At 41.4% G+C, this 72,089-nt stretch overlaps 1 protein-coding gene across 1 annotated transcript; it reads right to left on the bottom strand.

Annotated features, from left to right (window-relative positions):
* Positions 1-42,453: 42,453 nt before the first annotated feature.
* Positions 42,454-60,228, bottom strand: LOC132406409 (general transcription factor II-I repeat domain-containing protein 2A-like). Its single transcript, XM_059992085.1, has 3 exons — positions 59,425-60,228; positions 43,012-43,201; positions 42,454-42,623 (listed from the first exon to the last, which is right to left on the bottom strand). Exons 1-3 carry the CDS (start codon positions 60,136-60,138, stop codon positions 42,454-42,456), a joined length of 1,074 nt encoding a protein of 357 aa, XP_059848068.1. The 5' UTR covers positions 60,139-60,228.
* Positions 60,229-72,089: the final 11,861 nt, after the last annotated feature.

Below are 72,089 nucleotides of genomic sequence, written 5' to 3'. Positions count from 1 at the left end.
TTGCTGTTTAAAGTGGCATCCCCATTAACTGTCGCCTCTTTTCCGGTGAGTCCACCCGTGGGGAACTTGAGTAATTTGGCGTGGTGAACTCCCGCCCGCCTCGTTCATCGGGGTTATTTTATCAACACCATGCCCCAAACTTAGACCATTTCCACCCAATTCTCTATTTTTACCCAGGTGGCTAGCCATTTTGTCAGGACCCTTCAGGCTATTGGTTTTTAATTCGAACTCTTTGTTCAAGTAGCATTTCGAATGCAGCCTCTTCACACCCCATCCTGGCACAACAATAGAGTGGGGGGCCCCCGCTATCTCCCGGCTCACTCTGTGAGCGATCTGCCAGGTTTAAGATTTCTTCATTCGATTTGGGAACTACAGACTTTCCGTTTCCTTCCATAATAATCCTCATCCGCCCATTCTTAAATTCTGCATTAACGTTGAACCCACCTTCGAGTACAAACACCGGGGAACTCACACTTCCCCCGGTTACCAAGGTTAACCCTTTTCCCACTGAACCAAGTCTATCTGACCCACAAGGACGGCCGCCCCATTCCATTGAATCAAATACCTCAGACTTCTTCTGAGCTCCGTTACCAGGTTCAGCACCACGTGCATCCCCATCTTGGACACACTCAAACAGGACATTGGCCTCTTCCAGGCGTTCAATACCCGTACCCTTTTTAAATCCTAAATTCCCCCGTTTCTCCCAGGAACTCTCTGGGCAACTCCCTTCCGAAGAAAACTCAACCCCGCGGGCTGAAACAACCTCATCTGCCAACCCAGCAGACGTCTTCGAGGTAAGGGCACCCTTTTCGTCTAGGGCTGCCCTCATTTCACTATTGGGAACACCTTTAGAAGTTTCAACTTCCTCAAACAGTTCTGCCAACCCAGACAGATCATCTATGTCCAACTCTGGACCTCTTAACCGCTCTATCGGTTCCGCATCTTTATTTTCTGCCTCTAAGACCTTTCTCCTGGCTAAAGGCAGCTCTGCCCCCGCTCCATTCTCCTCTTTCACTTTAGTACTCTTCATTTTACCACCCTCTAAACCCTCGTGGTACAGGGTCAGTAGAAACGTCTCAGCCAAATCAAAACTGGCCCGATTTAAACTGCTCTCGTTCTCAGCTGCCTTTCTCGGCAGGCTGCGAGTGACCGCGCATGCGGGATAGATTTGGGACTCGCCGGTCGGCAGGTCGACATCATGGCTGCCCAAACCTTACCTCCTGCTAAATCGTTACCGAGAAGAATGTCCGCGTCAGTTCTCGGGAACTCGGATGGCACCCCTATTTCAACGGGTCCAGACACCAACTCACAACCCAGAATGACCTCATGTAAAGCCACCATTTCTATTCTTTTGCTGATCCCCTCTACCTTTACCATGCCCGTTTTTCGACCAGCTTCTAGTACCTTACTGCTGATCAACGACAGCTCAGCCCCTGTGTCTCTCCAGATTCGTACGGGAACTGTTTGTCTCCCTCCCTCACAGACACAGTTTCGTGTGACAGACAAGTCTCAGAGCCTTCTCGTACTCTGTCTACCCTGGGCTCTCTGGTCGATTTACTGATTACCACAGCACACCCGATAGGGACTGCGGCTTTCGCACTTCCTAACTCTTTCCTCGGAGCAAAGCATTGAGATGCCTGTCCACAATTAAAACAGGTCAAGCCCCGGAAACCTCTGGCCGTCTTGCCTTTCCCTCTCAACCTTACTGCTAGCTCCCGGTGGGACCTCTGCCTCACTCGTCGGACTTTCTCGATCGTTCCCACGGTCTCTCTGGGAACTTTTATTCGAGGAAAACTTTGTCTTGTGGGTTAGGGCATATTCATCTGCGAACCTAGCAAATTCTGAGATGGACTTATTCGGCCTCTCATTCAAATACATCCGGATCTCTTCCGGAACACAACCTTTAAATTCCTCAATCAAAAGTAATTCCCTGAGACGCCCATAATCCTCTTCCACCTTTTCCGCGGTGCACCAACGGTCCAAGAGCACACCCTTCTCATGGGCTAGCTCGGTATATGTTTGATTCCACCCTTTCCTTAAATTTCTGAACTTTTGTCTATAGGCTTCAGGTACTAGCTCGTAACCCCAGAGAATGGCCTCCTTTTTTGGTCATAATTCTCCGCTTCTCCCTCCTCCATGGATAACGCCACATATGCTCGTTGTGCCTTCTCTTTTAACACACTTTGTAACAACACCACCCACTGCTCTTTGGGCCACTTCTGATTCACTGCCACCTTTTCAAAAAGCAAGAAATAACTATCAACATCTGTCTCCTCGAAGGGGGGGCCAACCTCAAAGCCTGACTAACATCAAACCGTTCCTCTCTGTCTGACCCTTGATCTCTTCGCTCGTGCCTTAACTTCTGCATCTCCAAGTCATGTTTCCTCTGTTTGTCTTTTTCCTCATACTCTCTCTCCCTCTGTTTCTCTTTTTCAGCTGCTTCCAGCTTTTTTAACTAAATTTCATGCTCTCTTTGCTTCTCAGCTCTGTCCTGCTCTTTTTTCACCTCTAACCCCTTTAGCTGGAGCTCATGCTTCTGTTTCACCTCTAACTCCTCTAACTGGAGCGCAGGCTCCCGTTTCACCTCTAACTCCTTTAGCTGGAGCTCATGCTCCTGTTTCACCTCTAACTCCTTTAGCTGGAGCGCATGCTCCCTTTGTTTGTCAGCTCTGTCTTTCTCCTTCTCAGCTGCTTCCAGCTGCTTTAATTTAATTCCATGTTCCAACCTTAATTTCTCCAACTCTAGCTGACCCATCCCACTTGTTGGTACCTTTTCAGGGATATCTTCCAATACCTCTGCTTCAAACGCATTCTTCCCAATGTAATACTGAGTTATGGCCCTTCGCACCTCCCGCTTTTTCATGGACAACCTCACTTCTGCGAGGTTCAACCCCTTCCCCAAATTTAACAAGTCTGATTTGGTGGCCGCCTCTAGCACCTCCACAGTCGGGTTTTTCATAAATTCACCCACGTCCATCTTTGCTGGTTTCCCGTCTGGCTACCTGTGTAACCAGATTCAAGTTTGGACTTACAAGCCCGATTCACTGGCCTCCCAATTTGGTGTCAAATCCCGAGACGGGTCCGCTGAAGTCTGATGGTACTATTTTTAAAAGTCTTTATTTATAAAGAGGCACAAAAGTAAGGTTAATACAAACATTCAGATAATATACATCATCAATACTCAATCTAAAGCGCAGGTATAGTAATAATCATCATTAAGAAATCGTTCTATCATTTGTCTAGGGGATAATATATTGTCCGCTGGAAATATAAAAGTCACTCAGAAGTCTGCAGGCTTCAGCCTTTTGGGGAATCGCTGGGTTTCACTTGTTGGAAAGAGAGATTTGTGAGAAAAGAAACTTGCCCAGTCGTTTATGAAGCAAATCCATTGAATCGGGAACGTTGGTTCCCCATTGTTAGCTTGAAGTCCTTTTCGGTGTTATCAGCCACCCGCTCCCCAGGCAAAGGAGAATGGAACGCAAGTGGCTTTGAATGGCTTCCCGCTAGCACGGGAGCGATGAGCGATGGTGTGTCCTTCTGGTGCGTCGCTGAGAGACTGCCCCCTGCAGCCTACCTTTTATCTGGACTTGCAGGGTTGTAGATGTCAATCAGGGTGGGGTGATGCAATCCCGCAGCCCACATTGCCTGAGGGTGTGCACGTAGCCCAGCCCACGTTGACCTGAGAGCTGGCACGCAGTATAGGATTGTAATTCACAAAGGTGTCTCCAAGAAACAATGGCCAAATCCGTTGCTTTGTCCTGCTGAGGATTCTCTCTCATTTCCTGGGTCCAAGACCCGAATTAATAGTGATCTGGCGATTCTCAAAAAGGAGGGGGCTGGGATCATTACAGAACACTGTAGAATTTTTTATATTTCTGCATAAATATCACCTAAGATGTGACTGGATCTTCACATAAGTCCTAAAGATAAAGATAAAGAGAACACAATTAAATAAATAACACAAAATATTATACTTGCTCATTTACTTATTGAGCAAAACGATCCAATATTACTTGAATTTGTTGGAAAAAGTTTGTGAACCTTTGCTTTCAGAAACTGGTGTGACCTCCCTTGTTCAGCAACAACTTCAGCCAAATGTTTCCAGAAACTGTTGATCAGTTCTGCAAATCGGCTTGAAGAAATTTTAGGCCATTCCTCCTTACAAAACTGCTTCAGCTCTGGGATACTGGTGGGCTTCCTTGCATGAACTGCTTGTTTCGGGTCTTTCCACAACATTTCTATAAGATTAACATCAGGACTTTGACTCAGTCATTCAAAAGATTAATTTTCTTTTTTTTTAAGCCATTCTGTTCTAACTTACTCTTGTGTTTTGGATCATTGTCTTGTTGCATTACCCAGCTATTGAGCTTCAGGTGACCAACTGCTATCCTGACATTCACCTGTAAAATGTTTTGATACAATTTTGAATTCATTGTTCCCTCATCGATTGCAAACTGTCCAGGCCCTGAGGTAGCAAAGTAGCCCCAAACCATAGTGCTCTTTCCACCATACTTTACTGTTGGGGTGAGGTTTTTGTGTTGGTTTGCTGTGCCCTTTTCCTTCCAAACATAGTAATGTGCATTTCTGCCAAAAAGTTCAACTTTTATCTCATCTGTCCACAAAACACTATCCCAGAAGTGTTGTAGAACATCCAGGTGAGCTTTTGCAAACTTGAGTCGTGCGGCAATGTTTTTTTTGGGGAGAGCAGTGGTTTCTTCCATGGTGTCTTGACTGAACACTATTCTTTTTAAGTGTATTTCTTATACAGGAAACAGGAACAGAGACTTCAGCAAGTTCTAGAGATTTCTGCAGATCTTTTGCTGTTGTCCTTGGGTTCTGTTTTGCCTCCTTCAGCATTGTCTGTTACGCTCTTTATGTGATCTTTTCAGGCTGCCCACTCCTAGGGAGAGTAGCAACTGTACTGAGTTCCTTCCATTTATAGACAATTTCTCTTTACTGTGGACTGATGAACACTCAGATCTTTAGAAATGCTTAATGCTTCTCTGCAGTTCTTCTTCTGTGGTCCTCAGAAAGTTGTTTTGATCGAGGGATGTTGCACATAAACAGATCTTTCTTGAGGCTCTCTCAGTAACCTGAATTCATGTGTCCTTATTACAGGGTGGTGCACATCTACAAACCACACCACCAATCTCATCTCATTGATTCAAACACCTGACTCCAAATAGTTCTTGTAGAAGGCACTAACCCAGAGGTTTTCATACTTTATCCAACAATTACATGTGATATTAGATCTTTTTTATTCAATAAATAAATGAACAAATATAATGTTTTGTGTTACTTATTCAGTTGGGTTCTCATTATCTAGTTTTAGGACACATGAAGATCGGATCACATTTTAGGTCATATTTATGCAAAAATAGAAAAACTTAAACAGGCTTCACAAAATTTCTAGAACTACTGTATGTGGGAAGAACTTCTTCCCCTACACTATCAAATTTCTGAATGGTCCGTGAACCCATAAACACACCTCATTATTCATTATTTGCAATATTTATTTAGTTTTGTATTTTATGGTATCTTTAATGCCCTTGCACTGCACTGCTGCTGTAAATCAACACACTTTTCTTCAAAAGTCAGTGATAATAAATCTGATCCTGAATCAAAATATGAATATTTTGAAAAACATATTTGTAGCAGCATCGTATGTACACAGCATCATATAAGCAGCATTAAGAAGAAAAACTTAAATATACACAATTGTTACAAGCAAACACAATGAGAAGATAACGCGAAGTCCATTTCTGTGCAAAGTGATCAGTCATAACAGTACAGGCTGAGTACCTCTTATCTGAAATGTTTAGGACCAGAAGTGTTTTGGATTTTGGAATATATAATGAGATTGCTTGGGATCACCATCATTTCCAGTTCTGAATTACATGCTGCTGATAAGCAGTCTTTGTCTTACACTTATTCATCACACATATATAGACGTGATCTGGTCTTAGATTTTCGTCAGTGACACGTTAAAAATTTAATGCTGTTATATAAGGTATATAAACAGTCAGCGTTATAGACTTGTTCTGGTGCTAGATTTTCAAGATCAGCAGACACCTTAAAAGTTATATTGACAGTCCTGTTGTACATAATATTTATTAAAAATTACCATAAATTTCATTTTGCACATTTAGATGGAGATGTAACATAAAGATTTTTTACTCCTCATGCATATGAAGGATTGAATTGAATTGAATTGACTTTATTTCTTACATCCTTCACATACATGAGGAGTAAAAATCTTTATGTCTCCATCTAAATGTGTAATGTGCAATCATAGTAATTTATAATAATTTACAATAAGTAGAACAGTCAGTGTAATATAGAGTACACTCAAATCAGCATGAGTTCATCAGTCTGATGGCCTGGTGGAAGAAGCTGTCCGAGAACCTGTTGGTCTCGGCTTTTATGCTACAGTACCACTTCCCAGATGGTAACAGCTGGAACAGATTGTGGTTGGGGTGACTTGGGTCCCCAATGATCCTTCGGACCCTTTTTACACACCTGTCTCTGTAAATGTCCTGAATCATGGGATGTAAGTAATAAAATCAATTCTATTCTTCAATATTGAATTTTGATGAACTAGAAGATGAAAATGTGGAAGTGGGTGGAAATGGAGAAACACAGAAGTGGGATAGGCATGATCAACTGAGAATTTAGGCAAATACAAAAAGTCTTTGATGTGAGAGTCCTTGGAAGTAATCAAAAATTCCATTTAATTTAGTATATTTCCTTATGTATTTTTAAGCTATGTCTTTGGAACAAAATGAATTGAAAACTATAAATTTAGATAATTAATTATATTTCCCTTTAGACATGATAGACAATGCTCAGAATCTCAGAAAGAAATAACTATGATATAACTGCCTGAAGAGGTTAATAGCATTCCCACTGATTCTACAGCTTCATTAGTCAGTCCGTATCTGAGGTTATCAAGAAAAGCTATGTTCGTATAATTCTTTTTCTGTTTGCTAACATAAATATTTCACAACAATTATAATAATCAGAATTAACATAACCCTTTTCATGTTATTTTTTTAATTCAGAGCTCAGACTTTATTTTAACATTCCATGATATTCTTTTCCTCTTGAAACCAGTTAAAATGTTTCTTTTTATTTTGTGATCAAATAGAAGCATTCTTCCTTGATCAAATGTCTGCTATTTTCTTTGCAAATTGCCCTTAGTTGTTCTTCATTAGTACATTGAACAGTTTTTGATATAGTTTTGGCACTACATTTACTTAAGTATTTCAAGCACCATTACAATTCCAAACAAGAAAGTTTAGAAAAGGGGAAGTTTGCAAATACTGAGATTCTAGTTTTTTTTTAAAGCTTGCAATATACTGCCCTCAATCAACTTTTGTTAATGGAAAAGACAAGTGGTGTGCTGGGGAACAAATTTACACTCCAAATGTATTTTCCTCTCTTGCCATTTTACAAAGATATTGTAATCAATTGTGTATATCTTGCATTCCTACACTGTTTTGGGTCCACTGTTCCCAAGGAAACATTATCCCTTAAAGTTTTCCTTCGCTGAAGATTCATTGATTTCCCAGTGAATGCAGATTCAGTCTCTGCATTAATTAAGATTCACTTTTTCACATTTACTTTTCACCATGAGTCCTTGGGGATGTAATTCAATAATGAAATCTACTCTCACAGTCTATCCTGTGTGGAACAATACCTTGCCTATTGCTGTATAAACAAGACAGTTCCCAAGCATTAATGCAAGTACGGTAAAAACACACAAAATATCCCTATCTTATTTTGTGTAAATTGATCTTTAGAAGTTCAAAGGCACCTTTTTTACAGCACTATTCCTTTTTATTGAAAGTGTTACCATATTGATTACCTAAAAAAGCAATGAAGTGCTTGTGTATTTTCTATAGACTTTATGGAAATTAGGATTGTTCCTAGGTGAGACTTCAAACAATCTCTAATCTTGGGAATGGTATCAGGGATTAATTGCCATCTCTTTAAATATGCTTAGCACCATTGTTTTATACAGGACTGACTTCCACCATGTAGTATTGACATAAAGTTTGCATAAACACAATAGAACTGATGCATCAGGCCCATGACTTTATTACTGTAGAACCCTACTCACAGGTACAAAACCTACCAAAGACTGTGAAGTAGTACTTACAGATGGAATGCTTCATTTGTTGGAAAGCTTTAGTTAATATTCATTAAAGCCATTGCTCAGATGGGCCTTCAGAACTTCAAATATTGTTGCAGAAATTGCACAAATCCAGCCTTGGCTGAAATGTTAACATTAGTTCTCTGCTTAGAAGCTATCCGCTGAAATAGTAATCTCTTACTGGTTTTCAACTATCAGTTCACATTTTGTTAAATATAACATGAAGTTCAGGTAATTATATCACCAGAGTACCATTTTTGGAGATTGAACAAAGTGTATTAAAACACCTCAATTTATTTATACTCCAATTGGATTCTAAGATGGACAATATGGTCAGATAGGAAAGGCACTTCTAAGCAGGTGGATATTTTGCTAAGACACCTTCTGTCACTTATCTTACACTCCCAGTAAAAGAACATGAGTTGCTCATTTTGAGAGATGAATGACAGAGGAATCCCATCAATCAGTGGCAGAAGAATGCTTTTGCCAAGAGGCTTTAAGAGCAAAAAAATAAAATAATAAAATCCTTGAAACTGAAAAGAAGTACTGTGTTGTACTTCACTGCAAATATTCCTACTTAAATGAAATGGGTTTGCAGGGCTTGAGGTAAGGGAGGGAAGTCTGCAAAGGCAAGCTAACAAAATCAGTATGGGCATGAGCAGAGGGTGGCTATGTAAAAATCAAGGATTTCCCATTTTACAGGATTCACGTGCAGGTAATCAGTTACTACCAATAAATATGGTCAGTAATGTTCCTGATTAATTGTCTGTAAATCTGTAATTGGTCATAATGAATAAACAAATATATTATTCATTACATATGTATATAATTAAATGTTTTACTGTTTACTATATTATTATTGAGATTAATGAATAAACTAGTATAATGAAAATGAAATGTCTAAATAGACCTGTTAGTTATATATTTGAAACCAGTACATGTATTCTCTCTATCTAAAAATGAATGAAAACTATCTAACTAAATGTGTCAATGTTATTTCTGATATTATTCTTGATAAGGTATAAGAAAGAATATATATAGAATGTGCAGCTGGTTTTAATAAAATACTAGCCTGGATTACCTTTGGTACTTGGAAAGATTTATTAGACTGGGGTTGTTTTAGAGCTGTATGTATTTCTTCAATAGCGCAATACTATTAAATCTTAAAAATCTCTGCTGATTATCCAATTCTAGTTTGTGGGGAATTTACAATGCATAAGTAGTCTGTTCTATTTCGGAGGAAAGTTTAATGTGAAATCAACATTATCTTCAATTTTTAAAGTTTACTTAGATCCAATAGTATGTTTACCCTTACATAATTATAAGTTTTATTTTATATCTAAACCCAAAGGTGCAAAGACGTAATCATACTTTTTTCTCTCTCATGGTGTCAATGCACCTGTGAATGGCAATATAGATAAATAGATACTTTTTTTTTAATTCACATGAACCATTATTTAACTGACAAAAGTACAAAGAAAAGATTTTCTTTTTTTTTGTAATTTATTTTTTATTGAAGTTCATCAAACAAACATTTCCATAAGATGTATTTCAGACATTGTACATATATATCATATAATCACATATATCACAAAATTTCCACAAAGTATTTATCTGGGGTATATACTTATAGAAAAGAGTGGAAAGAAAAAGCAAGCAAAAGGAAAGAACTATGTACAGGTAGGGAGTGATCTTCTTTTTTACAACAGATTCATTGATTTGTGAGAATAAAATCAGGCCTTTGAGGCATTATGTAGTTAAACCATTTTTCCCAGTATGAATCAAATTGTTCCAGCTTATGATTAACAGATGCTGTTATCTTCTCCATTCTGTAAATGTCCATTGTAATTTCCACCCATGTATTTAAAGTTGGGCTCTCCTGTGATAACCATTTCCTAGTAAGAGTCTTTTTACCAGCCACCAACAGTACATTCATTAAATATTTATCTCTTTTCAACTATTCTTGAGGTATATATCCAAAATATATGGTCTTACACTCCAAGGGTATTTCACATTTAAAGATGTCTTGTAGGGCATTGTGTATCACCCTCCAATAGTTTTTGACAACAGGCAGTCCCAAAAAATATAATAATGATTTGCATTTTGATTTCCACAATTTCTCCAGCAAACAGGGAGGTTACTATCATAATGGGATTTCTGAGAGGGCGTAATAAAATATCTTATCAAGTTTTTCCATCCAAACTCCCTCCATTTCTGTGAATTGGTACACTTCCATTGATATCTGCATATTGTTGTCCATTCTTCCTCAGATATATTCTTCCTCCTTCTCCCATTTCGTTTCAATGTATGAAGTCGAATGTGTTTTAAGATTTGACAACCCCTTATACATGCCTGAGATGATTCTACTACCATTATCTGAATTATATGCTTTTCTAAAGAGCTCTATCAAGCATGTATTGGCCTTGGTTACACTTTTAAGCATCTTATTAACATATTGTCGCATCTGTCAATACCGATAAAAATCTTGTTTTTCTAATAATTGTTTCTCTTGATAGATACTTTATTGATCTCAAATGAAATTACAGTTTCACTGTAGCATTATAAATGCACAGATACACATATATACAAATATTAGAAGAGAAGTAAGAAAGAATAAAATAATAAGTTACTTCAGTTTAATAGGAGATGGTCATCACTTCCCGGATATAGGTTGACTTATGATAGAGCCTAATGGCCAGGGGCACGATTGTCCTCATTTAGTGCTCTTTGGAGCAGTGCTGTTGTCTTAGTCTATTACTAAAAGTGCTCCTCTGCTCAACCAACATAGCATGCAGAGGATAAAAAACATTGTCCAGAATTGCCCTGAGTGTCCGTCAGTCTCCTCAGGAAGTACAGGCGACTTTGGCCCTTCTCGTACACAGCCTCTGTGTTAGTGCACCACTCAGGTCTGTCATCCAGGTGCAACCCCAGGTACTAGTAGGCCTTCAACATATCCATGTCCTCACCATCAATAGCAACAGGGAGCTGTGCAGGCTTAGTCTTCCTAAAGTCCATCACCATCTCCTTTGTCTTACAGATGTTGAGCTGCAGATGATTCAGCTTTTGAAAAAGTACTCCACCAGTGTCCAGTATTCAGCCTCCAGTCCTCCCCTTTATATACCCAACTATTGCTGAGTCATCAGAGAATTTCTGCAGATGACATGACTCAGTGTTGTATCTAAAGTCCAAGGTATGCAGGGTAAACAGGAAAACAGCCAATACAGTCCCCTGTGCTCCTCAGTGCTGCTTATTGCCATGTCTGACATACAGCTCTGAAGCTGCACAAACTGTGGTCCACCAGTCAGGTAGTCCATTATCCAGTGTTACGAAATCCCGTACCTGGATCACTTACCAGCAAAGATAGAGTGGTCCGTTGAAGTCCGATGGTACTATTTTTAAAAGTATTTATTGATAAAGGGCACAAAAATAAGTTTAATGCAAACATACAGATAATATACATCATCAATACTAAATCTAAAGCGCGGGTATAATAATAACCAATAAGAAATAGTACTATTGTTGTCTAGGGGATAATGTATTGTCCGATGGAAAAGTAACAGTCACTGTTAGTTCGTTCAAGCTGCAGTGTTTTTGGGTTTAAGAGCGAGGTGGTTTAAACTTGCCCAGGTCTTTTATGATGCCAATCTGTTGAGTCAGGGGAGTGGGTTTCTCCGTTGTTAGCTAAAAGCCGTTTTCCGTGGTTCCAGCCACCAGTTCCAGCAACAGAACTGAACGCACGTGGCCTCCTTCAGATAACTTCCTGCTTAACTTGGTCGCTTAACGTTTCTTCTGGTGCGTCTGAGGGACTGTTCCTACAGACCCTCTTTTATCCTGACTCACAGGGTCGTAGATGTCAATCAGGTTGCGGGTATGCACTCTCTCCCTCAACCAGCCCACTTTGCCTGAGGGTGTTCACGTAGCATAGTATCTCAATCCACAAATTGGTTTCCAAGAGACAATGGCCATGTCCCGTAGCTTTACATCGCCGGGGAAATGAGACAGTCTACACGTCTCTTCTCCCATTTCCTGGGCCCCTTGACCCAACCCAACAGTGATCTTGCGATTCTCACAAAGGAGGGGGCTACGGGCGTTACGCCAGGATACAGTGGAAAAGTCAACATGCATTGAATGGATGACAGCATCATCAACTCCAATGTGCTCCTGGAAGGCAACCTGCAGAGGATCGAGGGCTGATCTGACCAGGGTTCAGAGATGAGCCAGGACAAGCCTCTCTAAAGGACTTCATGATGTGTCAGGTCAGAATCACTGGACAGCAGTCATGAAGACTTTTGGTTGGTCCTTCTTGGATACTGGGACCACATTTGACCTTTTCCAGGGGAGATTCAGAATGAAGGTGTACTGGAGAACTCCGCACAGCTGCTCAGCAACTCCTTCAGGACCTTGGGGTTCTCAACATCCAGTCCCAAAGCTTTGTCATGTCTGAGTTTCCCCAGAGCCCTTCTCACCTGCTCAGTAGTGAAGTTGAGTTCATGATGACTGGGGAGTTAGTGGAAGGCAGGACTGGGGAAGGTGAAGATTGGGACGATAGCAGTTGGTATGTGGAGGTGTGGATGGCAGCTGCCGAGCACAGAGGGGATGTAGACAGTCATAACCAATGTTGTTCATCCTCTGTTGAACTGGAGAAGGGGAGGCTTTGGTGCTGAGGGAGCACATGGACTGGTGCGCTGAGGGTGGGGTGAACAGGAGGGCAATAGTCAAACCTGTTGAAGAATTACTTTAACTCATTAGCCCATTCACTGCTGCATTCTGAGGCTCTACAGCTAGGCTGATTGAAGCCAGTAATGTTCTTCATGCCTCTCCATATCTCCTGAGTGCTATATTTTGGTCCGTTATCAATTAATTACATCCATAGGGAATGAGCTCAAGAAATCAACATCTAGAAGGCAATAGGATGGGCTGCAGCAAAGAAACATTTTTCTTTATCAAGTGGATCCCAAGCAAACTCTGTAGGTCAACTACATCAAGGTACAATGCTGGTAGGTAACTGAGAAGCCAACAATTCATCATCACCATGCCCATGGTTACCGATAACGTATAATGTGAAAGCTTGAAAACTTTTTAGTACTGTTGACTGTTTTTATTCCCACAGCTCAATAAGACATTTTCATAAAAGGTGCAAGTTTGTAACTAGTACCACTCATCTGTTGACATTAACATTGTGTACAAAGCTCCAGTAATCCTCCAATAAACTAAAGGATCAATTTCACTTTTATTAACTGATATCACCTACTGTCTGTACAGCATTAAAACAGGCTCTTGCTGGCTACATCAGAAGTATTTCTTTTATCCAAGCAAGCCTTTCAGATTTGCATGATTGTGATTTGCTTGGTTAGCAATCCAATTTTGGACAACATCTAACATTTAATCTGTAAATAAAAGTAATGATTCTAGAAGTGTGAACATAGCAAGTAAATATTTCAGCAACTAATCTTACCGTGGTAAGGGTTGTTCTTTAAGTTCTATCAGGTTACAGAAATTAACTGCACCAATGGCTTAGTCCTCTTATTGAAAGGAGAATTACAGTGAACCAATTAAGTAGGCATTCTGTAATCATATTATCCATTCAGTGTTTGGCACAGGCATTAAAGTTTCAATTAAGGAGCTGTAAATTTAATACCTCTCTCACTTAATTGGAGGCAAATCTTTCATGGAGTTTTTTTTTAGTTAAATGGTGCAGCCTCCTCCTTAGGGCGTGTTATTTCCTTGCTCATTTAATCAGAGGAAGAAGGTGGAATGAATGATGAGGTTCAGGACGTCTTGCATTTGGCTATCATATAGGCTAGCAAATGTTATGTTATTTATCCACTCCCTTGGGCAGAGGGGAGAACGTTAACCTAAAAGTATGAACTGTCATCACACCAATACCACGCACATCGGCCACGTACTTGCTAATGACATATGGGCTCTATTTTTCCAGATTTCCCTTCCTGCCACTTCAGAAGAAAAATAAACTCCAGCTGCATTCCAACAAACATTCAGGAAAAATAACAAAACTTGTACATTGTCGATAGAACATCAAGCACAGAAACAAAAAAAATCAAACTAGACAGAAAAATAGCTGTAAAGCTTCTCTGTGAGCTTGCAAGAAGAGTGCTGTACATGGCAACATTTTACAAGATAAAAATTAAGAAATGCTTTAAATTAAAATGAACAAGTGAAAAATAACTTGATGTAAATTAGTTCCATTGAAATAAGTTATCAAAATTTTATAGCTGCATTATTCTGATTTAGATCAAAATGTTTATTTAGAAATCATTACAGAATTTAATTACCACATGTTCAGAATCATTTGTATTCTGATTTCAGTTGAACGATATGCTCAAGCTGTTTTTTTTTTCCCTCGGAATTAATACAGATATAAACAACTTGAGCTGGACATTGGTTTGAACAATGATGGCTATTTTGAAATATGTCAAAGGATTTAGGTAATAAGTGTTTTTATTAAAATTACAGCCTTTCTTTTCTGACAACCATCCAGCTACTTCCAACTGTACATACTTGCTGTCTTTCTGGGTGCATGCACTGCATTGTGCAACATGAAAATTGGCAAACCATGAAAAGCCTTTGTTATAATTTTCCTCAGAATCCCTAAGCAACAAAATCTTGTTGCTTTGTTATCTACTGTATTGACCGACTTTATATTTCACTAATATTTCTCTTCCCTTATACTGAGTAACAGATGCTATTTGCTTTTTAATGCTGCGTATAAATGGTCATTCTTTACTCAGTTTCCTGGCTCTGATTCATAACAAAACACCTCTTGAATTATGTGTTCGAGCCAGTTGACCTCATGAGTCTCTGGCGAAAGCTGAAAGTTTCTTGGAATGCATATCATGGATTATCTCATCTGGTCCCTCAAAACTACCTCTGTAGTCAATAAAGTACAGTAGCACCTCCACTTCCTGGGAAGATTGAGGTGCGCAAAGCTCCATGCTCCCATTCTAAACATTCTACCACAGTCACCACATTCTACCGGAGCACCTGACTTTCTGTATCATCTCCTGGTGTGGGAATTGTAAGGCAGCTGACTGCAAGATTCAAGATTCAAGATTGTTTAATGTCATTTCCAGTACACAAGTGTAAATGGGAACAAAATAATGGTTACTCCACATCCAATGTGGCACAAAAAAACACAAAGATAAAGAACACAATTTTTTTTTAAAACACAATAAATAAAAATACATAAGATAACATATAAATAGATTGATTGTATGTCCATAAAATTAAACTAAGTTGTACATAAGGTGACTGACAGGAAATAATAATGAGGCAATGGAGTTGGTGGGTGGAGGTCTGATCAGCCTTATTGCTTGGGGAAAGTAATTGTGTTTGAGTCTGATTGTCCTGGCATGGATGCTACGTAGCCTCCCACTGATTGGAAAGGGACAAACAGTCATTAAGAAGGAATTGTGGGATTCTTCATAACGCCCTTTTATTCTTCATGAGGCCCTTTTCCGGCACCTTTCTGGATATATGTCCTTGATGGCAGGTAGGCTGGTGTTGGTGATGCATTGGTCAGTTTTGTGGAGCCTTTCTATCCGCCACAGAGCAGTTTCCATACTGTGCAGTGATGCTGTTTGTCAGGATGCCGTCTACTGAGCATCTGTGGAATGACATGAGTATAAATGTGTAAGGTCCTGTTCTCTTCAGCACCTCAGAAAGTAGAGGCATTAACAAAACTTCCCAACTGAGTAGTCAAATCACAGACAAGAGAGAATCTGCAGATGCTGGAAATCCGAGCAACACACACAAAACGCTGGGGGATCACAGCAGGCCAGACAGTACCCAATGAAAAAAGGTACAGTTGACTTTTCAGGCCGAACACCTTTGAAGAAAGGGTTTCCTGCCTTGACTGTGTAGGATTTGTTCTGGGACCATGAATGGTTGCGCGTGACCAGGGATTTGAAACCGATTGCAATTTCCACTGCTGTGCCGCCAATGTAAAGAGGCATGTGAGTGCTGCGAGTCCTTCTGAATTCAATAAACAACTCCCTTGACTTGTTGGTATTAAGGAAGAGGTTAAGACCCTGTAATAAATTGTGAGAACTGCTGAGGGAATCATCTCTATCCCCATCTTTATCTACAATAAATGCTGTGTTCAGCACCCTTTCATCCGTCCCACAGTTTCTTTAAGTTCCTACCATCAGGCAGAAGGTACAAGGGTTGCTTGATGGAGTAACGGCTTCTTCCTCCCAGGCAGTGAGTCTTCTGATCTTTCTAATACTACGCAGTACGCATTATTTCCTGGATTACTGACTACCTGACAGGTAGACTCCAGATTGTACGGCTTGCTAGTTCTCTGTCTGAGATGGTGCTGAGTGGCACTGGAGTGCCACAAAGGATTGTCCTGTCTCCACTTCTGTTCACACTGTATGCCTCAGACTTTCAGTAGAAGCTCTCTGATGACTCTGGGTGTATCAGACACGGAGTACAGAGGACAGATGGACAAGTTAGTGGAGTGGTGCGGAAGGAATCACTTGCTCCTAAATGTGGCCAAAACCAGGGAGATGGTGATTGATTTTAGGAGTAAGAGGATGGTGATGAGTCCTGTATACATCTGCGAGCAGTTGTGGTGGAGGAGTACACATATTCAGGTGTTCCCCTCGACAACAGACTTGACTGGAAAACTAACACCAAGGCTGCTTACAAGAGGGGGATGAGTAGACTCTATTTTCTAAGGAAGCTGCAATCGTTTGACGTGTGCAGCAGGATGTTGGAGATCTTTTACAGGTTTATAGTAGTGAGTGCAGTCTTTTTTGTGGCTTTATGTTGGGGGATCAGCATCGGTGCTGGTGATACAAAAAATAAACTCATCAGCAAGGCTGGATCCATCCTTGGCTGCAACCTGGACTCTTTTGAATTAGTGGTGGAGAGGAGGTCACGAAATAAATTGCTATCCATAATGGACAATCAGGCACATCCTCTCTTTCACCCACTGAATAAGCAGCGGAGCACCCTTTCAAACAGACTCATTCAGCTTCGCTGTCACAAGGATCGTCACAGAAAACCTTTCCTACCAAGTGCAATAGCAAATACAACAGTTCATCTCTGTGCAACAAGAGAGCACACATCATCATCGTCTCTGCTTTATTATTTCGTACATTATTATTGCACATTGGTAAAATACTACTGTGTATATTATTATTCTGTACCTTATTATTAGTTAAATCTGCACGCTGCTAAGTGTATCTTTAAATGTTGTTGCTGTAACAAAAGAATCCCCCCTTCAGGATCAATAAAGTACAAAGTTTGTACTTAATATTATTATTAATATTTATGATAGTGCCAGGAGCATTATACTGTTGTATATTTAACTATACGTTGCATAAGCACTTTGTGTCAACTTGTACACCTAGAGAAATTTTAATATATGTTAATATTATTGCATTAATAATGATTTATGTCCTGTATGTGATATACACTATGTTCTATGTTTTGCACCTTGATCCTAGAGGAATGCTTATATGTATACATGTGTATGGTTCAGTGACAATAAACTTGAACTGGATGTTAATGTGTCAATAATAACCTTGTAGTGTCAAGTCCTATCTCAATTCACATGTCAAAATGAGTATCCATTAATCAATTCTAGTTCTAAACTTCCCAAGTTAGATTGCTTCACTGAGAGCATCTATGCCTTCTTTTAAGACGTCCCTTAAGCTTCTTCCTATACTGTGATCTCTGTCCTAGTTTCTCCTTATGATAATCGCCAGTATTTCTGTTTATTTGGTAATCCATTTGTAAAGGTTTAAAATGTTCTTTGTATTTTAAAAGCATTCATTCATAAATTCACCAACAACACCTGTGATGTTGGTAAAATCTTAGGTGGCAATGAGGAGGAGTATACGATTGAGGGAAATCAGTTGGCTGAGTAGTGTTACAACAATAACTTTAGAAAGACCAAGGAAATTCTTGGAGACTTTGGGAAGGGGAAGTCAGGAGAATTTGCACCAGTATTCTTTGAGGGGTTAGCAGTGGAAAAGGTGAGCAGCTTTAAGTCCCTGGGTATTAGCATCTTCAAGGATCCATCCTGGGTCCGTTACATTGTTGCAATCACAAATGGATCTACTTCATCAGGACACTGCATCCTGTGTGTTTGACATGAGGCATGTCTCCGTTAAACAGAGAACACATCATTTCCCTCTGATACAGCAATCTTGCCCTTAAATCCTCTTATTCTCCACTGACTACATTTGCTAATAAGATACTGAGTAGAGGATTTTTACACCCAAACACAAGACAGGAATTTTGGAAATGCCAATGCTATGGGTTTGATGGCAGAGATGAGAAGGGTTAAGTCCAAAAGGGATATCAAAACAAGAATGAATATTCTAAAACTAGGTACTCTTATCTGGGAGGGAGTCTACATCAGGGAAAAGAGGGGCAATAGGCAAACAGGATATTATGTGTGGAGTACAAATGAAGAAGCTGAATTTTGGACAGTTCCTGGAAGGGAGATCCACAAGGAAAGTTTAAGTGTAGGAAAAAGAGACATGAGTTTCCAGCAACAGCTAAATTGTACCACGGTAGAAAAATCAAGGTGAGAAAAGTAGTCTTGATGATGGTATGAGTAAGTGCTCAGAAAAGTTCATCTTACGGGATCAAATCCAGTGCAAACCTACAGGGAATTGGGCTCATTTTCGGCTGCTTGCATGTGAGTAGCCAGGAAATGAAGACTGAAGAGCAAAGCTTCTATCATCACTATATTTAGTTGGAGGAAACTTCTGCTCAGCCAGTATGATGTCTGACAAACAGACAAGTCTGAAACAGTGGAAGGTGATAATATTCTAGAGCTGATATTACTGTGTCTGTACTATATTTCTAACTCTAACATTAACTTTAACATGTTAATGGTGCTCAGTGTCTTTAAAGAATTAGGTTTGCAAATCTAGCCATCAAAAACCTACATAAAGCTGTAAGTCAAATCAACCTTTCTCATCTGCAATCCAATTACGTATGTAAACTTCAATTCACAGTTTGCTTACTAACATGTGAAAAAGTGCTGAACGTCATTGCTTCTGAAGTTTAATGTGTTTTTTTGGAAGAGAAAGTAATTGATTGATGATTTTTTTGCGTGGAAGAAGCCAGCATTTCAATTCTCATTCCAGTTTCAGGTTTTTAACTTTAACTCAAAAAAAGTGAGGAAGGCATAGAACCTAATATCTGCAAGTTGCCTAATTAATTCTCAATGTATTATGATGGCAGATTCACTCTCAATACAATTTGGATACTAACTAGATATATATATATATAGTCTCAAACAATGATTCATTTCCTCTATAGTCAGCTGAAATTAATGTTGATGCAGAATAATGTTAGCTTTAGGTTACAGGTGGAAAATCTTTCAGCCTGTTTAGAGTCATAAAGCAAACCATTCAAATACATGTGAACTTTTCAGGTGCTAAAATCTCTTAGAATAGCTTAGAAATAATACTTTGCTGTTTGTCGGGCGTGGGAAGATAAGGAAGTAACCTGCTGAGTTCCAAATTGATGTCACAATGAAGCAATTCAGAGATGATTGTATGGAGATGCCCCTCTGTGACATCATTGGACTTCAACACGAGAAACTCAGTTTATTGCTGATAACAGGGATAGGGCTATGTTAGGATGTCAGGATAGGGAGGTTGTGGCTGCGATCAGGTTAGTTGTGGGGTCGTAATAGATGAAGGGTGTGGAGTTCAAGAGACAGATATTGCACAAAATGAGCTTTTAACTTAAATTTCACCTATCCAATGAGTTGACAATGCCTGAGACCATGGGTTGGGATCTGCTCGGACAGATTTCCTTTAATCTATGACATCAAGTGGTGCAGAAAGATCATCAACCAGGTGAAATATGGGCTTTGATCTGTCAAAACATGTTGGTCCTCCAGCCCAGGGAGATGTCCATAAAGAAATGCTGCTTGTTGTCACATTTCAGGCTGCTAGAATATGTGTGGGGACATGTACCGAATCTTGGTGCAGTCAATGCAAAGGCTCTGCAGTGAAGGACCACAGTCTAGGCTCCTTCTGCTTCCAGGCATGGAGAGGCTGAGTTGGGTAGGGAGTCTTCTCATACAATGAAAGAGTCCATTACCACTGTGGGACACTTAAGTGACAATAGTGAAATGAAAAAGGATCCAGTGTTTTCCCTTCGTATATGATGCACAAATTCTTCTCAGGTTTCCAGCCAGGTTCAGGTGTCGATTTTAACCAACATTTCACTGACAAGCTCCGCCACATTCAGCAGGGAAGATGCTTAGGCTTGTCTAGTCTGATGGTGTATATACGCAACTCCTGTCATCTATCCCTTTTGATTATTAGTGAAATGGTTTTTTAAAAGGTGCTAACACAACTGATTGTACAGTGCTGTGCAAAAACACTAAAAATGTAAAATGATTTGAACTCTGCTTTTTTATTTTACATATATTTTATTACCAATTAAGTTTTTTTTTAAAAAAGGTTTCCTTTAAGTCATTGATGCAGGCATCCCAAATATTGAGAATGCCAGTTTCTGCATGAGTAACCCAATCATCCAAAGTGCTTGAAAAAGGTGACGTTCTGGCATCAGATTCTTCCACACTCCAGGAGAAGGACCACAATTCCAGGAGGAGTCCAATGACAGGGAGCAGTCAACTGGTCAGCAGTAAGATGGACTTGTGCATTTGTGTTCCCATATGTGCACTCAGAAATTGGGAAGCTGGTATCACTATATAGTTTGCCAATATGTCCTTGCAAAGTCCAGCCCAGTTTATGTCACAGAATACAAAGATATTCCATTTTCAGGTGGTATAAAATGGCGGATATGCTCTGAGTGGTTCCTTAAGGATGTTATAGCCTGGGGTGGGGTGGTGGTAATGGGGACAAGCTCCCACTGCCTATTAAATGCTCCCAATGGCATATGCCTCAAATAGCCTCTGACAACCAAGTCCAGCTCCTGGCCTTCACATGTGGTTTAGCAACTGAACCAGGCAGAACCATTTTTACTGACAGGAGAAAGGGCAAAGGCAGGTTACCGGTGCCTTAAAATCAGTTGCTTCAGGCAGATGGGGCTCATCAGCCATGGTTAGCAGCTCATCTAGCAGAGTGAAAACCCTGTTCTCAGACCTCTGCTGCCTTGTGGTTATACACACTCATGGAGAAAACTTCGGGTGTAAACCCCGAGGGAAAAATCTGGAGCTGGAGTCCCTAAGGCAGTTCAATGGTGTCTGGCAATTCCCGCGACGGTGCTGGTACCAAACTGTATTGGTCTCTGCCGTTCATTTGGGTTCATCAGATGAGAGGAGAGGGGGAGCTTGCTACATGGGCAACAGCTTGCCCTCCATATCGTATTGCCCAGGCTTGAGTATCTCGACAGCCAGGGTGAAACATTCATGCTCAATTCTGACTGATGGAGGCCTCAGATTCTCAGATAAGGTCTGAGTCCCTTGCTCATGGCAGCACTGCCTGTTGGTTTTGAGCAATTTTGCACTGGCATATGGTATAGTATTTCATGCTTCTGTTATGTAGAAGGATGAGCAGAAATATAACATAAATGCATTATATAAAATTATAACATGTCATTGACAGCTGTACCTAAAATGTTGATTAAAATTGTCTTAACTGAAAGGAAGCTGTGCTGGAATAATCTGTGTTCAAAGCAACAAAATTCCAACAGGCAAATAAATATAAAGAATTAGTTCAAGTGTTGCATTTTGTTTATAGGTGGAGTAGTGTTATTTGAAGTTCAGATTTATTTCACAAAGGGTCCTTATAGTTGGCAGAAAGACAAGATTTGTTTCCTAGAAGTGAAAGGACTGCCCGAAATATTAAATTTAGAATTCCCATGCAACTTCTATTGTGATTTTGTTGTGATGTTACAATATCAGTATCAAAATGGGATATTTGTTTATATAATTGCCTTCTTTCACGACACATGTCAATGACAATAAACCTGATTTTGATTCTTTCAAAATACAGGTTTTTCAAGCTAAAAGATTTTAATGCATTATCATTGGGCTAACAAAAAGTTTGATTAGGTTAACTCGACTGTTAGGTCCTCTAGGTAAACTGTACATTTAATTCCCTGACCATTTAGTTAAGAGAGCAGGAAGCCTGAACACCCATTAACTTTGTCAATATGTTTTTTGGCTGATTGCTGGGAACTGTAGGAAAGTGATCTTGGAATGAACTTGCTTCTTATTCTGTAGCATGAGGGCTCTTGATCTCTGTTTGAAGAGTCTGAACAGCAATGAATTACAAATAATATGGAGAAACTCTTCTCTTCAGCAGTCAACTGCTGAAGGGAAGAGGAGACACAGGAAGAATCCTACTGCCCTAGCAACTGTGACCTAGCTGTTCCCCTGTCCCTACTCTTCCAGAGTCTGTAGATCCAGAATTGGCCTCTACAGTCGCTCTGAGGACTCTTCTTCCCTCCTGATCTTCGTAAGTGAAGAACCAGCCATCAGGATAGCACATTCTGCCATCCAGTATAATCCTCTTCCAAGCTTACAAAACTTTAGCAAAATATTGAAAATGTACCACATATCAACATACAAATTAAGAGCAGGAGTCACCCTGCTGCACCATCAAACATTATAATGGTTCATCACAGCATAAGCATTTATATGTTTATAAGTGCATTCCTCTGCATTTCTGTCTATCTGTGGTAACTTTTCACCCCCTTGGCAGAATCAAAAAGGGACCGAGCTGTGACAAAATTAATTTGCAATGACCAATTGACCTACCCAGTAGGTCTGTAGACTGTGGGAGGAAACCAGAGCATTACCAACTACACCAAGGACTTTTATTTTCTAGAATAACTGATTCAATACATTATCCAATGCTTTCTGGAAAATTAAGCTTATTCCATCCATGGTTATATTTTATCCACAGCACATTTTATTTCTTCAAATAAACTCCAATAAACAGATCAAACATGATTTTTCTTTCACAAAACTGTTTGCTTTTCCTGAATATAATGTTTATTTTTGGAAGTGGCCTACTATATTAATAGGATCTAGCATTGTTCTATGATAGACATTACCTGGTGATATCCTTTCTGTCCTTTTCCCTTTTTGAAAAGGGAGCCACGTTTGCTGTTCTTCAGTCCAATGCCAGCCTCAATGATTCTAGTGAATTTGGAAATATTAAATGCAATGGAACATTGATTTTAAATCCTAGAGATGAAGTTCATCAGGACTCAGAGATCTGCAGCCTGTACCTTCACAGACTTTCTGGTATCATTCCCCTGGTGATTATATTTCTCCTGATGTCTTTTCTTCTAGTTACCAATCTACAACTACTTCTTGGATGCTGTCCCGAAAATGTCCATTTATATAGCACCTTACATATAGCAATAAACTGGACTGGTCAAAGAACACTGAGGCTGTCTACAAGAAAGGTCAAAGGAGACCCTTCTTGAGGAGACTGAGGTCCTTTAACATCTGCTGGACAATGTTGAGGATGTTCTAAAATGCTGTGGTGGCCAGTGCTATCATGTTTGCTGTTGTGTGCTGGGGCAGCAGGCTGAGGGTAGCAGACACCAACAGAATCAACAAACTCATTTGTAAGGCCAGTGATGTTGTGGGGGTGGAACTGGACTCTCTGATGGTGGTGTCTGATGGTGCTGTCCAAATTGCATGCCATCTTGAACAATGACTCCCATCCACTCCATAATGTTCAGCCGGAGACTCATTCTACCGAGATGTAACACTGAGCGTCATAGGAAGTCATTCCTGCCTGTGGCCATCAAACTTTACAACTCCTCCCTCGGAGTGTCAGACACCCTGAGCCAATGGGCTGGTCCTGGACTTATTTCCACTTGGCATGATTAACATCATTATTTAATTATTTATGGTTTTATATTGCTATATTTCTACACTATTCTTGGTTGGCGCAGCTGTAACAAAACCCAATTTCCCTCGGGATCAATAAAGTATGTCTGTCTGTCTGTCTGTCAAACTCATCCCAAAGCACTTCAAAGAAGCATTATGGATCTAAGTACTGAATTAGGGAAATAATAGGGTCGATGACTCAGTGAGATAAATATTAAGAACAACTTTGAAGAAGAAAGGAGAGTCAGAGAAGTGAAAAGGTTTGGAAAGGCCATTCCCAATGTTCAGAGTTTAACAGCTTAAGTCATAGCAGAGCAATTAAGCCTTGAGATAAGGCAAGAGCAAAGAGTGTTGTAAGAGATTACAGAGATAAAGAGAGAAAGGCTAGAGAGCATTTAAATTTGAAAAGGATGAAAGCTTTATAAATGGACCCTGTATAGTTCAGCAGGATCAGGGATGATGACTGAACAGGTGTGACTTGGAACACATGTACCTGTATTTCAGTTGAACTCAAATTTAAAAGGATGGAATAAGGAAGGCTGGTCGTAATTGCCTTGGCATATGTAGATATAAAGGAAAAAGAGATGAAAATAAGCAACGTATAATATGTCACAGAATAAGTCTTTAGATGCCTCCATAGTCTGCATGTGCCTTTTGAATTTACCAACATGGAGAGAGACAAAGTAATATAATTATTCTTACAAATCAGATAATTTTATTGTGTGTGTGTGTGTGTGTGTGTGTGCGCACGCGTGCACGTGCATGCGTGCGATTCATAGGTGCCAGTCAATCACTGCATGAGGTGAGAAACTAAGGAATTAGCTGTTCAGGATGCCAGCTTCCTTGCTGAATCACAGGTCGTCATGCACTGCCGGAGATGAATTCAGGTTGGGCAAAGCTTGCAGCTTTATTTGCAAGTTAGTAGGCAACCAGGTCTTTGTGGCAATCAAAAACTTTTCAAATTAAATTGATGAATTAATTGAAATTCTAGAAACATGTCATTAAATATGAAACAATAATCCCACCTGGACTGGATTGGAATCAGTTTCTCCGAAACTTGGAACTTTACCACTTTGACTTCAGTACTGAGATCATGACTTGTTTCACTTGTTTAACCTTTTGTGAATGTTGGCTGAATAGGAGCAATCTAAGTACAATAATTCAACATCTATGTAATAACAGAAATTTAAAAATCTTACCAACCATCTATAATCGTTTAATTTACTTGAATTGAAATCAGAACCTGATTCCACTATAGCAGAGCTAGTAGTTAGTAGATCTAGACTTCCAGTCAGTCAGAATTTGAGATTCTTATCTTCCAACTTGAGATTTTATCTACTCGTGGTGGTGATTCAGGTCCAGGAGTTGGCTCCTCCAGCCCAGTTCCTAATGCATATGCTATGACTGTATCCAGCTGACACCTGCAGGTTTACAACTGTAGGAAGCCACATCATCAGAAAAGCTGGCTTTGGGAAGTAGCAATGCTCTGTAAGTTCTCCAGCCACATCAACTTTAATTATGAAGGAAGGGCTGAGGGAGGTGGTTAGCTGCCCCTTTAGTTCTGTCACGATCTGTGTGTGCTGCTGGATAGATTAAACTGGGATTAGGTGTGGCAACATTCTGTATAATGTCTCCTGTAGCACACCTTCTTGAGAAGAACAAAATTGGTATGGAAGCAGGTTTGGTCAGCTTAAGTGGAGGAGAATGGAGAGTGTTAAGGGTAGCCTTGTAATTTGAGACATATCTCCCTACCAGGGAGTTGTTTCCTTTAGGCCATGACAACAAAGCTTCCCTCCTCCATTCAACATAAGACTGATTATGCTGACTTGGATCACCCCCTGCTGGAGATTCCTTTCTTTTGATCTTCTTGCTTTTTAGACTCCATCTTATGTCCTGTGTTTCTTCCAGGAAACAGCAGCTGAGTTGCACTGTGGACATCAGGATAGATCTATGCATGAACTTTGAGAGTGATTTCCACAAAGTTGAAGATCTTCATTGAGAGCAGGAATATATTATTCATCAAAGATTTCTAGATACTCTGCAGTATGTCTGAAAACTCTTTGAGAATAGGCTGTGCCTTTGCCTCTTGCTTTGGGATCTCTGGACTACCTAGAATGGTCACCCATGGCCTTAACAATGGATCAGGGGAGTCTCTATAGGGCGGGGGTTGGCAACCCGCGGCTCCGGAGCCGCATGTGGCTCTTTTACGTCTGTGCTGCGGCTCCCTGTTGCTTTGGGAAATAATTGGTTGTGGCGACCCTTTTCCTGGCACATCCGAACCGACTCACAATTAGATAGCCTACGGGGGTTTGCGAGCACAGAGCTTTGGAGCCTCTGCGCCATGGGGGGCCGGTTGAGGGAGGCTTAAAAGTGAGGCTGAAGATTTCGAATAAAGTTTTTTCCTTCGACTGCAGTTACCGACTCCGTGTCGTAATTTTAGCGCTGCGTGTAGCACACCGCTACATGGTCAGTATTTAATTAAAATGTATTTTATGTTAGTTTGTTAGTTTTTGAAATGTAAATCTAAATTTGAAGATTATGGTGATCTTGTACAATCTAAATAAGACTTTGTGGCGACCCATTTCCTGACACATCCGAACCGGCTCACAATTAGCCAGCGTTCAGGCTAAGGGAGATAGCCTACGGGGGTTTGTGAGTACGTGTCTTTTGCAGCATCCGCGCCCATGGGGGGGCGGGTTGAGGGAGGCTTAAAAGCAAGGCTGTTTAGTTCAAATAAAGCTATCTTTGACTGCAGTTTACTGACTGCGTGTAGCACACCGCTACAACGTGTTTTTATCGCTGGCTGTCCAGAGGGGAGGTGCTGAAACGCTTTGTCGCGTGTCTGGAAGAAGTGAAAACTTTCCTGGGCAGCAAAGGGCTCACCTTTCCTGAGCTGGAACAGCCAGAGTGGCTGGAAAAGCTACACTTCATGGTAGACATGACAGCGCACCTGAACACGCTGAACACAGCTCTTCAGGGGTAAGGACGTACAGCCCTGCACATGTTGGAGGATGTTTTGGCATTCAAGCGCAAGTTGACAGTGCTTGCCAGAGATTTACAGAAAGGCACATTGTCTCACTTCCCCAATTTGAGAGAGTTCAAAAAAGGTCATGACATGATAAATTCGGAGTATTTACATTCTGCAATCATCGCAATGCAAACATCGTTTGGGAAACGCTTCTGCGAGTTCAGAGAGGAAAAAAAACACATTATCCTTCCCCGTCACTCCCCTAAGCATCGATCCATCCCTACTGAATACGACTGCATTGTCAGGTGTGAGTCAACCTGACCAAGTATGATAAATATTTTAATTGCCTATTATTTTACGTATATTCATATGTTTTCATTGTTCAGTGAAATAGTCCTTTTATTTTTCAGGTTGACAGCTGGCTGACGTTATTTTTGGTTTGCTGCTGGCGGCAAATTTAAGTTTGGCGTTTTTCATAAATACAAGAAGGACTCAAATAGACGTTGAGTATTTTACTTAAAAGTAACCTTCAACCCAACGTCTTTTTTTTCGGAGGTCAAAATGTTTTTGTTGCATGCAGAAATGTAATTTCGTTTTCTCTGCAGGAGTTCATCAATTTCATAAATGCAACACATTATAGTTTGTTTATACATAGCATAAAGGCAAAACAAAACGTTGTATGCAGTGTTATTTCATTTTAAATGTCAAACGGGTTTTGCGGCTCCCAGTGTTTTCTTTTCTGTGGGAAACGGGTCCAAGTGGCTCTTTCAGTGGTAAAGGTTGCTGACCCCTGCTATAGGGCATCCAAGGAATGAATATCCCAGTAGCAAAAAGCTGGAGAAAAGAGTCACAGTTAGTCTAATCATGAATCATGGAAGATGATGCAAGGAAGCCTTCGGCAGTGAACTGCGCACTGAAGTGCCCAGTACATTTTCATCCAGAGATATTGATTGAATATTTGGGTCAGTCGTGATTTGGTGCCAAAAAATTATTTGAATGTGATAAAAGATAGAACATAAAACGTAGAACAGTACAGCACAGAAACCCTTCAGCTCACAGTGCTGTGTCAAACTAATCAAGCTAATGCTGCCTAATTACTCAAATCCCTTCTGCCTGCACGTGGTCTCTGCATATTCATGTTAATGATTCTATGGTTTCATAAGAAGTGAATTAGGCAACTGTTTAGAGAGAAAAAAAATATGGGGAATATGGAATCAGTTGGTTGATGGGCAAAACATGGGCACAGACCTTATCCATATATGAGCCAGAGTGGAAAGGGGGTATTTGGCCAATAAGGTCCAAATGGACTCCCAGCCTTGTAATCCCATTAGTCATATATCCCATCTCCTTATTTCTCTAAACTCATGCAATTTATTTTCTCACATATTACCTATGAACTTTCCTTTGACACTTTTTGTCCTTAACAAACATCAGGGCAGATTGCAGTAGCCGGTTAATCTATCAGCATGTCTTTGGAATGTAGGAGGAAACCAATCTAGCGGAAAGCCATTAGGACGATATGTAAAATCCACACAGACATCACCCAGTGTCAGGATTGAACTCAGGTTCCTGGAGCTGGCACTGTGCAACCTATAAATTTTTAAAAAGCAACCTTCACCTATTTTATCATATGGAACCTGCTTTGTGATGTTCCAATGTAGTTTGCTGCCCTCAGAAAAATAGGACAAATGAAATAAAATTAGTTATTTTATACATCTATTATTTTGCATTCCACTTTGTCAGTTGTTTAGAAGAGATGAAAATTAAAGATGATATCAGTTGTGATCAGCTGACTCGAATGGCTAAAGGTCATTTTCCTTCTTCTGAAGTAACTTCAAATAATCAATGGCTTCAGACCAGATTTAAATCACATCTATTTATTGTCTTTAACAATATCTAAACCTGCACATTGATTTGTTAGCTGAGTGGACTTTTGCTAAGTAAATGCAACTGTTAAAGTAATTAAGTCAGGAATGCGACAGAAAGTTGATTTAATCCATTAATTTGGCCCACGAGTGAGTGAGTCATGGCAGTGGAATTAGTTCTTCCACGTGCAACAGGAAAAAACTGATATTATTGCAAAACGCTGTTGCGTCAATGTTACAAGAATTGGCCCTGCAGTGCACTGAGTCAAGGAAACAGACAGATGGCAGCTTTCTTCATTATCCTCTCAATGTTATCTTTGCTTAGGAAACATTTTTCTTGCTTTAGGGAATTCGGTAAAGCTCAAAGCAACTTCTAAAAAATATCTTACTGTCATTATCTTTGAAAATCAGCTTTGCAAATATTATTCAGGATAAGATATCATGAGGTGTGATTCTTACTATTCCAACTATGCCATAATCCAGGATTCCTGACTGTAACACCAGTCAACTTCTAAAACGGGATGGTTTCAATACGCTAATGAAGCTTGATAATACTTAGCTATATACATTTCCAGCATCTGCAGGCTCTCTTGTGTTGATAATACTTAGCTACATTTAAAAAAAAGCACACAGCTTAGTCACAATACTAGTCATATTGACTGAAGAGAAATGTTGCATTTTAATTTCAGTAGAGAAAAATCCCATTGGATTATTTTTACATGCATGAAGGAGAGAGAGAGAAAATAGCAGTTTTAATTACTGTTTTGAGGCCTGCTTCTGTACAACTCTCCTTCACATCCATCTTCCAGACTCACAAACCTTGCATCCCCACCTAAAAGGTCATACGGTCATAGAGCTATATATCATGGAAACAGGTCTTTTGGCCCATCTTATCCATTCTGTTCACCCACCAATCTCCCTATCCCATTCATCCCATCTGTCTTTACCAATGATGGACTAGATTTACTGAAGGGCCTTTTTCTCTGCTGTATTTCTCTGTGACTCTACAACTCTATCACGCTATCTGCGAAACCATTGATCGTATGACTGCTTCGGCACTGATACATGATTCCACTCATCTAATATGCAGCAATCCCTCATCATCAATCACATAAACCCTCTCCCAAAGGCACGTGCATACTTCCCCATACATCCTTCCCACCATTGATCATTTTCCTCCATCCCTGTGCCTCTTTCTCATTCCACCCCTCAGATCCAGTTAGGTTTTTTTCTAGTGGATCTGTGAGTGTAGGTGTACCTTTAAGAATTAAGTGTACCATGTAATATGACAGATATATAATTGCATGAGATATTGTTGTTTCATTTAAGAACAGCACTCTTCTAATTTTAAAATGCATTAGTCTCAATGGTAGTATTTTCAGCTACTTTAATGAATGCGACACACACTACATTTTTCACCTTTTGAAATGTATAGCGTATGAAGAATGTGTAACACTGATTCAGAAACTTTGTGCTATACTAAAGAAACCAAAAGAGACTACTAATAATGACCATGCTAATAATGAGTGACACAGTATGGAGAAACCTTAGGCAGGTTTTCCAGTCAGGAATACATCAGGTGAGGATGGAAAAAGGAGAGTTGGGACTGGGGAATTATGAGTGGACTCAGCTATTCATTCAGTAAATTGACATATTGAATTTTTCTTTCGGATCTCAGGGAAGGGCACGGAACAGAACAGCACAATGTAACAAGTGGAAAAGAAGACACTGCTGTTTCTAGCACTAAGGCCTTATGTATGTGCGAGCCCCTGAATCAAGGAAGAGATGTTATAAGAGTAATGTAGAAATGCTGAAAAGAATTTTAGATAATAAGATGAAAGAGCAGAATTAGGCAACTCAGCCCATTGAGCCTGTTCTGCCATTCCATCACGGCTGATTTATCATTCCTTTCAACCCATTCTTCTGCCTTCTCCAAGTAACCTTATTTCGGCAAGAAATAACATATCGTACACTGCATACAATTATAAAGAAGTACATTTAAGAATGTTAACTTAAGCAAATAGTTAGTAAAGGAAAGAAAGAAAAAAAATGGCCCATTATTCTTAAACAGTCAAATGTGCACTGAAGTTGGAGCTCATTTGAACTTGTCTGTAACTCACGTGCTGGACCCTTGGTCTGCATGAAAGTACACACCACCTTCTAAATGTCGCTCAAAATCCATCTCGACCAAACGAGTCTCCCATGGAAGTATTGCTCCTTCCCCCTTGAAGCCATTCATCTGCACAAAGCACCATGTGCAAAAGGGACAGCATCCTCACTCATCTTCCCTTCTGTCTTCTCCTAGCTTCCATCAAAAAAAACCTCAACCCACACTAGTGTCCCTCACAAAACCTTCTCCCAGTTCCACCATCCTGATTAGCTGACATGACATTCCTAAGTTGAACAACAAAGCCTCTTATCTTACCTTACCACACACGCTGAAAGCAGAACAGACCGCTCTTACAGAACTGCTAAAATGAAATAGCTACAGCATAGCAGTAAAACTCTTAACCAGGGCATTATTCAGTAGTTTTCGATATGAACCTCCCTCATTCATCTAAACCCGAGCAAATGGTGTTTAAGCCCAGTCATGGGAGGTGGTTTCAATATGCAGGTAGATTGGGAAAATCAGGTTGGTGCTGGATTCCAAGAGGGGAATTTCTAGAGTGCCTATGAGATGGCTTTTTAGAGCAACTCATAGTTGAGCCCACTAGAGGATCAGCTATTCTAGATGGGTGTTGTGCAATGAACCAGAACTGATTAGAGACCTTAAGGTGAAAGAACCCTTAGGGGAAAGTGATCGAATTCACCCTGAAATTTGAGGAGGAGATGCTAAAGTTACCTGTATCAGTTTTACAGTGGAGTAAAGTGAATTAAAAAGGCAGGAATTCTGACCAACTGGTCAGAATTGATTGGAAAAGAACACTGGCTGGGATGACGGTAGAGCAGCAATGGCTGGAATTTCTGGAAGCAATTCAGAAGGTTTAAATATATTCATACCAAGGAGGAAGATGTATTCTAAAGGCAAGATGACACAAGCATGGCTAACAAGAGAAGTCAAAGCCAACATAAAAGACAAAGAGAGAACATATAATAGAGCACTAGCACCAGCAGTATGGTGGAAGTTGGGGTTCATGAAGTGTGTGAAGTTACCACTACTGGGACGAAGGTTCTTGGGAAACTGAAAGGTCTGAAGGTTGATAAGCCATGTGGAGCAGTACACACCAGGTTTCTGAAAGAGGAGACTGAAGAGATTGTGGAGGCATTAGTAATGATCTTTCAAGAATCACTAGATTCTGGAATGGTTCCAGAAGACTGGAAAATTGTAAATGTCACTCCACTCTTCAAGAAGGGAGAGAGGCAGAAGAAAGGAAATTATAGACCAGTTAATTTGACCTCAGGGGTTGGGAAGATGTTGGAGTCGATTGTTAAGGATATGGTTTCAGGGTACTTGGAGGCACATGGTAAAATAGGCCTTAGTCAACATGGTATCCACAAGGCAAAATCTTGTCCGATAAATCTGTTGGAATTCTTGAATAAATAACAAGCAGGATAGATATAGGACAATTGGTTGATGCTATGTATTTGGATTTTCAGAAGGCCTTTGACGAAGTATCACACCTGAGACGGCTTAACAAGCTACGAGCCCATGGTATTAAAGGAAAGATTCAAGCATGGATGTAACAGTGGTTGACTGACAGGAAGTAAGGAGTGGGAATAAAAGGAGTTGTTTCTGTTTGGCTGTCTGTGGTGTTCCAGAGGGGTCTGTGTTGGGTCTGATTCCTTTTACGGTATATGTCAATGATTTGGATGATGGAATTCATGGCTTTGTTGCAAGGTTTACAGATGAGTTGAAAATAGGTGGAGGGGCAGATAGTTTTGAGGAACTAGAGAGACTATGGGAGGACTTAGATGGATTAGGATGTCATGGCCCAGTCCGTGAAGACTGTGTACCGGTTCACAGTCCGGTCCGTGGACTCCGGACTCCGGGTCTTCTGGTTGGCCGTTGTTTCAGTTGGGCTTAATCACAGGCACCTGATTCTCATATTTAGGCTGGAATACAAGTGGCCCTGGGTTCGAGTGTGGTTGCTGGTTTGTCATGTTGGTGTCCTGGCCTCGCTTCTGTGGGGTAAGTCAGGTTGTTACCCTATAGTGGGATCTGTCCCTTCCTGTCCTTGCCTCTGTTGAGTAAGTCAGGCTGTCTTTGCTGTTATCGTGAGGCTGGACTGTTCCCTTCCTCCCATCTGAAGCCTGACCTGTAGGCCTGCTGTCTACCCACTCCTGAAGCCTTTCCTCTATTGCCATCAAGTTTAGCTGCTGGAGTGAGACTGGAGCCTTGCCATGCCAACAGTAGGAACTATCTATTGTTGAGCTTGGAACTGTCTCTTTGTGTTCCTGTGTTTAGTGCCTGTGTAAAGCCCTGGCCCTGGCCGTATGTCCTGTTCCCAACGAGGAGTCCTGGCTTTGTGTTCTGTATTCCTGTGCTCCAGTTCAAGGCTCTGTGGAGGTTCCATTCCATGTCCAAGGCTCTATGGGGGTTCCAGTCTGTGCCCTAGGCTCCATGGGGGGGGGGGGGGGGGTGTTCCAGTCCGTGCCCTAGGCTCCGTGGGGGAGGGGTGTTCCAGTCCATGTCCTAGGCCCTGAGTCCTGGTCTCATCTAGGGCTAGTGTCCATGTCCAGCTACACCTCTCCCTGCTTCTGCTTTGCTCTCCCTTGACCTAGGCTCTGCATTCCTGCTTTCCCTTGATCAAGACCAAGTCTGAGCTTTATGTCCTCGTCCAGCCCTGGAGTCCCATGTCCTGCCCCCACGTCCAGTCCTCGCCTAGATTCAGAGCCTGAGTCAAGAACCAGGTTCCGGGTCCCTGTCCAGTCTCTGGCTCGGAGTCCTTGTCCAGGTTCCTAGTTCCCAGTTCCTCATCTAGGTCCCATTTTCCTACTCTAGTCCTAACCCATGCCTTGTCTCCTAGTCTTGTCAAGGGCCTGTGTCTTGTCTAGTGTCGTTTCTTCCCCACTTCCCTTGCTTTCTTGATACACCTAGTCCTCTCCCTGTACTTCAATGTCTGTGTCTTGCATTTGAGTCCGTTCCCAACACCCACCTTTTGACATAGGAGAATGGGCAAAGAAATGCCGGATGGAATACAGTGTCAGAAAGTGTCGGCACTTTGGTTGACAGTTTTCTAAGTGGAGAGAAAATATTAAAAAAAAACTGGGGTGCAAAGGGGCTTGGAAATCCTTGTGCAGGTTTCTGTTAAGGTTAATTTGCAGGTTGAGTCTGTGGTGAGGAAGACAAATGTGGTGTTAGCGTTCATTTCAAGAAGACTGGAATATAAGGGCATGGATGTAATGTTGAGACTTTATGAAGCACTGGTGAGTCCTCACTTGGTGTGTTGTGAGCAGTTTTGGACCGCTTATTAGATTAGTTTAGATTCAACTTTATTGTCATTGTGCCAAATACAGATACAAAGCCAAATGAAATGCAAACATCTAACCAGAAATGCAAAGAATAGCTTTATTTACAAAATAACTGCGAATAAAAGTAAGTGCTACAGCACACAAATATAAAAGTACTGAGACAGTACAAATATGGGTGCAATACTGTTTAGTGCTGTGATGTGAGGTTCAGCAGGGTCACAGCCTCAGGGAAGCGGAGGCTTCTGTAGCGCCTACTGGATGGGAGGAGAGTAAAAAGTCCATGGTTTGGGTGAAATGCATTCTTGATAATGCTTTTCACCCTGCCCAGACAGTGTTTATGGTAGATGTTCTCAATGGTGGGCAATTGGGTGTTGATAATCTGCCGGGTTGTTTTCACCACACGCTGGAGTGCTTTGCGGTCCAATGTGGGACAATTGCCATACCACACTGAGATGCAGTTGGTGAGTATGCTCTCAATGGTACAGCGGTAAAAGTCTGTCAGTATCCTGGGATAGAGGTGAGTCTTGATGCTCCACAGGAAATTAAGGAGCTGTTGCACCTTTTTATCAGGATGGAGGAGTTCAGGGACCAGGTGAGATCCTCGGAAATGTGGACACCAAGGAATTTGAAGCTTAATACACGCTCCACTACAGCTTCATTGATGTAGATGGGGATGTGAGTGTGGCTCCTAGCATACCTGAAGTCCACAATGATCTCTTTGGTCTTCTGGGTGTTAAGGGCCAGGTTGTTGTCGGCACACTACTTGGCCAGGTGCTGGACCTCGTCCCTCTAGGCCATCTCGTCATCCCCTCTGATCAGGCCAACCACCGTGGTGTCGTCTGCGAATTTGATTATGGAATTAGAACCATGTACAGGAACACATCTTAGAAAGAATGTGCTGAAAGTGGAAAGAGTTGAAAGGAGGTTCATGAAATTGATTCCAGGATTAAATGGCTTGTCATATGATGAGTGTTTCATGGCTCTGGGCCTGTATTCGCTACAATACAAAAGTATGAGGGGTGACCTCATTGAAACATATTGAATCGTGAAAGGCCTTAAGGGAGTGGATGTGGAGAAGATGTTTCCTATGATGGGAAAGTCTAAGACCAGAGGACACAGCCTCAGAATAGAAGGCTGTCCTTTTAGAATGGAAATGAGGAGGAATTTCTTTGGCCAGAGAGTGGTGAATCATTGCCACATGTAGCTGTGGAGGTCAAGTTTGTATGTACATTTAAGGTAGAGATTGACAGATTCTTGATTGGACAGGTCATGAATAGATACGGGGAGAAGGCAGGAGATTGGGGCTGAGAGGAAAATTGGATCAGCCATGATGAAATGGTGGAGCAGACTCGATGGGCCAAATGGCCTAATTCTGCTCCTATGTCCTATATGGGGCTCAAACCTGCTCAAAGTACTCCAAGTGCAGTCTGACCAATGCTTTATGAAGCTTTAGCATTCATTTTTATTTTCAATCTTTATTGATTTAAAAAATAAGAATAAATGCAAATCAGAGGAGGTTATATCAAATACATATTTCAATAAAAGTACAAAGAAAGGAATATACACTGTCAAAATCATGTATAGTATTGAGCTAATATATGAGGAACCACAACTCTTAGCATTACATATTTAATTCTATATTCTAATCCTATCAAATTAAATGCTAACATTGCACCTGCCTTTCTTACTGTCAACTCAACCTGTAAGTTAATCTTCAGCAAATCCTACACTCAGTCCCTCTGCACCTCTGATTTCTGAATTCACTCCCCATTTAGAAAAGTCTACAGCTTTATTCCTCCAGCTAAATACATGTCCATACACTTACCTACACTGTATTACTTTTGCCCATTTTCATCATCTGTCTACCTTATTCTGCTGACTCTCTGCTTCCTGAACACTCCCTGCCCCTCCATTGATCTTTATATCATCTACAGACTTGGCCAAAATCAATTCCATCATCAGATCATTATCAAATAACATTAAAAGTAGCAGAAACAACACTGACCCCCAATGAACATCACTGGTCACAGGCAGCCAGTCAAAAAAGACCCTTTCATTTCACTCTTTGCCTCCTGCCAGTCAGCCATTCATCTATTCTAGCTACATTAATGTTTCTTGTAAAACCATGGACTCTTATTTTGTTTAGCAACCTCATGTGCAGCACCTCATGTGTAAGGCCTTTTGAAAATCCATGTAAACACCTGACTCTCCCCTGTCTACGCTGTCTGTTATTTCTTCAATGAATTCCAACAGATTTGTCAGGCAAGATATCCCCTTAAGAAAATCCAAATGCAGTCGATCTAAAGTCTATAAAAGATACAACCTCTTCCATTTAACTTTACTTATATCAGTTGTATGTGATGTGATTTCAAATTTGCAAAGTTTCTCTTTTCATGTTGCCATGTCCTTATTGATGCTGTAACCTTCTTACCATGAAACCAAATGTAGGTTTATTAATTAAAACACTCAGTACCTTTGGCAGTGTGTGAGCATGAGGTAGTGTAGCACTCCAACAAGTCCATTCTATTATTCATCCTTATAAATATTTTATCTTGGAATTCCAGCAATGTTTTAATCAACACTTGTTTGTTTTGGATGTTCTTCAGCTTTGTTTTCTATGTATTAACATGAGCTGTTTAAGACTTTATTTATTTCCTGATCTTCCTTTTCTGGTTTTCTCATTCATCGTTTAGCATATTCTCATGGAATTGCTTTATGCAAGATCTTCAACTACCTTTAACCAGACTGACAACGTTCAACTATCATTGACACTTAACCTTAGCACAAGTTTTTGCCATTTGAGCCAGGATCATTTTGCATGATCAACATATGTAGGAAGTCATATAGGTCTGCATGTAATTATATTCTGCATGAAACCACTTTGAACTCTGTGCCAAATGCTTGTTAATCCTGCACATATACCAAACTGCAGCTAAACATGCTATAAAGTGGGAATAATTATTGCAAAATGCAAGCAAGATTTGGAACGAGCATTAGCACATATTGGTCTTGATTCTGACAGGATATATATTGTTTAATCAATATAAATGTTAATAAACTATCAGCCGTGGTACATGATCATTCATACACTTACCACTCCTGCTGTGTATATTCTTGAATGATGGTTGTAACAGAGCAGCCTCCCACCATAGGGTCTTTACAAAGATCACACTTTGTTGTGAGCATTCTACAGCACATGTTGTCATGGGCAGTTCTCAGTGGTCAAAGATCAACAGATTTTTGCCAATTACAGTCACTCTTTTGCCAAGCTGATTAGTTGTAATTGACATCTGCCTCAGCATCCATCCCAGGGAACAGATCATGGAGCACTGAATCATGGGCTGTTGTGAATAAACCTGGGATACCGATATATCTATCTCCATATCTTCACATTTCTCCATTCTCTTGACCCCTCCCCAAGTTCCCTTCAGCTCCCTCAAACTTAACAAACATAATAGTAGCTTGTGCAGAACTTAAGGTTCAAAGAGAGTGTGAAAGACCCCAATAGACAGGTATCACAGTGCCTGTTAGGACAAAATTGATGTTGAGATTATTTGTCAAAGGTCTCAAAAATCTAGCTTGAAAAACACCCAATTAAATCCATCAAGATCCTAGTCACTGACCATTGTTTAATGGCCTGTAAATGAAATGGTTCCTCCTCAGAAACATCTCTGCATGTGAAAGGTGTGAAGCAAGGAATATTGAACAGAAAAGTAAAAGATTTACCTCAATATCCTTTGCCTGCTCAGCCAGTGTAGTCAGGTCCAGCCATTTCAGAATAGGGGACAGTTAGGTTCACAGCAGAAAGTAAGAAGAGAATATTTTTGTCTCAGAAGTCCATGCACATCTGGAAGCAGCCACACACAAAGGTGGGAATTAGGTCTCCGTAGCACAGGAAATCTATCTTGTTCAACCAGTTACTTAACCTTATCCTTCATAAAATAAATGAGATTTTAATAGCTACAATGCATGAAGGAATATATTGTAAATATATAAAATATTACATGTAGTTGTATGAATGGCATATGTACACATCTTACAAAGGGATTATTTTCTATGAAATAGTTCATTCTGAAGATAATAAAATGGAAATTGTTAAAGATGTTTATAAAATAAAACCAGGCAAATGGTCAAAGTCCAAGGTTCAAAATAAAATATATTATCAGAGTACATACATGTCACCACATACAAACCTGAGATTCTTATTCTGTGGGCATTCCTAGCAAATCTGTAAAACAGTAAATCATCAGGAGCCGGAATCTGTAAAAAGACAGCGCAATGCAGATATAAATAAATTGCAACAAGAAACAAGCATGAAATAACAATATAACAGAATCCTTAAATGAGTCTAACTATCCTGTTTTGTTCAAGAACCTGATGGTTAAGGGGTAACTGTTTTTGAACTTGGTGGTACAAGACCTGAGGCACTTGTACCTTCTACCTGATGGAAGCAGCAACAGACGAGCATGGCCTGGATGGTGAGGACCTTTGATAAAGGACACTGCTTTTCTATGACAACGTTACATGTAGATGTTCTGGATAGTGTGGAGGGCTGTCAGAGGTTACAATGGAACATTGATAGGATGCAAAACTGGGCTGAGAAGTGGCAGATGGAGTTCAACCCAGATAAGTGTGAGGTGGTTCACTTTGGTAGGTCAAATATGATGGTAGCAGTAGATGTAGAGTAGAGCTAACAGGACTTGATGTTTCAATCCTTATGATAAGTCAGCACTCTTGGTGTTGGCAGTAGGCTTGGAGTGGTAACGAGGAGGGTAGCTACATCATCAGGGTCATCAGGTGGAATATTTGGAGTGAAGGAACAAGTCAGTAGAAAAGATATGCCTCCTCCTCCCAAATCCCGTCATCTCCAGGAATCCAACGACTTGTTAAAGAAAGAAGAGGCCTGAGGAAGTTGTGAAAAAAAGCAACAGCAGAAGAAAGGGAGGGCATCAACTTGCTTTAGGAGGACCTAAAACAGAGGTGCTCGAAGTTGCACAGAACAGAGAATTTAAGGAAACGACACAAAAAGAAGGAAAAAGCTAGAACAGACATCTACAAAGACCCTTTAAATATGTGAAAGGCATGTTCACAAAAGAGAAAAGCGGATCCCTGAAAGCATCAACAGAGGAGGCTGAAAGATATCTCAGAACCACCCACACTGCTGAGCTAAAAGATAAACCGATACTAGTCCCAGCTGACATCCCACCAATCTCACCCCCACAACATCTATTTAACATCAGCCCTCCCAAGCTGAGTGAGGTGAAAAAGGCAATGAAGAAGGCAAGATCAGCATCAGTGCCAGGCCCTAACGGTGTTCCGCATTGTGTCTACAAGAACACCCCGGATGTTCTGAGATTCCTCTGGAGAAACATGAGGGTTACGTGGGAAAAGCAAATTATCCCCAGAGCCTGGAGAAGAGCGGGGGGAGTTCTGATCCCAAAAGAAAAGAGTTTGTCCACCATCGAACAGTTTCGCCAAATAAACCTTCTGAACATAGAAGGCAAGATCTTTTTCAGTGTGTTGGCGCAAAGACTTACAAAATATCTGAAACAAAACCATTTCATCGACACACCAATCCAAAAGGCTGGCTTAGCAGGCTTCTCGGGATGCCTTGAACATACCAGCGACATATGGCATCAAATCCAGACAGCTAAGAAAGAAGGAAAGGATCTGCATGTCTTGTTCCTCGACCTGGCCAACGCCTACGGATCGGTTCCTCATTCCCTGCTGTGGACTGCTTTTGAATTCTTTCAGGTGCCTGCAGCAATAGCAAATCTGGTAAAACACTACTTCCAGGAACTGCAAGTTTGTCTCACATCAGACTTCACCACAGCTTGGCAACCATTGGAAGTAGGCATCATGCCAGGGTGCATCATCTCCCCAATGGCCTTCACTATGACAATGGAGCTCATTATCAGAAACTCAAAATGGACAGCATTGGTGTCTGAAGTACTTATTAAGCGAATATTTTCCATATGTTTTGTCAAATTTGATCTATTTAAATATAATGAGGTGTTTCAATGATAATTAACAACATAGCATTTAAGGACAATTAAGTAGAGGATGCTAACAAACTGAATACATATTGCATTGTGGCCAGCTGTATCATGTTCCATACATCATCCTGGTAGTAAGAGTTCTGTGCCACTGGAGTAAATTGAATATTTTCTTTGGATTCATAATTATGACTTCATCAGACTAACTTCCCAGCATCTAGGCCATGCTCTCATCTCAATGCTACAATCAGGAGAAGGTACAGGAGCCTCATGTCTCACACCAGAAGAACAGCTTTTATCCTGTAACCATAAGACTCCTGAACCAGTGTGGATAACTGCACTCGTCTCAACTCTGAACTGAATCCACAACCTATGGGCTCACTTTCAAGGACTCTGCAGCTCAAATGAAATCAAATTGTCAGGATAAGGCCATACTTAAGCTGGAGGATAAACACTTTATATTCTGTTTGGGTAGACTCCAACCTGATGCCCACCATTTCCCATCCCCTTGTCCCTCTCTCATGTTATCTCTTTGCCCACCCGTCGCCTCCCTCTGGTTCTCCTCCCCACCTTTCTTCTTTCTTCTATGTCTTTCTGTCTCTTTCACCAATCAACTTCCTAGTTCTTTGCTTCATCAGTCCCCGTCCAAATTTCACCTATCGCCTGGTGTTTCTCTCTCCCCTCCTCCCACCTTTCAAATCTACTCCTTGGCTTTTTTTCGACAGTCTTGCCAAAGGGTTTCAGCTCGAAATGTCAACTGAACTTTTTTCCATGAATGCGGCCAGGCATGCTGAGTTCCTCCAGCATTTTGTGTGTGTTGCTCAGATTTCCAGCATCTGCAGATTTTCTCTTGTTTCAAATCAAATCAAGTTTAACTATCATTCAAACCATAACATGGTTACAGTTCAAAGAGCTAACATTCCTCTGGTAAACAGTACCATAGCATAAAAGCCAGGACCAACATGCTAAGGGACAGCTTCTTTCTACAAGCCATTCTAAATTCACATGTCTGTACATTATAGTGGAATCATAACACAAAGATTCCCTCACATGGTGAGTTGGATATAAGATTTAAATAAATTCAATTCTGGGTCCAAGTTGCATAACATACATTTAAAATAATGAGAGAGAAACAAAATCCACATCATTACAAAACACATGTTCTCAGAATTAATGAACTATTTATTTATCTGTCCATTTAATTATCTGTTGTTTGTTTATTATTTATTTATTGAATGATTAATTGATTGCTATTTATTTTTATTATTTACTTGCCTTTTTTTTGCACATCGGTTATTTGTGTCGTTTTTCATTGATTTCATTGTGTTTCTCTGTTCTGCTACAAATACCTGCAAGAAAATAAATCTCATTGTAGTATGTCGTGACATATTGTATACAGTCATTGATAATAAATTTACATTAAACCTTGAACTTTAGAGTAAATTTAAATGAATTATACTTTAAAAAATATACACTTGGAATAGGCTCAGTAATTTAGAGGAACCAGATATTTTAAACGAACCTTTATGCAATGAAATTAAGACAATGAAGCACAAAAATGCTTACTTAGTATAGATCTTTTCAGCTGCAAGTGCACATGCACTTTCTAACACAGATGATGATTGATGTATCAATTTGTCCTTCACCTAACAAACCAATAGTGATAAAAAAAACTCATACTGTGATTTCTTGTCAAATTTTGACATGAATGAGACAAAAACCCTTTAAGTAAAATATTGATGAAACATATACTTCCTTGGCAATGTCATATGGCACATACATCCTTTAAACTAAATGTCCAGGCACTGGCTGAGTTACAAAGTATGTGTGAATGAGATTATGTGTGCCTTAACAGTTGTTAACTGGCCTTCTTGTAATACAAGAAGAACTAAAGGCAAGATCTAATTCTGATGAAGCATTGTACTTGCACTGCAGGTAGTGGCTCCACTAACAACTCACAGACACATTCAATTCACTGCTGTTCTTATTCTCAGATTAATCACCTAATCACTAGTACTTGAAAGAACGTTTATGCAATTTTGCCCAGTTCCTGATCCCTTTTATTTTGGCCCTCTATTGGCATCCTCGCTGTCTGTGGCTAACGAGAGCAAGAGGGGCAGTCTCTATTACAAAGCTCATACCTACAGTATAAGTGGCCTCAGCGTTCACTCCCATGGTCCCGCATGTCTTCTGCCTTTCAGGACATGCTCTTCACCCAACTTAAGGTGTTTCAGGGCACTTCTTCACTTGGTGCTGTCAACCGCAATTTCCTCCCAGGACTCAATGTTGATGTTCAGCACCTTCATCTCCCGGTTGCAGACATCCTTGTAGCACAGCTGTGTGCAGCCAGAAGTTCTCTTGCCCAAAGCCAGCTCATTGTAGAGGATGTCTTTTGCGATGTGGCGGAGATGGCCTAGCCAGCATAGCCTACACTACCTAAGCAGGGTGTACATGCTAAGGAGACCAGCATGAGAAACAACCTCATTATTTGGTATTCTGTGTCTCTAGGACAGAGTTCCCAACTTGGAGTCCACGTACTCTTGCTTGATGGTATTGGTTCTTGGCATAAAAAAGGGTGGCAACACCTGCTCTAGAAGGTCCCCAAGATGAGACAAAGGCACCTTAAGTGGAAGGTGTTGAGCCTTCCCTCCTGCTTATCATATGTTGTCCAGGTCTTGCTGCCATACAGCAGTGTTCTGGTGGCACAAGCTTTGTACACTGCCATCTTTGAAAGTGTGGAGTTCTTCCAGACTCGCGTGATGAGGCGGGCAAGAGTGCTGCAGCCTTCCTGATGTGCTTGCCAATTTCTGCATCCAAGGAGATGTTGTCACTGAAGGTGGACCCAGAAACAACATCCAGTTTGTAGTTATCAATTGCAATGACTGATAGTGCCTTTAAATCTTGTCCCAAGCTGTTTGTCTTTTTCAAGCTGATAGTCAGACCAAATCCCTTGCAGGCCTGGGGGAAGTGATCCAGCAGGCTCTGGAGATGCTGTGGAGTATGGGTTGTGGGTGCTGCACATTAGCAAACAGCATGTCTCTGATCAAATCCTCCCGCACCTTGGTTCAGCTCTTAGGCTGGCGAGGCAAAGGGTTCTCCACCTGATCTAATGTGGATCCCCTTTGTTGCAGTATCAAATGTGTACCCCAGGAGAAGGGCAAACAAGATCCTGAAGACTGCTGGTGTGAGGTCACAGCCTTACTTGACCACGCTAATTATGATCACTATTCTCCACAAAGCAGAAATAGGCTAAGACAAAACTTTCATACCTATACTCAGAATTGTTGCTATGAATGAAGATGAATTAGATTTGTGGTCTATATTTGAAAATATGTTCGAGAATGTAGCCACATTATTGCCATCTTGCATTCATACTAACATGTCTTCCTTTCCAAAAGGTGAATACACTTAATACATCCATTACATTTCAGAGGCATTAAATTTTTGGCAGCATATTACTTTCTGACATTTAGGCAGTCACAAACTGACTGCACTTACAATTTTATCAGCAAGGTTACAGCAATTATAAGAATTGTAGGGATATTAGATACTTTAATATGGTCTGAAGTAGAGACAAAAGTTTATGTTTCAACCCTAAATGTCAGTTAACACTGAATTAGGATATGATTCTTGGCCCTTTTTGAGCTGGATAAATGCTATAGACAGAAACAATAAATTAGGATCTTAATTTCTGCTCAGTGAAACATGTAGCACCTACTGTTATTTATGGCAATACCCAATTTAATACTGATAGCCAGTTAACAGTGTCAAACTGGGAACTTGTTATCTACCTTATGGCTAAAATGCTCTGAATGACATGAGGTTGGAGGAAAGTTTCCCACAAAAATTTTAGTCTTGTTGATTTCAGTTCTCTTCAAGTAGCTTGAAAATTGTTAACTATGCCATTCTCCCCAGTATCGAAAATAAAATACCGCAGGTACAAAGACTTAATTTTCGATATTTTTTTTTAACTTTCCCTTCTGGTTTTGCTTTCTTTAAATATAATCTTTCTTTGCATTATTTTTTCAGCCTTTCTACCTCCGCTATAGCATTGATTTTCCCATCTTTAATTTACAACTGTTTCTCTATTTGTGCAAGGAAAATCATGTCTCACAAATCTGATAGGGTTTTTTTAATAAACTAACTTGGAAAATTGATCAGGGCTGAGCAGTAGACATGATCTACATTGATTTTAGTAAGGGGTTTGACAAGGTCTGGCATGGTAGGCTAAGGTAGAAAGGATTCGAAACATGTTGGCACAACAGAGGTAAAGTTGTGTGGGTGATAGGAGGCAAACAATCATGGTGAATGGGTATTTTTCTAACTGGAAGTCTGACAAGTTTGCAGGCAACATGAACATCTGTGGAGTTTTGAACAGCAAAGAAGGATACAGAAGGTCAACGATCAGCTGGAAAAAATGGTGGTAAATTGAAGTTAATATTAAGTGTCAGTAATGCAGTTTGAGAGGTCAAATTCTGGTACTTTGCTTTCATAGGCCAAGGTATTAAGTATAAGAGATGTGACATGATGATGCAGCTGTACAAAACACTGGTTATTCTGCATTTCCTGTATCTTGCACAGTCCTAATCACCAAACTGCATGAAGGATGTGACAGTCAAAGAGAGAGTGCAGAAGAGAATCACCAGACTGTTGCGTGGAATACAGGGCGTAAACTACAAGGAGAGGTTGAATAGCTGTGTTTATTCTCGCCAAAACATTGGAGTCAGAGAGGTGAACTTATAGATGAATAGAGATAGGAGAAGTAGTTGGAATTTTTCCCGTGACAGAGGAGAGGGAAGAAATTTAATGGAGAGTTGAAGGGAGGGGTAAGATTTTAGCATTAAGGTTGGTGAATATCGGGAACCTGCTGCCACAGGAGAATGTGGAAGCAGATACAAATATAATTTTTAGTAGAGATTTGGAAGGTACTTAGATAGGAGAGGGATAGATGAATATGGGTTTAGTTCTGTCCAATGGGATTAACATATTCATCATTTTTCTAGATATGTTAGGGCATATTCTGGAGACAATCGATATCACAAATATTAATTTCAACAATCCTCAGATCTGAATATAGATTTTAGGTTAAATTTAAAATGCAGCTTGGAACAACGGTCTTCCTGAAGCTGCTTTTTAGGATAAATTGCACACCAGGAAACACCTGAGTGAATGAAATGTCTGCATATGCATGAATGCAATCAGCACTCCATTGATCTAAGATTCTGCATAGACATGAATATGATTCAGGTATAAAAATAATTAACAATCATTTTGGGTGTGTTGATGCAAAGATCCAGATAGTTGAAAAATTACATGTAACTCATAAGAAGCAATGTGAAAGCATTGCAACTATAGAAATTGTCCTGTTACCTTTGTTCTTTAACATAAAGCTGTGCCGTAATGTTGGATTGGGGCGTATCTCTCTCTCTCCAGTGGTTTACTTCACAGTCACGACAGATGCACCATAGAAAGCATCCAATCTGGTTGCAGCACAGCATGGCAATTGCTCTGCCAAAGACAGCAAGAAATTGCAGAGAGTCGTGGATACAGTTCAACCCATCATGCCCTCTCCATGAACTCTGTCTACACTTCAAGAAAGCACGCAACATATTCAAAGATCTCTTCTAGTCAGACTCTCTTCTGTCTTCCCCCTTCCACCATTCAGGAATAACAAACACTTGAAAATGTGCGCCATCAAGGTCAAGGACAGCTTTTATTCCACTGTTACTACTGACTATTGAATGGCCCTCTTGAATGATAAAGGCCTGATGATCTAACAATCTACTTTGTCATGCAATGTAGTTTCTCAGTACCTGTGAATGTATCACCATATTCTGCATTCTATTATTGCTGTTTCCTTGCGTTTGGCATGCTAAACAAAGTTTTTCACTGGATCAGTTTATTATTTATCACTTTATTATTGTCACGTGCTGTATACCAAATAAACCAGTTTATATGCTGCATGTTTCCCTGATTCTATCTTGCCATTCTGTACTGAATTATGAACCATTATTCTGGTGAAGTGAACAGCATAAAATATTATTTTGTAAAGTTATCCCCTTTGTTGTAATTCTTGTGCTTTTATAATCTGAGCAGGTTAGGAATGAGAGTGTTGTGGAATTCAATCACACTATCAGAAAAGCAAGCCCCTCCTCACTGTCTCAAAGCAAAGATTAAATAACCTCTCTGCAATTACTTTTCCGTCTCTAGATTTATTATAGAAACTGCAACTGAGAGAAGTACAAATCACTGCCTTGGTTCTGCTGTGATTAATAGGTTCACTCTGACTCAAGAAAATAATTTATTGCTGCATAAATCTGCTCTCAAGACTCAATTTATGATGAGATGAAGCAGATTTGAAAGCACGCAAACTAGTGCAATAGTGTACTCATGAGGGAACAATAAAATGGGTTATTATTTTGCTATGTTAGATAAAGAAATCCCACATTGGTTTCAATTTTTAATTAATTGAATATTAAAAAAAAGTTTTCAGAATTTTTCTAACTTACCATAAAGGTAAAATTTTATACTCTGTCCCTTGTCTATAATCCCACAAGACCATAAGACATAGGAGAAGAATTAGACCATCCAGCCCATTGATTCTGCTCTGCCATTCAATCATGGCTGATCCATCTTTCTACATCTTCCTCAACCCCAGTTCCCGGGCTTCTCCCCATAACCTTTGATGCCATGTCCAATCAAGAACCTATCACTCTCTGACTTAAATTTACCCAACAACCTGGCCTCCACAGCTGCATGTGGTAACACATTCCACAAATTTACCACCCTTTGGCTAAAGAAATTTCTCTGCATTCTGTTTTGAAAGGGCACCCTTCTATCCTGAGGCTGTGCCTTCTTGTCCTAGACTGTCCCACCATGGGAAACAGCCTTTCCACATCTACTCTGTCTAGGCCTTTCAACATTCGAAAGGTTTCAATGAGATCCCTCTTCATCCTTCTGAATTCCAGCAAGTACAGACCCAGAGCCATCAAACATTCCTCATATGATAACCCTTTCATTCCTGGGATCATCCTTGTGAACCTCCTCTGGACCCTCTCCAATGCCAGCACATCTGTTCTAAGATGATGGGCCCAAAACTGTTCACAATACTCGAGGTGAGGCCTCATCAGTGCCTTGTAAAGCCTCAACATCACATCCTTGTTCTTGTATTCTAGACCTCTTGAAATGAATGCTTACATAGCATTTCCTTCCTCACCACTGACTCAACCTGCAAGTTAACTTTCAGGGTGTTCTGCACAAGGACTCCCAAGTCCCTCTGCACCTCAGATTCCTGGATTTTCTCCCCATTTAGAAAATAGTCAGCACGTTTATTTCTACTAACAAAGTGCATGATCATGCATTTTCCAACATTGTACTTCATTTGCCACTTTCTTGCCCATTCTTCTAATCTTTCTATGTCCTACCTGTTTCCTCAACACTACCTGTCCCTCCACCAATCTGCAATCATCTGCAAACTTGGCAACAAGGCCATCTGTTCCATCATCTACATCATTTAAGTACAGCATAAAAAGAAGTGGTCCCAACACCAACCCCTGTGGAACACCACTAGTCACTGGCAGCCAATCAGAAAAGTATTCTTGTCAGTAGCATAGAAGACAAAACAACTCAACTATGTAGGGAGAACGTTTTGCTTTGAGTTGTATGACAAGCGTTAATGGTACTGGGAGATTCAAACAGGACAAAAGTTTTAAGACCATAGGACTATAAGACATTGGATCAAAATTAGGCCATTCAGTCCATCAAGTCTGCTATCCATTCAATTATATGACCAGAGGACCATAAGATATAGGAGCAGAGTTAGGCCATTTGACCTATTGAGTCAGCTTTGCCATTTCATCATGGCTGATCCAATTTTCCTGCCTTCTCCCCACATTCCTTCATGCCCTGACCAATCAAGAACTTATCAAACTCTGTCTTAAATATACATTAAGTCTTGGCCTCCACAGCTGCCAGTGGTAATGAATTCCTCAGATTCACCACTCTTTGGCTAAAGAAATTCCTCCTCCTCTTCGTTCTAAATGGATGCCCCTCTATTCTGAACCTGTGTCCTCTGATCTTAGACTCTCCCACCAGAGGAAACACCTTCTCCACGTCATAGCTAATTTATTATCCCCCTCAATCCCATTCTCCACACTTTTCCCCATCGTCTTTGATTCCCTTACTAATCAACAACCCAAGAGCCTCTGCTTTAAATACACTCATCGACTTGGCCTCCACAGCTGTTTATGGCAAAAAATTCCATAAATGTACCACTGTCTCATTAAAGAAAATTCTCTTCCTCTCTGCTCTAAAGGGATGTCCTTCTATTCTGAGGCTGTGGCTTCTGGACCCAGACTCCCCCACAACAAAGGACTATCCTCTCCACTTCCATCTATCTAGGCCTTCCAATATTCGGTAAGTTTCAATGAGATCCCCCTCGTTCTTCTAAACTCCACTGAGTATAGACCCAAGCCGTCAAATGCTCCTCATATGTTAACCCTTTCATTCTTGTGAACCTCTTTGCAGATTTCAATTTCTTAGAAATTTCAAATCTCTAAAGGTTATCTGTGTTAATAGCACTCAGGAGCTTTATAGTGATATGTCAGTGCTTATGAACAAGGTAACCTAGAGAATATTTATGTCAAAATAAAAAATCATATAGCTACATCACCAGGAGATCAAGGGTAATTGGAATCTGCTGGTGCTGCGCAAGTTTCCCTTTCTGTTTACTCACAAAGTTTGGAAGTATCTGTGAAGTTTAATTTAATACAGATTAAATCAACATTTAAATGTGCCTTTTGTTTATAACGTATAGCATTCATTTTTTGATGAGATATCTTTGCCGTCTATTTAGCGTTTGTGGGACAATTTATATTTTCGAGATGTGGGCCATATTCATCACGGATCCCCAGTTGCCTGAACTGGGGATCAGATCAGGTTAAATATCACTGGTACATGTCATAAAAATTGTTGTTTCGTGGCAGCAGTTCATTGCAATACGGAATAAGAGAAAACAAAATTACAATAAGAGAGTAAATCAAGGAATCAAATAGTGAGGTAGTGTACATGGTTCATGGCCCATTCAGACATTGTCCATACATGGCTTTGTCAAGTGCAGGTCATGCCTTACGAGCCTGATTGTATTCTTTGAGGATGTAAGAAAACACATTAATAAAGGTAGTGCAGTGGATGTAATGTAAATGGATTTCACTAAGGCATTTAATAAGGTTCCCCATGTAAGGCTCCTTCAGAAATTAAGGAGGTATGGGATCCAAGGAGATTTGCTTTGTGGATCCAGAATTCATTTGCCCATGGAAGGCAAAGGGTTGTTGTAGATGGTTAGTATTCTGTATGCAGGTCGGTGACCAGTAGTGTTCCACAGGGATCTGTTCTGGGACCGCTCCTCTTTGTGATTTTTATAAATGACCTGGATGAAGAAACAGAAGGGTGGGTTAGTAAGTTTGCTGATGACACAAAGGTTGGGGGTGTTGTGTATAGTCTGGAGGGTTGTCAGAAGTTACAGTGGGACATTGATAGGATGCAGAACTGGGCTGAGAAGTGGCAGATGGACTTCAACCCAGATAAGTGTGAGGTGGTTAATTTTAGTAGATTAAATATGATGGCAGAATATAGTGTTAATTGTAAGACTCTTGGCAGTGTGGAGGTTCTGAGAGATCTTGGGGTCCGTGTCCATAGGACACTCAAAGCTGCTGTGCATATTGACAGTGTTGTTAAGAAGGCCTATGGTGTGTTGGCATTCATCACCATGGAATTGAATTCGAGAACTGCGAGGTAATGTTACAGCTATATAAGACCTTGGTCAGACCCCACTTGGATTACTGTGTTCCATTCTGGTCACCCCATTATGGAAAGGATATGGATACTATAGAGAGAGTGCAGAGGAGATTTACAAGGATGTTGCCTGGATTGGAGGGCGTACCTTATGAGAATAGGTTGAGTGAACTTGGCCTTTTTTCCTTGGAGTGACAAAGGATGAGCAGTGACCTGATAGAGGTGTATAAGATGATGAGGGGCATTGATCATGTGGATAGCCAGAGGCCTTTTCCCAGGGCTGAAATGGCCAACACAAGGGAGCATAGTTTTAAGGTGCTTGGAAGTAGGTAGGGCTGTCAGGGGTATGTTTTTCACACAGAGAGCAGTGAGTGCATGGAACGCACTGCTGGCGGCAGTGGAAGCAGATACAAAAGGACCTTTTAAAAGCCTCTTAGATAGGTACATGGAGCTTAGAAAAATAGAGGGTGGGGAAATTCTAGGCAGTTTCTAGAGTGAGTATATGGTCAGTACAACATTGTGGACCGAACGGCCTGTAATGTGTTTTAAATTTCTATGTTCTGTCTGAATCTGATGGCAGAGGGGATAAGGCTGTTCCTAAAATGTTAAGGGTGTGGCTTCAGTCTCCTGTACCTACTCCTTGTTGGTAACAATGAGAAGTGGTCATGTCCAGGGTGATGGGCTGACTCCTGCTTGGGGCATCATCTTTTGAAGACGTCCTAAATGCAGGAGAACTGGAGCCCATGATCGAGCTGGCAGAGTTTGCAACTTTCTGCAGCTTTGAGCATTCTCTATAATCCTTCTGATGATTGAATTATGTTAATTAGAAAGGACTCAGAGGGTTCTTCAGAGGGAACTTGTGAATATTTGGATGGGTAAACTAAAATGGTTTTCCTTGTCTATTTTTATTTTATATTGTGATCTTTCATGAAACAGCAGAGGGAGCGCAATCACTGTCAGCCTCGACATGATGAAGCAAAGGGAAATCTGAATCAGAATTAGGTTTAATATCACTGGCATATGAAATCTGCAGTTTTGCAGCAGCTGTACATTGCAGTACATATAAAACTACACATTACATTAAGAACTATATCTGTTTTTTTCCGTAGATGCTGCCTGGTCTGCTGAAACCCCCCAGCGTTTTACATGTGTTGCTCGGATTTCTAGCATCTGCAGACTTCCTCTTGTTTGTGATTTTAAAATATGTATATTTGTTTGTGCGGCTATATATGAGCTTAGAAATTCAGAAGGATAAGAGGACGTCTTATAGAAACATAAAACTATGAAAGGGATAGATAAGATACAGGCAGGAAAGTTGTTTCCACTGGTAGGTGAGACTAGAACTAGGGGACATAGCCTCAAAGTTCGGGAGAGTGGATTTAGAACGGAGATGAGGAGATACTGCTTTTCCCAGAGAGTGGTGAATCTGTGGAATTCTCTGCCAAATAAAGTAGTGAAGGCTACCTCAGTAAATATATTTAAGACAAGGTTGGATAGATTTTTGCATAGTAGGGGAATTAAGGGCTATGGGGTTAAAGCAGGTAAGCGGAGATGAGTCCAGAGCCAGTTCAGCCATGATCTTACTGAATGGCAGAGCAGGCTCAACAAGCCTGATGGCCGACTCCTGCCCCTATTTCTTATGTTCTTATGAGATTACTTCAATGGTTGTGAGATTCATGATTGAATAGCCTGTCAAAATTTACTTTAGTATTTAGAATTTATTTAATTCTTACATCCATCCCACAATGTGAGGAAGTAAAAATCTTTGCATTATGACTCTGTTACAATGTACAGACATGTGAATTTAAAAGCCTAATGGTTTGTAGAAAGAAGCTGTCCCATAGCCTGTTGGTCCTGGGTTTAATGCTGCGGTATCGTTTGCCAGACAGAAGCAGCTGAAACAGATTATAACAACACACACAGAATGCTGGTGGAACACAGCAGGCCAGGCAGCATCTATAGGAAGAAGCACTGTCGATGTTTCGGGCCGAGACCCCTCGTCAGGACTAACTGAAAGGAAAGATAGTAAGAGATTTGAAAGTAGGAGGCGGAGGGGAAATGTGAAATGATAGGAGTAGACTGGAGGGGGTGGGGTGAAGTTAAGAGCTGGAACGGTGATTGGCAAAAGGGATACAGAGCTGGAGAAGGGAAAGGATCATGGGACGGGAGGCCTCGGGAGAAAGAAAGGGGGAGGGGAGCACCAGAGGGAGATGGAGAACAGGCAGAGTGATGGGCAGAGAGAAAAAAAAAGAGGGGGGAAATAAATAAATCAGGGATGGGGAGAGGAGGGGCATTAACGGAAGTTAGAGAAGTCAATATTCATGCCATCAGGTTGGAGGCTACCCATATGGTATATAAGGTGTTGTTCCTCCAACCTGAGTGTGGCTTCATCTTGACAGTAAAGGAGGCCATGGATAGACATATCAGAATGGGAATGGGATATGGAATTAAAATGTGTGGCCACTGGGAGATACTGCTTTCTCTGGCAGACAGAGTGTAGGTGTTCCGCGAAACGGTCTCCCAGTCTGCATTGGGTCTCACCAATATATAAAAGACCACACCAGGAGCACTGGACGCAGTATACCACACCAACCGACTCACAGGTGAAGTGTCGCCTCACCTGGAAGGACTGACTGGGGCCCTGAACGGTGGTGAAGGAGGAAGTGTAAGGGCAGGTGTAGCACTTGTTCTGCTTACAAGGATAAGTGCCAGGAGAGAAATTGGCGGGAAGGGATGGGGGGGGGGGGGGAACAAGTGGACAAGGGAGTCGCGTAGGGAGCGATCCCTGCAGAAAGCGAAAAGAGTGGAGGAGGGAAAGATGTGCTTGGTCGTGGAATCCCGTTGGAGGTGGCGGAAGTTACAGAGAATTATTCTCCGTAACCCCATCTCCTCTGGACTTCTCCTATCATTTCACATTTCCCCCTCCCCCTCCTACTTTCAAATCTCTTACTATCTTTCCTTTCAGTTAGTCCTGACGAAGGGTCTCGGCCCGAAACATCGACAGTGCTTCTTCCTATAGGTGCTGCCTGGCCTGCTGCGTTCCACAGCTTTTTGTGTGTGTTGCATTGTCAAGGATTGTTTCAAGTTTTTTCAAAGTTGTCAGGGCGGCTCTCATCCAAGCAAGTAAAGAATATTTTTATATCACATATTTGACTCAGGCTTTGCATCGTGTGGACTTTGAAGTATCAGGAGGTGAGTTAATCACTGAATGGACGTCCAGCTCATCAAGCCACAGTATTCATGTGCCTGATTTAGTTGGGTTTCTGGTCAGCATCTTTTCCCCAGCATCTTGATGGGGGAGTGACTCAGCAATAATAATATTAAATATAAGGCAGTTAGTCTTTGTTTGTTGAAGGTGATTATTACCTGGTACTTTTGTGATGTGCATGCTATTTGTCACTTATCAGCTCCTGCCAGAAGGTTATCTGGATCTTGCTGCATGTGGATTTCTAAATGAAACTCAACATTGTGCAATCATCAGCAAACATTCCTATTTTGACCTAATAGTGGAAGAAAGGTCATTGATGGAGTAGCTAAAAATGGATGGGCCTTAGATACTATCCTGAGGAATTTTTGCAGTGACATTCAGGTTCTGGGAATGATGTGTAAAGCAAATCAATATCTGTAGTACCTCTCTGTCAACACACAATGTACACTAAGGAATCTTTTCAAGTACTTTTAGTATGTGTAGCTAAAGCTGAAAGCAGTACTCACTGCAGAGCAGAAGTTGTTTAGCTCATTTAAGAGACAAGCATTATAAAGTCTGAGATCATCAGCAACAAGGATTTCACCCAATCCAATAACTTATTCAATTACAAATAGCTTTCAGCTGATTCTGCCAAAAAAGAGCTGGTAACTCTTTGAGCCTAGCTATGACATGTGAATTCCATTAGTTTTCTGACTGTTGGAGTGTGTATGGAAGTTGATCAAAAAAAATGTGCAGCTAGACATTCAGTCACTGCAAGCTGTGTTCCTCAGCAAGAGTGGCTAACAACTGATTTGAGACAAAGTGAAATAATCATTTCACTTCCCATAAATCCAACGAGTCACTTCACTGTCTGAGTCAAAAAGCAATATGCTGAAGAAACTCAATGAGTCAGACAGACAGACATATTTTATTTCCCACTATTCAGGACATTTACAAGGACAGGTGTGTGAAAAGGGCCCATAGGATCAGTGGGGACCCGAGTCATCACAACCATAATAACAATAATATTCCAGCTGCTACCATCCGGGAAATGTTACCGCAGCATAAAAGCCAGGACCAACAGGCTCCGGAACAGATTCTTCCACCAGGCCACCAGACTGATGAACTCACACTGATTTGAGTGTTCTCTATATTACATTGACTGTTCTATTTATTATAAGTTATTATAAATTGCTATGATTGCACATTGCACATTTAGATGGAGACGTAACATAAAGACTTTTACTCCTCATCTATGTGAAGGATGTAAGAAATAAAGTCAATTCAATTCAGATAATACAAAGTAAGTATGGTGATCTAGCTCAAAATAGTCAGAATTTTGAAATCTTGAATATGTTACTTCTGAACAATTAACGGGTATTAGATAATGAATTGTTTGAAGATTTCAGTCATAATTCATATCCATCACCAAGATTTTGCCACTTCCCATTGCTACTATCAGAGAGAAAGTAGAGGAGCCTGAAGATACACACAGACACAATGATTTGGGAACAGCCCCTTCAGATTTCCGTACAAGGAACTAATGAACACTACCTCAATATCTTTTGCTCTCTTTTTGCACTACCTATTTAATTTATTTTTTTCCTATATACATGTATTTCTTACTGTAATTTATATATTTTATACATTGTAATCTCCTGCTGCTGCAGAAGTCTATGTAGGGGAACACTTCTCATCTCTTGATCAGAATGTCAGTAAACAGGGAAGAAGATAGGTCTGGAGAGGCTGAGGTCCTCAATTGGACGAAGGCCAATTCTGCTGGTGTCCGAAAGGATCTGGCAAGTGTGGATTGGGACAGGCAGCTTTCTGGCAAAGGAGTACTTGTTAAGTAAGTGGGAGGCATTAAAAAGCTAAATTTTGAGAATACAAAGCTTATATGTGCTTGTCAGAATAAAAGGTAAGGATAACGGGTTTAGGTAGCCTTGGTTTTCAAGAGATATTGAGGCCATGGTTAAGAGAAAACAGGAGCTGCAAAGCCGGTATAGGCAAATAGGAACAAATGAATACTTACGGGATATAAGAAATGCGAAATAACACTTAATAAAGAAATCAAGAAGGACAAAAGAAGGCATGAATCTGCCCTAACAGACAAGGTGAAGGAGAATCCTACAGAAACGTAAATAGTAAATGGTTTGCAAGGAACTAAATTTATCCTCTGTAAGGTCAGAATGTTATGGAGCCAAAAGAGATGGAGGAGATGTTGGAAATGGATTTTTTGCATCTGTATTTACTCAGGAGATGAACACAGGACTATAGAAGTGAGGCAAAGCAGTGTCGAGGTTGTGGCTCCTATACATATTATACAGGAGGAGGTCTTGAGGCAAATTGGGGTGGATAAGTCCCCAAGGCCTGTCAAGTTGTTCCCTTAAACCCTGTGGGAGGCAGGTACAGAAACTGCAGGGGCTTCAGCAGAGATATTTAAATCATCTTTAGTGACAGAGGAGGTACTGGAGAACTAGAGTGGGAAAGTTATTGGAAGGTATTCTAAGGGACTAGATATATGAGTACTTGGATAGACAGGGACTGATTAGGGATAGTCATCGTGGCTTTGTGCATGGTAGGTCATGTTTAACAAATCCAATAGACTTTTTCGAAGAAGTTACCAGAAAGTTGATGAAGGCAAGGCACTGGATGTTGTCTACATGGACTTTAGCAAGATATTTGACAAGGTCCCACATGGGAGGTTGGTCAAGAATGTTCAGTCGCTCAGCATTCAGGATGAGGTAGTAAATTGGATTAGACATTGACTTTGTGGGAGAAGCCAGAGACTGGTAGTAGATAGTTGCCTCTCTGACTGGAGGCTTGTGACTAGTTAAGTGCCGCAGGGGTAGGTACTGGGTCCAATGTTGTTTGTCATCTATATCAATGATCTGGATGAAAATGTGGTTAAATGGATTGGCAAATTTCTGGATGACACCAAGATTGGCAGAGTAGTGGACACCAAGGAAAACTATCAATGCTTTCAGCAGGATCTGGACCAGCTGGAAAAATGGCAGATGGAATTTAATGCAGGCAATTGTGAGGAGTTACACTTTGGTAGGACTATCCAGGGTAGATCTTACACATGAAGGACAGGGCACTGAGGAATGCAGTAGGACAGAAGGATCTGGGAATACAGGCCCATAATTCATTAAAAGTGGCATCACAGGTAGATGGTGTTGTAAAGAAAGTTTTTGGCACATTGGTCTTCATAAATCAAAGTGCTGTACTGAGAACAGGAAATGGGATGCTATGTTGAAATTGTATAAGACATTGGTGAGGCTTCATTTGGAGTTATGGTCACCTACCTACAGGAAATGTGTAGATAAGATTGAAAGAATACTAAGAAAATTTACAAGGATTTTGCTGGGATTGGAGGAGATGAGTTATAAGGAAAGATTGAATAGGTCAGGACTTTATTCCTTGAAACATAGAAGATTGAGGGGAGATTTGATAGCGGTGTACAACATTGTGGGGGGTATAGATAGGGTTAATGCATGCAGGCTTTTCTCACTGAGGTTGTGTGGGACTACAACTGAAGGCAATCAGGTGGAAGGTGAAAAGTTTAAGGGGAACATGAGGGGAAGCTTCTTCACTCAGGTGTGCAAGAGTGTTTTTACTCTACAGTACTTTCTCTTTCACTTGGTTTACCCTTTACCTGATTTATAACAAATGTCATCACAGACTTGATTCTTATAAACACTTGATTACGAATAGCTAGCTCTTTTACAAGAAATGCTTTGCTTCAGAGTTGATACATTGCTTTGATCAAATAACTACTATATGTCATTGACCAGGAAGCTATACACGGTGGCTTCTGTTTTGTTATAATTATTATCATTTTGAAATACTATTTAACCTCTTAAATTAAGTTGACACAATATTTCATTGCTACCATTCCTGCAGTCTCATTCATGAGAAAATAAATCAATAGGTGAGGATTACTAAAATGATTTACAATAATATCCAACTATGCTAAATCTATATTTTTTACTGTAATATAACATGGTTATTGTTAAGATTACGCTGAGTAGGTACACAGCCTCACCTACATTTTTCACATTTTGTTTGTTCTACAATATCATGCAAACTTGTTCCAGTTGTGCCACAGCATTGTACATTCACTTCATTTCTCTATTTATTTAGTGATACAGTGTAGGGTAGGCCCTCCTGGCCCTTCGAACAACCCTGCACCAACAACCTTCGACAAACCCGATTAACTCTAACCTAATTATGGGACAAATTACAATAGTGAATTGACCTTTCTGTACCTCATTGGACTATGTGAGGGAACTGGAGTGTGCGAGGAAAACCCGTTCCACAGGGAGGATGTACGGTCAGCATTGGAGTTGAGCTCAAAGTCCAGGACAACCCAAGCTGAAATAACGTCACGGTAACGGTTTCACTACTGCTTCCAGCTCCGGTGCAGAGATAGTGACAGTACAGTGAATCACATGCTCCAGGCATTTATATGAGGTGTCAGTGTTCTTTGTGGTCATTTATAGCAGGCCATGCTTGTGTTTGTCTTTTTGAAGAGGTCAGTGTGACAAGCAGGGTTTGAACAAGGTACAAGTTGTTATCTGTCACCAATTGTATGTACTCCTTCTCCTCCCCCCATCTGCTTATTTTGGTTTATGCACCCTTCCCTTCCAGTCTTGATGAAGGGTCACAGCCTGACACGTCAGTTTGTTCTTCTCCACAGATGTTACCTGACGTGCTGAGTTCTTCCAGCATTTTGTGTGTGTTGCCCTAGATTTCCAGCAACTGCAGAATCTCTTGTGCTTGCAGTTCTTAAGTATACAACTTTTTAAAAATCACTGATTACATTACAGTTACAAATTAAGTTCAAGATTTTAACCAGAGAGTGGTGAATCTGTGGAATTCGTTGCCACAGATGGCTGTGGAGGCCAAGTTAGAGGGTATATTTAAGGCAAAGGTTGATAGATTCTTGGTTAGACAGGGCATGAAAGCAGGAGATTGGGGTTGAGAGGGAAATGATTCAGCCATGTTGAAAAGTTACAGCAGACCCGATGGGCCAAATGGCCTAATTCTGCTCCTTTGTCTTATGGTTTACAGTAAACTTTACACATAGTCCAGAAAGTGTGAATCAGGAGGAATGTGATACTAGCTCAGGGGTGGGCAAACTTTTTGACTTGAGGGCCACAAAGGGTTCTAAAATTTGACAGGGGGGCCGGACCAGGAGCAGATGGATGGAGTGTTTTGGTAATACACCTCATAAGAGAAAATAAAATATCATGGGATATGTAGAAAACATGTGCTTTAATTTCAATTGAAAATGAACAAATGCATTACAACAAAATATATGTCTTTGAAGTCCCATGGTATTTAGCTATTTATTGAAATGACTTTTAAAACACTGAAAATTAAATGAATAAAATACAGCTTTTTTAAATAGTAACAGTTATTATTTTAAAGCACTGAAAATTCTGTTATCCTTCAAGATATTATCATCATCACTCTCCTCCTGATTGTCTTTATTTCAAAAACGGTAGGAGATGCAGGTCTACTTGTCCTGCTCCTTCTTATTCAATTGTCCCCTATGCCAAAACTCAACAACGACCAGCACAATGACAGAACAATGAGAGCGCGCCAGTATGCGGAGCGCATTTTTTATTTTGAGAACGTACGTGCACCTGCGCACTACTCATATCCATCACTTAACAGAAATGACATGTAACATGTAAGGCATATTGAAAAAAATATTTTCAAATGCATTTTTTACATAACACAACGAAGAAACTTATTTTTAATTTCAGTGGGAACAGTGTTGTTGGTCTCCCTTTTTAGCCAGCGCATCAAAGTCTGGATTTAGTTTTGTTGTGGCGATTCTCAGGATGGATCTGAGGTGTTGGTTAGTTAACTTGGATCTGTGGCTGGCTTTGTTGATGTTCATGATGCTGAACGCCTGTTCACACAAATAGGTCGAGCCGAACAACGCCAGCATTTTCTATGCCATCCTCCGGAGGTTTGGAAACACCTCTTTACCAAGTGAAGCATAAAAGTCATTCAGTTTAAGAGAGTTGAACTTCTCTTTTAAGACGGGGTCAGACTGAAGGTCGATCAGTTCCAGCTGTAGCTCCTCTGGTGCTGTTTCAGGATCTTGTGACAGGGGACAGGCCACCAACTGAAGTGACTTGTCAATTTTTTCAAAATCAGAAAAGCGACGGCAGAATTCTCTGTGCAGCGCATTCAGTGACTCGCTGTATTTTTTCACATTTGCGCCGGCCTCTTCCAGCGTGGCTAGTGTGGGAAAATGAGTGAATAACTTATTCGAAATTTGCCTGGAGAAAAAAGCCAGCTTGGATTTAAAGGCTTTCACTTTTGTGTACATGTCATGCACAAACTGATCCTTCCCCTGTAGCTTCACGTTCAGTTCATTCATGTGTGAAAATATATCCACAGCAAACGCAAAGTCACAAAGCCAGCTCTTGTTGCTCAGCTCAGGAAATTCGCCGGCCTTCCTCAGTAACTCCAAAAATGCACCGATCTCCTCTTTGAGCTCCCATACTCGTTGAAACACTTTGCCCAAACTTAACCAGCGGACGCGGGAGTGATAAAGTAGGTCCTGGTGATCTGCATCAGTTTCCTCCAGGAACGTGATGAACTGACGGTGCTGAAGTCCCCTTGCACGTATAAAGTTGACAAGTTTTACGACAGGATTCACAACATGATTCAGCTGTAATACCGATTTACATAGAGATTCCTGGTGGATGATGCGGTGAAGGAAAATAACAACCTGGTCAGGATTTTCATCTTTCACTTTATTCTGTATTCTCCTCAGCAGGCCGACATTTTTCCCCGTCAAATTAGGAGATCCATCTGTGGTGACGTTGATAAGTTTACTCCAAGGGAGCTTCATATTTTCGATGACAGCAGACACCCGGTCATACAAGTCCTCTCCCCGTGTTTTTCCTTTCAGAGACTCCATTGTCAAAAACTCCTCCGTTATTTCAAAAGTATTGTTAATTCCTTGGATAAAAATGAGGAGCTGAGCAGTGTCTTTTACATCGTTGCTTTCATCCAGTGCTAATGAATATAACGGGAACGACTCTGCCTTTTTATTTAAGTCGCTGGTTATATCTTCATCTATCAGTTCCACACGGCGAGTCACTGTCCTGCATGATAAACTGATTTTTTCAAATTTGTCTTTGCTCTCCGGCCACAATACACCTGCTGTCTCCACCATACATTCTTTTAAAAACTCGCCTTCAGACAGAGGCTTGCTGGCCTTTGCTAATTTGAATGACAGCATAAAACTCGCCTTGGTACTTGATTCATGAATGGCAGTTTGACGGTGAAAAAAATTTTGTTGAGCCTGTAAATTAGCTGCCAACCTCTGAGTATTAGCTTCCCGTTCTTTCATTGACTGGTCGCTAGCATAGTTGGCATGTTTTGTGGCAAAGTGACGGCTGATATTATATTCTTTAAAAACCGCCACAGTCTCTTGGCATATCAGGCATACAGCAGTTGATCTGTGTTTGGTAAAAAGATATTTAGTTGTCCACTCCTTATTAAACACCCGACATTCTCTATCCGCTTTTCTTAGCTCCACTCATCTTTACAGAAGGGGTGAGAGGTTGTAGCGGTGTGCCACACGCAGCGCTAAAATTATGACACGGAGTTGGTAACTGCAGTCGAAGGAAAAAACTTTATTCAAAATCCCCAGCCTCACTTTTAAGCATCCCTCAACCTGCCCCCGTGGCGCAGAGGCTCCAAAGCTCTGTGCTCGCAAATCCCCGCAGGCTATCTCCCTTAGCCAGAATGCTGGCTAATTGTGAGCCAGTTCGGATGTGCCAGGAAATGGGGTCTCCACAAGGTCACAGAGTAAAGCGCAAATGTGGAGAAATACGCTGCACCTCAACAAAGGTCAATGTATATAGAGTGCGTCATCTATTGGGAAAACGCCAGAATTGCGGGGAAAAAACGTTAACAAGGTTTATTAATATAATTTCATCAAGTTCTGCGGGCCGGATTTAAAAGCTTAACGGGCCGCATATGGCCCGCGGGCCGTAGTTTGCCCATGCCTGTACTAGCTTCTCAAAGCAGTCTCAAGCTATTTAATCAAATATTTGTAATCAAATTACTTTATATATTTAATTAAGTTATGAAACCAAAATTGTAAATATTGTGTTTGAGATCAATGACAACTGCACAGAACTTCTGAGAAGTCACAGCTAATTTTTACTGTTCTGTGTCAAATGTTCCTCTGAATGAAACTCTCATGCAGATTTTATTCAGAAGTCCAAAAGTAATCTGACGAGATTCAATAAGGACATTAGCCAGGGAGAGCCATAGAGAGTCAGTATAATTAGTAGAGTTCTTTAGCAAAATAAGTGAGAACTTTTATCAAGCAGCCAGATAAGAGTTTGGTGGCACACTTCAATCTTATTAGCTGATGTGACAACACCAGAGGGGTGTGAAACAGGACAGGCTGCAGGTCATGTTTTGGTTGATTTAGCAGAATTTGATACAGAAACCAAAATAAAAAAAGATCAGCAAAGATTCATTGGGATGTGTGAATTCCACCTGTGCAGTATCAATTGCATGATGCGAAATTTGCAGGAGACCTTGGTGATCTGTCAGATCTCCTCAAACTCGTAACGAAGTAGAGCTTTGTGTTTACCTTCTTCATAATTGTCTGTCACAACTACAGACTGTGCTGCAGCGTCTGCACACCCTCACAGGCGGGCAACTGGAAGAAGACAGCAATCAGGCACCTAAGAATGCATATTCCAGCCAATTACGGTTTCTTTGTATTGTATTTTATTTCCTTCCTTTCATTTCAGTCTTGTCAAGTCTCGACTGAAGCACTGTGACAATGCTCCCTGCTTACCTTTGCCCACATTCCAGGAAAGAAGACCAATGCTTTAGAGTAGACACACACTGTTAATATATTTATTATTGCGATACAGTGCAGATAAGGCACTTTGAGCTGCGCTGCCCAGTGATCCCCAAATTTAACCCGAGCCTAATCATGGACAGAGCTGAGGTTGATGATGGCGCCTAACAGCGACTCCTTTGTTTGTATCTTCAGAAACAGCTCTATTTCTACCTTTGATATCTCATATTTTCCTTTCCTAGGTTCTTTTGAAGACCCTGACCTGGAGTTACACGCTGACTTTGGTTGTTTGTGGAAATGGGACCCTCTCTTGGGGCCTCACAACCAGCCGCTTTTCGATATGCCAAGGATGCGGCCTGGAAGACCAGCACCTTCAGGGTGCCGGATTTTCGTGGCCCTGTAGGTGGGTGGATTTGAGGACAGGGCCACCGTGGGAGATGGAAGATCATAAGCAGCGAGCTGACTGCTGGTTACGTGCCCAGAGACCCGAGTTCTCTGGGCACGGAGCTCAAAGAAGTGACGCAACAGACTTTTAACACCATAAATCAGCGAGTTGCTTTGTTATGTCTCCCTCCTTGTTGTGAAACAGGGACACCTCATTCTCCCTTATTAAGGAGAGAGAGAGAGAGAGAGCCTGTGGTCTGTCGAATACCGGGCAAACAGGTAGTCTTCAGGGTATTGCGATTGATGCTTTGCAGCACGCTTGAGTGCTCGGTGGGGGGTGCAGATGCTTTTTTGCTGATGGGTTGAGTCAGTGGTTTGCTGCTGTTTATGTGTGGGAGGAGGGAGCTGAGGGGCTTCAGGGTTCTAACATTCAGCTGTCATTTATTCTTTAGGGGACTCCTCTGTTTTCGTGGATGTTTGCGAAGAAGAAGAATTTCAGGATGTATATTGTATACATTTCTCTGACATTAACTGTACCTACTGACAGCTATTGAAATTTACAATAAACAATTAACCTTCCGGCAGTACATCTTTGGACTGTGGGAGGAAACCGGAGCACCTGGAGGAAGTTCACCTGATCACGGGGAGAACGTACAAACTCCTTACAGGTAGCAGTGGGAAGGAGTGCTATAAATTTAGTTTGAGCTTACTGCTCTCAAGCCACGGTTACAGTGTGAGTTTTTAGTTAGCGGCCCTGTTGGCCTAGCATTTATTAACATCCCTTTTCAATCCAGTTCTAATTAGAATGAGAGAACTGTTCATTCTCTCTCTCTCTCCCTCTCCCTTTCTCCCACTTCCTCTTCCTCTTCTCCCCCACCCCCCCAACCCTTGGGCTATCAGTGAACTCTTCTCAACAAGACTTGACCACAAAAGTAGACCGAGTGGAGAGAGAACAGCAGCAATTGGCCCTGAATTTCTTTGGTCTGGTAAGAGAGAAGTTAAATTCAGTGGAGGCTAGGTTGGTATAAGTGACTCATGCAATGCAACAACCACTCTTGGAGCAACCAGCCCAGCTCACCCCAAATTTCATTGGTCAGCTGGAGGCTGGGTTGGCAGAAATGGCTAACACAGTGTGACAGCTATTCTCAGAGTGGAAAGCCCTATCCAAGTAGAAAGGACAAATATTAACACTCATGGCAGTAGTCTCTCGAAGTCTGAGGAAGACGAATGTGTTGCACTGTTAACGTCTGTGGGCACGCATATGACTTCTGAGGCTGAAGTCCGAAGTGCAGATACGGTTGCAGATGGGGCAAGGAGCACTGCCTGTTGGGGCAGGAGCGGACGCCTTCCTGTGTCTTTCTTGACTCACCCTGAGGCGCTGCATGCGCCAGTTGGCTTGGAAGTTGTTTGCTGCCTTGGAGCATAGGTTGCGCCACTTGGACCGATCAGCAGCAGTGTGTTCGAGATCACGGGGCTGGAGTTTGGCCCATTTGAGGTTTGACTTGAGGTTGTCCTTGTACCTCTTCCTTGGGCGACCTTGGGCACGGTTGCCCTGCTCCAGTTCTCCGTAGAACAACTGATGCGGCATTCTGAACTCATCCGTGCGGATACATGGCCGGTCCATCTGAGCTGAGCCTTCAAAACATTGGCTTTGATGCTTGTGGAATTGGCTCGGTCCAGGACTGTCAGGTTGGAGATACAGTCTTGCCAACGGATTTGCATGATTGATCGCAGAGCGCGATTGTGGAATTGTTCAAGCTGTTTGACAGTGTCCAGGTTTCACAGCCATACAGAAGTGATGAAACCACAACAGCATTGTAAACCTTCAGCTTAGTGGAGAGGCGAATGTCTTTGTGCTGCAGAACTTTGACCTGGAGCCTTCCAAGTGTCTGGCTTGCTTTCTGGATTCTTGATGTGATTTCTTTATCGAGGGCACCATCGCTGGAGATGGTACTCCCCAGGTATTTGAAGTTGTCAAAGTTCCATAGTTGTGTGTCATCAATGGTCATGCATGGCTGTGGCGGGGCGCTGTTAGGTGCAGGCTGCAGGAGGACCTCTGTTTTACCGAGGCTGATTGTCAAGCCGAACAATTTAGATGCGGTGGAGAATCTGCTGACCATTGTTTGTAGGTGGTCCTCTTGGTGTGCCATGAGTGCGCAGTCATCTGCAAAGAGCGCTTCTATGAACAGCTTTCGGAGGGTCTTTGTGTGTGCTGCAAGGCGATGTAGGTCAAAGAGTGACCTGTCCAGGCGGTATTTGATATAAATGCCCAGGTTTAGGTCTTTGACAACATGCATTAGTACTTGAGTGAAGAAAAGGTTGAAAAATACTGGTGCAAGCTCACAGCCCTGTTTAATGCTGTTGGAGATGTCAAATTTCTTGCTAGGTTCATCAGCTGAGAGAATCTCTCCAGTCATGTTGTCATGGAAGAGGCGTATGAGGTTGATGAACTTTAGAGGGCAGGCAAGTTTCCCGAGGATGATCCACAAGGCTTCTCTGTTGACAGTATCAAATGCTTTAGTCAGATCAATGAAGACAAAGTACAAGTTCATGTTCTGCTCCAGGCATTCCTTCTGCATTTGTCTAACAGTGAAGATCATATCCACAGTACTGCGTTTAGGCAGAAAGCCGCATTGCGATTCTGGGAGGTTTCCTTCGGATACTGTTGAAATAAGTCTATTGAGGATGATGCCAGCCAGGATTTTGCTGGCACTAGAAAGTAGGGAGATGCCCCGATAGTTCCCACAGTCTGTGCGCGGGCCTTTGTTTCGTGCCCACCCTGTAATCAGGAAGGGGCCTAAAAAAGGTGGCCTAAGCATCGCCTGCCCTAGGTCATCCGGCCAGTTAACCATGACTGACGGATCACCCAATCATTGCTGTCGAAATCAAAATCAAAAGAAAAAGATTCTCCGCCTAGGAGCATGGAACGTTCGCACCTTAATGGATAAGGAAAACACTGCAAGACCTAAAAGGAGAACAGCTCTCATTGGTAAAGAACTTGCTCGCTACAACATTGACATCGTAGTGCTGAGTGAAACCAGGATTGCAGATGAGGGATCCATCACTGAGCTTGCCAGCGGCTACGACTTCTTCTGGAGAGGAAGGGCACAGAACGAAGACAGAATCCACGGAGTGGGCTTCGCCATAAGGAGTACCCTGATGAAACTGCTCCCCGACCTGCCTGTTGGCGTCAGCGAAAGATTGATGAAGCTACATCTGCCCCTCAGCCAGAATTAATACTCATAGCAACGGTTTATCTACTCACCACAGACAGCCAGAATCATGTGGCAGCCATTACAGCTGAAACTATCGTTAATCAGCAGCCTTCTGCCCAGGCAGTCCCGCTTGCAGCACTGCCACTTCCTCCTCTTTTACATCTCATCAGCCTCAGCTCCTAGTGCCCTGACTCCTCTGGCTACTTCTGGGTGTAAACGGGATATTCCTCCAGTAGGCAGACACTCTGGTGACCGTGAGGGCTGCAGGAATTTTATTACCCCGGTGTGAGCTGACTTTCTAAGCCCGGACAGGTGAGGTCAGTGATGATACACATAAACTGACTTACATGGTGAACCTCTTAGACAGATGCCCACTCAGCTTGTTCAGTGCCCTCCGAGAGCAAGGTTGCTATGCCACCCAGTATTTCCAGCAATGTGTGGTCAAGTTCAAGAGCGTTTTTGATCTTCCAGTACAGGGGAGGCTGCCTGCCCACCGATGCCTGGACCTGCACCAAGGGAGGTGGATAGTGAGGAACGGAGCAGTGAAGTTTCACACTCCTGCGGTTGAGACGGGGTGGCACAAGAGATCCCTCATCATCGCTTTCCAGCATGGACTAAACACAGGGGTTCTGGCATGATCCCAGCTGGGATGACCTGATAAATCTGGCAATTTGAATAGACAATCAGGCAGCTGAGCGTCACAGAGAGAAAAGCCCTACCAGCTAGATCACTGTCTGTCCACCCAATACACCCTCTCTTGCCACCCAATACACAGTCTGCAGAGAAGCCCATGCAGGTTGGGCCTACGCCTGTCTCAGGAGGAATGCAATCAGTGCTGGAGAACAGGTTGCTACATCTACCATGGCTTTTCCAGGCATCAGGTCCCAAGCACCCAGAAAAAGAGGATACCCATCAGCAAGAAGGGGAATTCTGATTCTCTCTAAAAGTGTGTTACCCTAATTGAGTAATGTTCCCAGCTTCCCCGTTCAAGTTCCATATTCTTCCAATTCCCTCTTTTAATTCTGCATATTTCTGGTGTTTTTCACTTTCGGTGTGCTAAGCTTTTTAAATGACTATATCCGTTAGGTAAGCTGTCCTTGCTTTGTTTATCCTGCATTATTATAACCGAATGGTTACTATGGATTGTCCTATCTGAAATAATGGATTGGTCATAATATAATTTGTGATATTCTAACTCTACAACTGGATCAGGCTTCTCTTGTTATAATTATAACTTTTATTATTATTTGCACAGTTTATTGTCTTTTGCACACCAGTTGCCTGCACTGTGAGCATGTTGGGGTTATCTACTGTATCTGGTGCTCTTGGTGTGGCCTTCTGCATATCGGTGAGACCCGACGTAGATTGGGAGACCGCTTCACAGAGCACCTCTGCTCTGTCCGCCAGAAAAAAGTGAGATCTCCCAGTGGCCACTCGTTTTAATTCCACTTCCCATTCTCATTCCTCATGTCAGTCTATGGCCTCCTCTACTGCCACAATGAGGCCACGGTCAGGTTGGAGGAACAACACCTTATATTCCATCTGAGTAGCCTCCAACCTGATGGCACGAACATTGATTTCTTAACTTCCAGTAATGGCACCCCTCCCTTACCATTCCCCATTCCCACTTCCCTCTCTCACCTTATCTCATTACCCACCCATCACCTCCCTCTGGTGCTCCTCCCCTTTCCCTTTCTTCTGTGGCCTTCTGTCCTCTCCTATCAGATTCCCCCTTCTCCAGCCCTATATCTCTTCCACCATTCAACTTCCAGCTCTATACTTCACCCCTTCCCCTCTCCTGGTTTCACCTGTCACCTGCCCCTTGTACTTCTTCCCCCCCACCCCCGACCTTCTTACTCTGGTTTCTTATAATTTTTTTCCAGTCCTGATGAAGGGTCACAGCCTGAAGAGTCGACAAAGCTCTTTTCCATCAATGCTACCTGGCCTGCTGATTTCCTCCATCACTTTTTTGTGTATTGTTTGGATTTCCAGCATCTGCAGATATTCTCTTGTTTGTGATTACAAAACAAAAGAACATCGACCCACAAACACCCTCCCCTCACACAACAAAACAGAAAAGGAACAGGTGATAAAAAACACAGAATAAAAAAACCATAAGTCTGAAAAAGACCAGAGATGATAAACATCCAATCCATAGACGCAGAACCACAATACCATTCTATGATATCACTGACATTCTTCAAGAGGGACACCACGAGGCAGAGGCACTCTTGTTCACTTCCTCATCACCATCTGAGATTTTACCAACAACAGTGATGTCATCTGAAGATTAATAAATGCTGTTTGAGCTGTACGCAGCTACACAGTCTTGAGTATAGAGAGAGTAGAACAGTGGACATCCTTGAGGTGTGCCTGTGTTGATTATCACCGAAGAGGAAATGTAACACTAGTCCATATTGACTGCTGTCCTCTGATAAGGAACACAAGGACTGCAGAGGGCCAGGTTTAGAAACTTAGTGATAGATACTGAAGGGATGACAGTATTGAACATTAAGCTGTAATCAATAAACAGCAGCCTGACAGACACCTTGCTGTTGTCCATGTGCTCCAAGGCAGAGTAGAGAGCCAATGAGAATGCATCCGCCTGTTATGGTGGTAGGCAAATTGCAGTGGGTCCAGATCCTTGTGCAGGCAGGAGTTGATTCTAACCATGAAAATAAACCTTCAAAACACTTCATTATGTTGGATGTGAATCCCACCAGTCAATAATTGTTGAAGCAGATCATCTTATTCTTCTTGGGCATAGGTGTGATTATGCACTTTTGAAGCAGGTGAGAACGTCAAGCCACAGCTCTCCAGCCAGTTATTGGCACAGGTTTTCTGCACCCAGCTAGGTACGCCATTGAGGCTTGACGCCTTGTGAGGGTTCACTCTCTTGAAGGATGTTTTGACATCGGCCTCCAAGACAAAGATGACAGGGTTGCTGGATGCTGTGGGGATGGGGATAGGTGTGGATGTAATGTTATTCTTCCTTTCAAAGCTTGCAAAAAAGGCATTGAGCTCGTTGGCAGTGCAGTATCATGCTATTAGATTGTGCCTTAAAGGAAGTAATTGAATCCAAGCCCCTCCAAGCTGTGATGCATCTAATTGCGCCTCTAATTTCATACAGAATTTCTCTTCCATTCACGTGATGCCCTGTTGTAAGTTGTACCTGAACTTCTTGTAGAATTCTGGATTGATGTACTTGAACACCAGAGAGCTTAGCTCTCAACAGACTCCTGGTTCATCCGGGGCTTCTGGATTGGGAAAACTCAGTATGTTCTCGGAGGCACACATTCGTTTACGCAGGTCTTGATTAAGTCAGTAATGACCACAGGAAAGTCATCCAAATCCAAAGATGAATCTCTAAATATACTCCGGTCCGTCAATTCAAAGTAGTCTTCTAAACACACCTCCGCACCCCTTGACCTCACCTTCTCCATCCTCACCACTGGTGTTGCGGCCTTCATTCTCTGCCTACCTGGTGAGAGTAGAGGTACAGGAACATGCTCAGACTTATTAGTAAGTCTGAGCATGTTTTCATGCTCATCTTATTTCATCTTAATACATCATTGTATGAGTTCATGCTGAAAGGGTCACAAATTTAAAAAAAGAATTTACATATTTGAAAAAGGTGCATGTACATCTAGCCTTCAGTATCTGCCTTCGGGTTCATCATGGCTTTTCCATTAAGGATTTAAAGTTAAATTAAAAGAAACAAACCTATTAAAATGATAGAATATAGCTCCTCACATTAATGCATTTTAAAAATGCAGCCTATAGACTATCCTTCAATTTTAATACAATTATAATACAGCATGATGCTGCCTGTGCCAGAGACATCGGTACACAAAGGAGGTGTGCACCCTGACAGCAAGTAATTGACATAGTCGCTTTTCCTGTGATCACAAGACCCTTTTGGACATTGGTGGTATGGAACGCTGCAAGTCCAATTCATTGGCTTATTGGCAATTTGCAGGGGAACTGCATGGCCTCGGTCAAAGTAAGGACTAGACCTCAACCAGGCACCCGGGGGGAGGAGTTGGAGTCGGGCACTCCTCCGGAGGCCCTGAGGTGGTGTGGCATAACATCCATGCTGGAGTTAGTGCTGCCCCCTACTGTTCACTCAGCAGAGAACAAGTCATGTATTTGACTGCAGACTGTTGCAACATCCTCAGACTAGATCTTTTCGTGTGACTGTATTTTACTGCTATCTTATATATGTGCTATACGTGCCTTGTGCTGTGTAAGACTGTTGGTAATATGTTTTGCACCTTTGCCCTGGTGTAATGATGTTTCATTGAGCCATATTCATAGGTATTCATCTATGGTTGAATGAAAATTAAACTTTAACTTGAATTAATAACATTCACTGTAAAATATATTTGAATATAAATCAATAGTTGAATTTTTTTCAGCATGACCTCAATCCCAGCCACCACCACACCACCCCACCAAATAGTTTTATCACCATGTACTTCCTTATAGTAGAAGGCAAACGTTATCGTCTTGATCAGCTGAGTTCATTTTAACATGTTCTTCTTGCACATTTCTAATTATTATTTGATTTGTGATCATTGCCAACGTTCAGTCTGTGCTTTTGTATGAGTTCAGTAAATACTGTACACTCCACCTTTTATTTTTCTACATTTTTTCAATGCCAGGAAATTGTAGATAATGACAAAAGTATGTTGTCATGCACAGAGATGTGGCTTCTTTCACTAGTCACAGCCTGCCTCACTATATGTTGTAGCATTCCGTTTAGACAGCACAGAACAACGCAAATTCAGGATTGTTTAGTGTCACTTCTCGTACACAACTGTAAAGGAGAATGAAATAATTGTTACTCCGGATCCAAAGCAGCACAAAAAAACTCACACACAAGAAAGATCACAATAATAACAAAAAAAGGCACAATAAATACATATACATATGATTGTTTATATATATATATATATATAGAGAGAGAGAGAGAGAGAGAGAGAGAGAGAGAGAGAGAGAGAGAGAGAGAGAGAGAGAGAGAGAGAGAGAGAGAGAGAGAGAGAGAGAGAATGAGAGAGAATGAGAATGAGAATGAGAATGAGAATGAGAATGTCCACGAAGTGACACTAGGCCACAGGAGTGTCTGTATATAAGGTGACTGACAGGAAATGATAAAGTAGTGGTGGTTGGGGTTGTGGAGGCATGGGTCACTGGATGAAGGGGTTGATCAGCCTTACTTCTTGGGGAAAGTAACAATTTTTGAGTCTGGTGGGTCCTGGATTGGATACTGCGTAGTCTTTTCTCTGATGGGAGTGGGTCGAACAAGCTCATGAGCAGGGTGGGTGAGATCTTTCATCATAATCACTGGCCTTTTCTGGCACCTTTCTGTATGTATGTCTTTGGTGGTGGGTAGGCTTGTGCCTGTGATGTGTTGGACAGTTTTGACTACCTGTTGTAGAACTTTCCTGTCTGCGGCAGTGCAGTTTCTGTCCCAAGCAGTGATGCAGCTTGTCGGGATGCTCTCTACTGCACATGTGTAGGAGGACGTGAGTATGGATGTGTTTAGCCAGTTCTCTTCAGCCTCCTCAAAAAGTAGAGGCATTAATGAGCTTTCTTGATTGCATAGAATGTGCTCAGAGACAGTGAGGGGTTATGTGAGATGCGCGCTCCCAGCAGTTTGAAGCTGCTTGCTGTCACTGTAAGAAGTGCTGCGAGGTCTCCTGATGTTAATAACCATCTCCATTGTCTTGTTGACAGTGAGGAAGAGGTTACTTGCCTGGCACATGGCCTTAAGCTGTTCCACCTCCTTTCTGTTGGCCATCTCATCATTGTTGGTGATGAGCCCCACTGCTGTTAAGTTATCAGCAAACTTGACAATGTGATTACGTGGGCGTTTGGCTGTGCAGACAACATGAGCAGAGCGTACAGCAATGGGTTCACCACACAGCCCTGGGGGCACTGCTGTTAAAGGTGATAGGGATGGAGGGTAGTCATGCATCATGGCTACCTGACGTCTGTTAGGAAGTGCAGCACTCAGTTGCACCGTGGTATATTTAAACTGAGCAGGAGGAGCTTGTTCACAAAGATCTGTGGGGCAATGATGTCGAATGGTGAACTGAAATCCAGAACAGGCTTCTAATATGTGTCCTGGTTTTCAAGGTGTGTCAGGGCTAGTTGCTTTACAGATGTTATATGGCATCTGTTATAGAGTGGTTCTGTCTTTATGCATATTGGTGTGTCCAATGTGGCAAGAATGGAGTTTTATGCACTTTATGAAGATTGGCGTCAATGCCACTGGGTGATAGTCATTTAGTTTTGAAGGGATGATGGTGGTTGACGAAGCATGTGAGGAGAGCAGCCTGGATGGGTGATGTACTGAAGATGTGTGTGAAGACATCAGTGTGCACACTCCCTGAGTACTCGGCCTGAGACATTTTCTAGCCCAAGTGCCTTACAGAG

This window comes from Hypanus sabinus, chromosome 1, assembly GCF_030144855.1.
Source record: "Hypanus sabinus isolate sHypSab1 chromosome 1, sHypSab1.hap1, whole genome shotgun sequence".
Lineage (NCBI taxonomy): Eukaryota > Metazoa > Chordata > Chondrichthyes > Myliobatiformes > Dasyatidae > Hypanus > Hypanus sabinus.
This window is presented reverse-complemented; position numbering and strand designations above follow the sequence as displayed.

What these genes read in the sequence shown, in the direction of transcription:
- LOC132406409 (XM_059992085.1), bottom strand. Translation starts at nt 60,138, where the DNA reads ATGGAGTCTCTGAAAGGAAAAACACGGGGAGAGGACTTGTATGACCGG. An exon ending in TGGAAGAGGCCGGCGCAAAT is followed by an intron (nt 43,202 to 59,424) that starts GTGAAAAAATAC and finishes CATACTCCACAG; the next exon opens with CATCTCCAGAGCCTGCTGGA. An exon ending in CTCCTTGGATGCAGAAATTG is followed by an intron (nt 42,624 to 43,011) that starts GCAAGCACATCA and finishes TATGCTGGCTAG; the next exon opens with GCCATCTCCGCCACATCGCA.